Source organism: Phalaenopsis equestris, unplaced genomic scaffold (assembly GCF_001263595.1).
Source record: "Phalaenopsis equestris unplaced genomic scaffold, ASM126359v1 Scaffold001144, whole genome shotgun sequence".
Lineage (NCBI taxonomy): Eukaryota > Viridiplantae > Streptophyta > Magnoliopsida > Asparagales > Orchidaceae > Phalaenopsis > Phalaenopsis equestris.
This window is the reverse complement of record NW_018165583.1, coordinates 604-65148: the sequence shown is the minus strand read 5'-3', so window position 1 is coordinate 65148 and position 64545 is coordinate 604. Positions and strand designations below refer to the sequence as shown.

At 35.6% G+C, this 64545-nt stretch overlaps 1 protein-coding gene across 2 annotated transcripts; it reads left to right on the top strand.

Moving 5' to 3' along the window:
* Nucleotides 1-36909: 36909 nt before the first annotated feature.
* LOC110033342 (ABC transporter G family member 3) lies at nt 36910-57493 on the top strand (the record flags this gene model as incomplete). Of its 2 annotated transcripts, none has more annotated exon segments than XM_020737274.1 (8): nt 36910-37148; nt 37900-38566; nt 39094-39173; nt 39741-39949; nt 40056-40227; nt 56369-56482; nt 56621-56749; nt 57302-57493. In XM_020737274.1, coding segments are annotated over 7 exon segments (1365 nt in total), but the record flags the coding sequence as incomplete, so codon positions are not given.
* Nucleotides 57494-64545: the final 7052 nt, after the last annotated feature.

Below are 64545 nucleotides of genomic sequence, written 5' to 3'. Positions count from 1 at the left end.
AAACTAAGTTTTATAATTTTTCAAGTTAACAAATTATGCATAAAAAAAGGTTTTTTAAAAGGTTTCAGATACATAAGAAGACATCTAGATTTAACTTGTGTTATTTAACTTGAAAAATCAATTTAGGTTATCAAATGAACTTAAAATGCTTTGAAATTTTTATGGTGAGTTCTCTCAATCCTAAAAAAATAGTGGAGCTCAAAAATCAAGTCATTTATTGTTTGTATTTTTAAAAATTAATTATCTTAATGATTTAGGGTTTGTAAAGATTAGGTGTATTTTGAATGACTTGGATGACTTGGCTCATGAGAAATTTTCCTGAATGACTTGGCTCATGAGAAATTTTCCCAAAGGTTCCCTAGTCATAAAATTTTTTTGGATTTTTTTTTGGATTTTTCTAAGCAACATGCTAATCTCCATGATTATTTTAAACAAATAATGCACATAAACTTGAAAAATGTGATTCTGTATCTAGCGACCTTCTCTGACTTTTAAAAAATCAGAGAATGTTCCCCATCACAGAGGCTACAACATGCCAAAAAATTCAAGCTATGGTGATAAGTCTGATAAGTCTACATGCATGGAGAATCAAAAGATTCAAATCAATGTTTAATTAATTAAAAATAAAATATGCATCACATGGACTTAAAATTATTTCCACATTATTCTCCTCTGTTCACTAAGCAAGAGGGTATTTTTATTTTATTTTTTTGATTTTTCTACACCAAGATATGAATTTTTTAAGTTAGGGGTGTTTAAATAAATAGGAAAAATCCCTATTTATCTATTTAAACAGCGTGTGCTGACTAGATCCTAGGAAGCTCCGAAGGCCCGCGTAGCGCGCTCTGGTTGGACACCGCCATCCATGTAACTGCTGACTCGACCCGCGGTTTATGTTTCGAAGAGCTGTCCGGCTCAATCTCTTATGTCCATTCGATACACGCTTGATCAAATGGCTCCCTGTCCTCATCCCCAATAGAGTGATCCCATGACTGTCCACACTAAAACCTTAAGATCTCGACCTAGACTCAATCAAATCACTTCAAGTTTGATCCTATGGACTCGTCTAAGTGAGATGAACACATCCATACGGTAATCATGCAATCAAATTAAGCCTAATTAAATAGAGAATCAACATGGGATCGGGAGGAAGAGAATTTTTATACCTTTACTCTGAGAAGTGAAGCTTCAATCGGAGGGTCTCGGCACATTTGTTATGACCCAAAGAGGCTAGGGATTGAGTCTCTGGTCTTGGTGTGAGGCCTAGATATGATTTCAATCATGGTAGGATTTGGGTGTTGGTCTAGAGCTATTATAGAGGCTATTTCAGAGGGGGTTTTGTGGGGCTTTGGCTTCTTTCTTGATTGTGAAGGTGTCCTGGTTTTTTACAAAAGTTGGTGGATTGTGGAAGGGTGCTCAAAATTGAGCTTCCACAGTGGAATTCAGTGGGGGAAGAGGGTTGGATTGCACTGAGGGGATCTCAGAGAGGGTGGTCAATTTTGAGAGGTCTCTCTAAGAAATTTTCAGCACACCTGCCATGGTCGTGGAGGTGAGCTTTTATAAAAATAGCCATGGGGTGGCTTTCAGGGCAAATGTTTGGGTGCATTATGGTGCTTAGGTGGAGGGCAGAGGAGCTTTACAATTTGGTTTAACTGAGCTGGCCTCTAGGTTTGATATGGGTGAAGTTCCATGGGGGTGGCTCTCGGTTTTTAGCTTCTCCGTTGACTAGGACAGCCGACCATGGCAGGGGGTGGGGGGGAGGGGCTCAAAGCAACTTAATGCAATGAGATTTAGTTTTGGTAAGGGTATCTTAAGCATGTGCATTTTTTGGGAATAAAATCCCTTAATTTAGGGGAATTTTGGTCCATGGCTTAGTTTAGGTGGTTAGATGGGTATTGGCTCAGTTATAGGGTCTAATCCATGGCTGAGGTGGAGTTAATTTGATGACTTTCGGGTAGCTAGGCCATCTTTAATGCATAGGTTCAATGTGGGTTCAGATGATCAAAGTTTGGGTTTGGGCTAGGTTAGCCATGTCAATTGACCCAATTGATTAATCAATATTGTGTAGATGATTGCTATGAAAATTTTTGGTGAAGGGTTGAAGTGATTTTGAGTTCAATTGGTAGGTCAATTTGAGGGGTTTATGAATTTTGGTCAATTTAGGCATGTTGGGCTAGACATGGGTCTAGGTTTGGCTATCCTTGGGGTAAGTCCAAATTGATTGTTCCAAACGATCAAGGAAGATGTTGTGAAGATTTTTTATGAAGGGATGGAGTGGAAATTTTGGGGCTAAGGCCATCAATTTGGTGAGATTTTGAGACATGGCCAATTTGGGGCAAATTTGGGGCTTTTGGACTTAGGTTGAAATCAAATGAATTTGAGGTTTCACTAAAGCTAATTGAAGGTTAATTTTGATATATGGTGATTTTATGAAGGTTTTTCAACACAAATTGTAAAAAATGGAGTAGGTCATGGGTTCAATTTGGTGGAACCAAGTCATGGGGCCAAAAATGGGGTTTTGATCTAAATGAAAATGGGCTCAAAGAATGGGTCAATTGAGCTTCAATTTGTTTTATTTTGGTAATATTGAAGGTCAAATTGATTTTGGGATTGAAATTTGGGGAGATTGGGATCAAATTGATGGACATTTGGAGTGATTTGGGGAAAATATGGGCTTTTAAAGGGTAATTTAGGGGTTTTGATCAAAGATGGTTAAATTGGCCAAATTAGGTCATGTGATAGTTGAGAAAAATGAAATTGCAAATATTTGGTAGGTTTTGGGAATTTTTGGGATTTTTGAAATTTTGGGGTAAGGAGGGGTATTTTGGTAATTTGGTCAATTTTGGTGATTTTGGGTAGTTTGGGTGTTTTGAAGGTGTTTGAAATGATTTTTGAGTCAAGTTGGATATTTTGGGTAGATTTGGAAATTTTGGCCAAATTTGGGGTTCTAAGGGTATCTAGGTAATTTGAGGGAATTTAAGGGCAAAAGGCTAAGTTGGGTGCCGTGGTAGAGTTGAGGTACCAACCACCATCAATAAGCCATGGACAAATGGAAACCCCATTTTGGGTCCTCTATGGAGTGATCTTAGCCAAACCCTAGCCCAAGGCTAATGGGTTTAGGGAACCATCTACATGAGTCTCCCAAAAGTATCAAGGGACCAATGCCTAGAAGTTCTGGGTTTAGGGTAATGAATGATTACGAAGTGATTGCAAGCGAGTGAAGTACCTTAGCCCTAGACCAACACCCAGGGTCAACCCTAAGGTCCAGCGTCCTAAGGGTAACTCATTTTGAGTTCCCTCATAGTGACCTCACCTACTAAGTACTAGAGGTTAGGACCAATATGTGGAACTTGAGAAGAGTTTGAAATTTCTAATGGTGAGGGTTCCTTGTCTAGTTTTCTAAGAATAGTCAATAAGAAAGTCTAATGGCTAGACGTTAGGCTACTAAAGAGGAAAAACTAAACCTCAACCAAAAGTGAGGTCAACAAATGGACCCCCAATAAGTGGGGTGTGTTGGGCAAGCACACCGCGCGTATTGGCGTTGACCGACGAGATCAACAAAAACTAATACAAACTCCTAAGTCAACAGACCCGGAAGTATGTGCAGAGTTGTGTGTGTGATTTGTTTCTGCTAGGAATATTAGCAGATGATCGTCTAATTGAAATCAAGGAGTAGGGACTCTCGCTGGGGATCGAAGAGTGAATTTTGAGTTCTGAAATTTTAGGTATTTATAAAGGATGGGAATCAGTGTGTAAGTGAGGACTTTGAAGATTGAGAGTAGGATGCCACGGTGGGGGTCTTATTTTTTATCTAGAAAGGTGTGAGTAGAGTATCAAACGCGATGTTCCATAAACGGGAGTCTTACTCCTATCTAAAAGATGTAGGTAGATAATTGGAAGTCGTAGAGGGGCCTTACACCAATCTTGAAAGGTGTTGAGAATAGGATGCGATGTTCCATAAAGGGGAGTCTTACTCCTATCTCGAAGATGTAGGTAGAGAATTGGAGGCCGTTGAGGGGCCTTTCACCAATCTTAAAAGGTGGATGTTCCATAAAATGATGTTCCATAAAAGGGAGTCTTACTCATATCTCAAAGATGTAGGTAGAGAATTGGAAGCCGTGGAGGGGCCTTACACCAATCTCAAAAGGTGTATTTAGAGGATTGGAAGCCGTGGATGGGACTTACACCAATCTCAGAAGGTGTTGAGAATAGGAAGCAATGTTCCATAAAGAGGAGTCTTACTCCTTGCGCGAAGATGTAGGTAGAGAATTGGAAGCCGTGGAGGTGCCTTTCACCAATCTCGAAAGGTGTTGAAAATTGGATGTGATGTTCCATAAAGGGGAGTCTTACTCTTATCTCAAAGATGGAGCTACTGAGTATAGTAGAGAATTGGAAGCTATGGAGGGGACGTACACCAATCTTGAAAGGTGTTGAGAATAGGATGCGATGTTCCATAAAGGATCTCGAAGATGTAGGTTCGAAGATGTAGGTAGAGAATTGGAAGCCGTTTAGGGGCCTTACACCAATCTCAAAAGGTGTTGAGAGTAGGATGCAATGTTCCATAAAGGGGAGACTTACTCCTATCTCAAAGATGTAGGTAGAGAATTGGAAGCCGTGGAGGGGCCTTACACCAATCTCGAAAGGTGTTGAGAATAGGATGTGATGTTTTATAAAGGGCAGTCTTATTCCTATCTCAAAGATGTAGGTAGAGAATTAGAAGCCGTGGAGGGGACTTACACCAATCTTGAAAGGTGTTGAGAATAGGATGCGATGTTCCATAAAGGAGAGTCTTACTCCTATCTCAAAGATGGGGAGTCAAAATCTGGGTACTGTGTTTGTGATACTCCAAGATTCATATGAAAACAGTGTTGAGACTTTGTGATGTTGAATTTGCAGAATTGTGTCATGTGAAAAGGTTGATTTTGTTGAAGAAGGTTTGTAGAGTTTTGTAGGGTTTTGGGCAGAATGTGAAATTCCGTGGGGATATGAAGAGAGTTAATGCAGATAAAGATGGTTGTGCTGCGCGCACAAAAAGTAAGAAACTCGGAAAATGAGAGAATCCACTCAACTGATTCATTTCCTCTTCTTATTGTTTTTATCACTTTTAATTTTTTAAAATAAGTTTTTAAAATTTTAATTTTAGTTGGTTGATTTTCAAAAGAAATTTGTTTTGTTGTTTGTTCATTTGTGATCATTTTTATTTGAGTTTTATTTTATTGTTAAAGGTTTGTTGTTTGGTTCTTCGTTCATTGAAGTTCTAAACCAACGCATGGTTCTTGGGTTCGTGGCTTTCATCCATCGCACAAAAAAGCAACTGACAAAAAGGCACATTCCTGAGAAAAATTTTTATTAATCTATTTCAATAAAGATGTTATTGATCGAAAGATGTTATAGATCGAACATAGGCTGATGCCTCAAAAAGGTACAATATATAGTCCATGCTGGAGTACATCCATAACATCTCATGCTATGAATATATTGTGAGGCTGAGTATATCAGATACATATCATGTTGCTATAAAAAAAAAGAAAGTGAACCCTCTAACCATCTGTATCAGGTACGACGAGCTCCTGATCGAGCATACCTTCTAAGCCATTCTCCAGGATAAGAGTTCCCTTCACATGTACTTAGAGGTACAACCCTCTCATAGCTCGTACGGTAGTAGCTCTTCCAGTTCCGGGTCTGGCTGAAATCCGTATGGTATTTTGCTGTCGTCTATCCTATGGAAGGTCACAGACACCCTACAGTGTCGTACCCCTGGAATGCAGTGTTTAACGACATCTGCCCCATTTCCTTTCAGAACCAAGACTGAACCAACTGGCAGCGGAATCTCTACAGTTCTTCTGAACTTTCTAGGGCCGACAATGTCAATATCTTTCCCAAATAATACATTGCTCTTGCTCAGAAATGAGACCGCGCAAAAGGGTCTTACAAAATCATGATGATTAATGTGTAGAGGAATGCAATAACCCTCGTCATAGATGTTGATAATACAACTATTTGGAGTGCAGGTAGCAGTCAGAATACTACATTTGACCATTCTTTTGATCATCCACCTTATCATTGGCAGCAACGGATCTACTTGGTCGTGTTTGAGGATCCCATGCGTATTCCCTTGTCTGTCATTTGTGAAGTTATAGATAGAAATAGCCACACTGGATAGTAACCCTCCCTTTTCCTCGCATCCATTTTCTTGGCTTGTAATACGTCCTTTCCATAAGTAAACCTGCTTGACCTTTATCCCTTAGGTTAAAAATGCAATCAAGTATACTGTGTTCGTCAGTCTCGGAGAAGTCTCTGGTTTAGAGTTCTAATCCCTCCAATATGTTGATGAATTTTTCCTGTACTTCTTCGTAAAATTCAAATTCTCTTTTATTTACTTTGGTTATCTTGTAGTACTCCATCGTACCAGGGGTCGGTAGCTATCGCGGGCGTTCCTCCCTTCAAGCATTAGCAGGAACCCAAACTGGCGCTGGTTGATCTAGAACATGAGACTCGGCGTCTAGCGGGATGTACGACCCTGGGCTCCATGGTACATACTGATTTGTCCCCAGTGGGATGTATGGCTCATCCATCATAAAATTTGAAGTCTGAGACCCATCGGTGATTGAGTTATATTCTTCCAATGTACTGAATTGTTGTAAGTCTAGAACATTGCAATCCGGGCATTCTACAAACGCGCCCATGGCTGATGCCCCAGCTGGTATTTCAGCGTTGCACGTCGGGAAACCATTGCATAAAGGATTTGAAACTGAAAGCGTATCTGACTCTGTCACGAACCTTGGTTCTTCATCCGTGGTGGGTAGGCTAGCAGAAGTTTCTTTCAGGTCTGGATCATAAATATGCCCCTCAGGTATAAGGGTGAGCAAGTAATTTTTCTCTCTCTGACGTTTGCATTCCTGTCGTAGAAAAGCTCTCTGCTTCTTTCGGCTGGCGTTCTTGCGTTGCATCCTATGGGGCAAAGTACTTGGCAGTCATTTGTTATTGGCAGCTACTAGGCCCCCAACTGGTGTAGTTGCCATGGAGGACAGACGGTTGGGCCCTTCCATCGGATCTTGCTCTGTTATCATGTTCTTGCCTTTGTGTGATACATTATCTTTAGTAGTCACCCTCAGTAGTGAAGGCAATCCTGCTTTCTCTTTGCAGCTGGCTACATCCATGAGAGGACCTTCATAGTCCATGTCAATCTGGTTAAAATCCATGTTGAAATCTACGGTACCGCCCTGTGGCGCCATCTCCTCATTTAGTGTGAGGCTCCAGCCATCCTTGAAAGCAAAGAACAGCCTTTGTCCCAACATTTTTCTGCAGACAACAGAAAAAACGTCAGTGGGCCGAAACTTGTCATGAACAAGAACAAAACAAAGTATTTATTAAAGTGAATTTTAGCCTGTTTTGGTGAAATAAATTGTTTATTTGGTGTATTAGTTTTGTTTAGTTTAGTGAAATATTAAGTTCAAATGGTATAAAGGATAAATTTTGAAGTTTAAAATTTCTTTCTCAAAATTTTCATTATATTAAGGTTAATTACAAGTGAGTGCCTTAGCCCTAGACCAACACCCAAGGTCAACCCTAAGGTCCAGCAGTCCTAAGGGTAACTCATCTTGAGTTCCCTCATAGTGACCTCACCTACTAAGTGCTAGAGGTTAGAACCAATATGTGGAACTTCAAGTTGAGTAGAGAAGAGTTTGAAATTTCTAATGGTGACGATTTCTTGTCTAGTTTTCTAAGAATAGTCAGTAGGAAAGTCCTATGGCTAGACATTAGGCTACTAAAGAGGAAAAAATAAACCTCAACCAAAAGTGAGGTCAACAATGTCCTGTCAGACGCAGAATCATACATTCCGTTAGAGCCAGAGACAACACCAGCTTGGGTTCCCACTGATATTCAAATGAGGGATTACCAGCGACAATTACCAACTCCCAGTACGATGGAATATTATAAAATGAGAAAAGTAAATAAGAGAATCGAATTCTATGAAGAAGTATAGGGAAAATTCATCAACATACTAGAGGGATTAGAACTGTATACCAGAGTCTTCTCATATATTGACGAACAGAGTAATCTTGACTACATTTTTTACCTAAGGGCAGAGGTCGAGCAGGTTTACTTATGGAAAGGACCTATTCTGAGCCGAGGAAATGGCTGCGAGGAAAAGGGAGGATTGCTATCCAGTGTGACTGCTACTACAACTTCACAAATGATAGACAAGAGAATCCGCCTGGGATCCTCATACATGATCAAGTAGATCCACTCCTGCCATTAGATCCACTATCACCAATGATAAAGTGGATGATCAAAAGAATGGTCAGATGGAGTATTCTACCCGCTACCTGCATTCCAAATAGTTGTATTATCAACATTTACGACGAGGGTGATTGCATTCCTCCACACATCGACCACCATGACTTTGTGAAGCCTTTTTGTACGGTCTTATTCATAAGTAAAAGTAACATCTTATTTGCAACATCTTATTTAAGAAATAAATTGACATCATTGGCCCTGGGGAGTTCAGAGGATCTGTGGAGATTCCCCTACTAGTTGGCTCAGTACTTGTTCTTAAAGGAAACGGTGCAGACATTGCCAAGCATTGAATTCCAGGAGTGCGACACCGCAGGGTGTCCGTGGCCTTCTGATGGATGGACAACAATAAAATGCCATATGGGTTTCAACCAGATCCAGAGCTCGAGGGACTACTAGGTTACAAGCCGTGAGAGGGTTGCACCTCTAAGCATATGTGAAGGGAACTATTGTCCTGAAGCGTGGCTTAGAAGGTCAGCTCGATCAGGAGCTCGTCACAGCAGGAACAAATAGTCAAGGGATTCTTTTCTCCTTTACTACATTACAGCAATGTGATATGTACCAGAGATGCTCAGCCTATAATGTGTACTTGGCATGAGATATTTTTGATGTACTTTGATGCATTTCGCATATTATACTTTTTGAGGCATTGGTCTACACTTGATCTATAACATCTTGTTAGAACAGATTAATGAAGTTTCGTTCAGAAATGTGTCTTTTTGTCAATTGTCACTTGTGCGATGGTGGAAGCCACAAACCACACGTTGGTTCAAAATAACAACGAACAAAGAACAAAACGACAAAAAAAAAAACTTTTAACGATAATAAAATTTAAACAAAAATAACCACTAAACAAACAATAAAACAATTCTCTTTAAAAAAAAATTAACCAACTAAAATCAAATTTTGAAAAGAATTAAATGTGATAAAAACAATAAGAAAAAAAATAAATCTATCAGGTGGATTCTCTTGATTTTAGAGTTTCTTACTCTTTGCTGGCGCAGTACAACTATCTTTGTCTGCACTAATTCTCTTAACATCCCCACGGAGTTCCACGTTCTGCACAAAACCTCACAAAAATTTCATAAATCATCTTCAATAATGTCAACCTTTTCACACGATGTGTATCTTTGGATTCAACACTCTAATTTTTGAATCAGCCCCTAATTTCTTATTCACCCTTTTGAGGTCGGTCCTTACCTTCTGACACTCTCTTTTGAGGTTGATCACTACCTTTCAATTCCCATTTTTGAATCAGTCCCTAATTTCTTATTCACCCTTTTGAGCTCAGTCCCTACCTTCCAACACTCTCTTTTAAGATTAATCACTACCTTTCAATTATCATTTTCGAATCAATCCCTAATTTCTGATTCACCCTTTTGAGGTTGGTCCTTACCTTCCGACGCTCTCTTTTGAGGTTGGTCCTTACTTTTCAATTCTCATTTTTGAATCAGTCCCTAATTTTTTATTCATTACTTTTAATGTTGGTTCTTACCTTGCAACGCTCTCTTTTGAGACGATGCTCCTTTTTGAAATTGATCCCTACCTTTCAATTTCATTTTTGAATCAGTCCTTAACTTTTGATTCACTACTTTTAAGGTAAGTCCTCACCTTTTGGCACTCTCTTTTGAGATTGATCATTAACATTCAATTCTCATTTTTGAAATCAGTCCTTAATTTCAAATTTCCTCCTTTTGATGTCGGGTCGGTCCTTACCTTTCGACGCTCTCTTTTGAGATTGATCACTACCTTTCAATTCTTATTTTCGAATCAGTCTCTAAATTATGATTCACCCTTTTGAGGTCGGTATTTACCTTCTGACGCTCTCTTTTAAGATTGATCACTACCTTTCAATTCTCATTTTCGAATCAATCCCTAATTTTTTATTCCCACTTTTGAGTTCGGTCTTCTCTTTTGAGATTGATCCTTACTTTTCAATTCTCATTTTTGAATCAGTCCTTAACTCTGATTCACTACTTTTGAGATCGGTCCTTACCTTTCGATGCTCTCTTCTGAGATTGATCACTACCTTTCAATCCTCATTTTTGAATCAGTCCATAACTTTCGATTCATTACTTTTGAGGTTGCTCCTTACCTTCCGACACTCTCTTTTGAGGTTGATCCCGACCTTTCAACTCTCATTTTTGAATCTTTCCTTCAAGTCCCTAATTCTGATTCATTACTTTTGAGGTCAGTCCTTACCTTTCGATGCTCCATTTTGAGAATTGACATATATGATCATTAACTTTCAATTCTCATTTTAGAATCAGTCCTTAACCTCTGATTCACCCTTTTGAGGTTGGTCCCTACCTTCTGACACTCTCTCTTGTAATTGATCTTTAACTTTCAATCCTTATCCTAGGATCAGTCCCTAACTTCTGATTCATATCTTTTCATGATTGCTCCTTAACTTTAAACCCTCTTCTAAAATTAATACCTGAATTTCAAATCCCACCCTGGGGTCAGCACTTACACACTTCTATAAATTCCTAAAGTCCCATAACTCAAAATCCACTCTCCAATCCCCAGCGAGAGTCCCTACTTCTTAACTTTGATCAAATATTCACTTGTTATATTCCCTAGTGGAAGCAAATAACACACACAATCCCACACTCCTTCTATGTCTCTTGACTTAAGAGTTTGTATTATTTTTGTTGATCTCGCCGGTCAACGCCAATATGCGCGGTGTGCTTGCCCAACACACCACTCTTATTGGGGGTCCATTTGTTGACCTCATTTTTGGTTGAGGTCTAGTGTTCCGCTTTAGTAGCCTAAGGTCTATCCATAAGACTTCCTGTCGACTATTCCTAGAAACTAGAAAAGGAACCCTCGCCATTAGAAATTATAAACTCCTCTTTACTCAACTTGAAGCTCTACATATTGGTCCTAACCTCTAGCACTTAGTAGATGGAGTCACTATGGGGGAGCTCAAGAAGAGTTCCTATAGGACTGTTGGACCTTAGGGTTGACCTTGGGTGTCGATCTAAAGCTAAGGCACTCACTACCCTCACTCACAACCACTCACAAATAAAAACCCAAAATTTTTTTACCTTGATCCCATGATCCTTTGGGAGACTCATGTAGATGGTCCCCTAAACCCACTGGCCCTAGGCTAGGTTTTAGCTAAGACCAGTACATAGAGGACCCAAAATGGGGTTTCCATTAGTCCATGGTTTATTTATGGTGGTTGGCACCCCAACTCTACCAAAATGTCTAACTCAGCCTTTTGCCCCTAAACTCCCCGAGATTACCTAGATACTCTTGGGACCCTAAATTTTGTCAAAATTCCCAAATTTACACAAAATACCCAAATTTATTCAAAAATCATTCAAGACTTTTGAAAATACCCAAATTACCCAAAATTACCAAAATACCCCTCCTTAGCCCAAAATTCCAAAAATTCCAAAAAAATCCCAAAATTTCCCAAAATATTCCAAATATTCCCAATTTCACTTTTCTCAACTACCACATGACCCAAATTGACCATTTTGACCATTTTGACCAAAAACCCCTAAAATAACCTTTAAAGGCTCAACTGAAAATTGCCTTTAAAGGCTCAATCTCCCCAAATCTACCTCAAATGTCTATCAAATTGGTCCCAATTTCCCCCAATTTTAATTCTAAACTTAAATTCACATTTAATATGACCAATCTAAACTAAATTTAGGCTTAATTGGCACATGTTTTTAGCTCAATTTTGATTTAGATCAAATCCCCACTTTTGGTCACAAGACTTAATCTCACCAAATTGAACCTATAGCCCACTAAATTTTTCACAATTTATGTCGTAAACTCTTCATAACATTCCTAAACATAAAAATTGATATTCAATTGGCCTTGGTGAATCCTCAACTTCATTTAATTTCAATCTAAATCCAAAAATCCCCAAATTTGCTCCAAATTGACTATGTCTTCAAATTCCACCAAATTGAATGCTTTAGCCCCAAAATTGGCACCCAATTCATGTTGAAAACTCTTCATGGCATTCCTATTGACCATTATCAACAATCAATTTGGACTTAGCCTAAGGCTAGCCCAATCTAGACCCAACTCTAGCCCATCATGCCCAAAATAACCAAATCTCCAAAATCCTTCAAACCGCCCCCCAATTAAACTCAAAATCCTTTCAATAATTCACCAAAAATGTTCATTAAAAACATCTACATCAAATGAATCAATCTATTTGGACAATTTACATGGCTAGCCTAGCACAAAACCAAGTTTTGGGCATTTGCACCCACTTGGACCCATACACTAAATGTGACCTAACCACCCCAAGGCCACCAAATTAACTCCACCACAACCATTTGTTAGACTTAGTGACCAGTCCAAATACCATGAAATCACCTAAATCAAGAAATGAAACAAAGGTCCCCCAAATTAAGGGATCTTAATTCCATATTTGCTTAAGCCTTGGATATTTTTTTGCCAAAAAAGCCTAAAATCATTAATTTGTTGTGACATATTTCCCTGGCTCACCTGACCTCCCTAGCCACCTCCCCTGGCCGGCCAACCAGCCTAGTGGCCAAAAAATGGCCAAACCAAGAGCCAACCCCATGGAATTAAATCAAACCCATTTCAAACCTAGAGGCCACCTCATCCAAATTAAATGTTAGAGCCTCTTTTCCCTCCACCTAAGCATCACTTTTCACCCACTAATTGGCCATGATAGCCACCCTTAAGCCATTTTTATAAAAAAACTAACCTCAATAGCCATGGAGAGAGTGCTGAAAGTTTATCAGAGAGAACCCTCCAAATTGCTCACAAAGATCGCTCACAAAGATTATTTGAGACCTCCTCAGCTCAAGACAATCATTTTCCCCCACTAATTCCCACTGTGTAAGCTCGATTTTGAGCTTAAAATACAAAAATTAGGAAAGAGCTCAATACACCTCCACAGTCCACCAAACTCAAATTAAACTTATCCACACCTTCACCACAGTGAAAAAAGAAGAAGCCCCATCAAATCCCCCTTCCACAAAGCCCCTAGCATAGATTTTGATCAACACCTGAAATCGAGCTTGGTTGAATTCATACCTAGACCTTACACCACAGCAAAAGGCTCAATCCCTAGCCTCCTTGGACCTCCATGAACGGCCGAGCACCTCTGATTGAAGCTTCCATTCTTAGAGCAAAGGTATTGAACTCCCTCTCTTCCCGAGTCTATTTTGATTCTCCATTTGATTAGGCATAATTGAATTGCATGATTACCACATGGATATGTTTGTCTCAATTAGATGAGTTCATAAGATTTTAAAAAAAAAATTCATTCAATTTGGTTGAGAAATCGTTGAGAAATCGGAGAGATACCAAGCCTTGAAGATGGACGGTCCTCGGGCTAGGCCATTAAGGACGATGATAGAGATCCGTACGATCACGTGTTCGTTCAGGTGTTTATCTCATCAAGGGATGAGATCAAGCCGGACAACACTTCCTTACGTGAACCACGGGCCTAGTTACCACTGAGGTGGATGACGACGTCAAATAGGAGCGCATCGCGCGGAGCTTCGGAGATCGCGTGGAGCTTCGGAGCTGCCTAGGATGATGTGGCACCGCGTTGTGGCACCGCGTTTTTAATTAGATAAATAGGGAATTAAATAAATCAGAAAATGTCCATGAACTTTGAAAATCCATATCTTAGTGTAGAAAAGTTATAAAATAAAATAAAAATACTCTCTTGCTCAGTGAATAGATGAAAACAATGTGGAAATAATTTAAAGTCCATTTGATGCATGTTTTATTTTTAATTAATTAAATATTGTTTTGAGTCTTATGATTCTCCATGCATGTATAAATTTCACCATAATTTGAAATTTTAGCATGTTGTTGTCTCTATTTAGTGGAACATTCCCTGATTTTTCCGAAGTCAGAGGAGATCTCTAGACAGATATTCATATTTTTCAAGTTTATGTCTATTATTTACATAAATTAATCATAATAATTAGCTTGTTCCTTAAAATATCCAAAGAAATTTTTTGAAGGTTTGTTATGACCCTTTATAAAATATTTCATGGGTTAAGTCATTAAGAACACACCTAATTTCCACCAACCCTAAAACACAAAGAAAATTAATTTTGGGAAACACAAACTTTTAAATGACTTAATTTTCTATCTCCACTGAAATAATTTTTAACACTAAAACTCCCCATAAAAATTTCAAAACATTTTGAACTCATTTGATAACTCAAATTGATTTTCTAAGTTAAATATCATTTTTAACACTAAAATAATTTTTAACAATTAAAATATAACTTAACAAAATTATGAAAAATGAGTTTTTAGAGTTCTCTGTGGTTAGAGTGAAAACTTGTTCTTAGAGTTCTCTGTGACCAGGGAAATTTTATAAAAATAAAATGATATTTAATTCAAAAACTTCATTTTAGCCTATTTTAAATATTTAAATAATTAAAAATTCTTAAAAATCACAATAATAATAAAATTTATGGAAATATTCTAAATTATTTTCTAAGCATTTAGAAAAAAATGGAATATTTTTTCCTGGCTTTCTGAACAAATATATTGAATTTTAAATCTTAAAATGATTTTTAAAGGCTAAAAAATGGATTTTCAACAAAATAATTCTAATAAATCAAAAAAAAAAAGAAAAATGTAAAATTTCCTTCTCTAGGTTCTCTGACCTCAGGGAGATTTTTCAAAAACATAAAACTTAATTTTCAACTCTTAAAATATTTTATAATTAATAAATTCTCTAGAAATTAAAATAATTCTAATAATTTCGAAAAAAACTTAAAAAAGCATGAAATTTGGTTAAAATGATTTTCTAGTCCAAGTCTACATCCAATAAAAATTTCAAGAGATTAGGCTTTCCCTTGGTCAAGTTATAAATTTTCTTTGAAAAATCCTATTTTTGCATAAAAATAATTATGTAAAATAAATTAAAAATTGAAAAATCACATTTTCCCCTCTCATGTCCTAATTGACCTATTACTAAGGTAATATAAAAATTTCAAATTCATTTGAATTAAATTTGACAAATTATGAAGTGATAGAGTCTTCGGGGCAAAAGTGTAATTTTGGAAATTTAGCCTTAATTAACATTTAGGCTTAATTCCAGAAAGGGAAATGGGTAACCTTTGATCCTAATTAACATATTTGGATGATTGAAATACAAGAGGATTAATAGGTAGAAACCAATCTCAATTTTGTTAATTAAAGGATAAATTTGTAATTTCCTTAAATTATTAAAATTTGGAAGTCTAGTCAAATAAATGACCCTAGACTTAGGGGTATAGTTTTGGGTGTTAATAACTCACTAATCAAATACCCTTATTTGATGTTCAAATGACTTTAAAAAATGAATCATCATCACTTAAAATTCAACCACTTCCAAAATATATTAAGGGCTTTGTAGTGACCTAAGCTAAATCAAGTTTTGTTAAATAAGGATTAGAAAAAGTGGACATAGCTAAAATTAAAAAACCTTTGGAACACTACAAGCCCAAATTAAAAAGTTGGCTAAGTACCTTGATAACATTAATTTTCCCCTTTTAAGAGCCTTCACCCACATAATTTACAAATTAAATCACAAATGATAATTACCCTACTCTTAGGGATAATTGAAACATCATTGTTCATTGAGCATTAAAGTATTTCTATATGATGAATTATTAAGCAGCATAATAAGTTTATATGAGCTCAAGACTTTTCACTAGGCGGTGAGAAGGAAGCATGGACCTGCTTCTTCCTCTAGATCTGTTGGATACCTCGAAGGTCTACTAAACTTAATATGTTTTGCTTAACAAAAATCATCCTTAATCAAATTAATAGGGACCCACCAAGATATGACCTAGGGTTAGGTAGATCACTAAAACCTTACTTATAAAATGCCCTAACATGCATTTTGAGTTTCAGGTGGTGGAACGAGAAGACTCGTTAGGTACGCTTTTACAGTTTACAACGTCGTCTTACTTATACTTTCATAATGTACTTTCGATGTTAACACAAACTTACATGCTAAACAACGATGCCACCCTGCATGAAATCTAAAACTATCAGAATAATCACAAAACCAAAAATAAAATCAAAATCTAAAATCAACCAAGATAAAAATCACCTTCACAACATTCAAAATATAAGAAAACTCAAAATTTAATCACAAACATCACACAAAACAACAACTGTAACTAAATTAAGATGTCTCTATCGGATAATCGGGAATCGCTCGGAAAAGGTAACCTACAGTTGCTAACGAGGCTTCCCACGGTCTAAATGAAATTATGGAACTCATTAAGTTGAGTTTAGTAAATTCATTTAGACTAAGTGAATCCAATAGAAAATAGTGGTGTCGGAACAAGGGAACTGTAGGATCCTAAACTGTGGCGCTCTAATCAGCTTTAACAGCCTCCATAACATTTAAAGAACTTCAACCATAGGGCCACCTGATTTGATATCATAACTTGACACCCTAGAAAACTTAAACTCATCACGGCAAGGAGCTTGGAGCTAGCATGGTGGGCAATAAGACCATCTTCAACAGCAGAACATGTCTTCCCCAGCTAAACCAATTTCCCTTCCTTAGAATTAAACAACAAAACCATAGGATTTTAAGGTTGTCAGCTTATGCAACATAAATCCTCAACTCATCTTTAGGCCTTTGTATAGCCCTGCTATACAATATAAGCCCTAAATCGTCATAGGATTCCAAGGTTGTCGTTAGTCACAACCTAAATCCTCACATCTTCCAGGTTATTTATGTCATCATTTCACACAAATGTAAGCCCTAACAAATAAAATCTGCAGAATGAAACACCTAAATATTTCTCCTCAAAACTAAAGCCAAACAATAGGATAGACCAGAAAGTCACTGAGGTTCTCCTCCGGATCTATGACATCCCCTAGTTCTTCCTCCTTTGGATTCAAAAACAAAATGTTCCATATTTGAGCCAATCCCATTTCATACCTCTTTGTCTGATATCACTGAAAAGTCCTATTCTTTGAAATCCTTGAAGATAATATTTCCTTATTTTTATCGAGAGTTTTCTTAGGTGACTTCGGTCATTTAGGATGTAATTAACTATAGGGGCTTGCCCTTATAGGAAGCTTTTCTGAACCCAATTTAATATAACCCTGTTTAATTCTTCATATTAAATAAGGGAAATTATTAGCAAATAAAACGGTTTTGCAGACCAAACGGACGTCATATATTTCTCAGTTTATTTTATTGAGCCTCATCCTCAAGTCTTATGTTTATCCTTTGGGATAGATACAGGGTTTGAGGTACAACGCTCTTTCTTTCATTTAAACTATGAAAAATATGGGGTCAGTTTTATTTCATATTTTTCTAAACCTAAATCTATATGTAAATTAAAATGTCTTTCTGAAGCGGGCGACAGGATTTTGATTCCGGTGGCTGACGGCTTCTTACGGGCAACTCCCCAAACCAAAATAGTGTTGACAATCCCCCAAAGGTAGAAGAAGATCAAGTTATGGTCAGAGGAAAATCAGTACCATTTTTTCTTGAGATAATTAACATGTTTTACCAGTTTCTCCCCGATGCTTTATGTTTTTAATCGAACTATAGTCCTGCTGAGACGGATTTGGATGAGCTTATTTCATATTTGACCATTGGAAGAGGACTCTGGAAGATTCAAATGAAAGGAGAGTCAACTTTTCCACTTCAAAGTTAAATACCACCTCAAAGGCATGTCATTATTTTATTTCAGCTCGTCTACTGTCAACCAATCATCTCAGTGAAGTTACTAGAGAAAGAGTGACGTTAAGTTATTGTATTCAGCAGTTTAAGCATTTCAAAATTGGGGCACTTATATGTCAGACTATCATCAGTTCTGCTACTACTGCTACTACTGCAGGTTTGGGATTTGCTTCCTTAATCTTTTCTTTGTGTGAGCAAGAAAGAGTTAGATATGATAGTTGGGAAGAAATGCTGCAACCTCTCAAGCCCATTACTAGTGTGAATGTAAAATCATATTTGAAGAACTCTATTTTTGGCTGGAGAGGAGGATTTTCATGGAGTTATGGAATGGCAACGTCTACTGCTTCTACCTCTAGTGCTTCTACATTTAGACCATCTACCTCGAGACCATCTACATCTGGAGGTCAGCCAACTGAATCTCATGATCAATTATTGAAGAGGATGATACATAAAATCAATTTTAACATATATAAGTTACAAAATTTACAAAATTTTTTAGATCATATTGATGGATATGTCAGAAGACATAGTGATTATGAGGAGAAATTTCACTCATCTTTGGAGAGCCTCATTACGGGTAACCTAGGAGTGGAATTCCCTTCATATCCAAAATATCCTAATTATGAGCTTGCAACTTTTTGGGATAGTAGTGACACCAATGATGATGAGAAGGAGGAAGACTAAGGTTGTTTTAAATTTGTAATAATTTGAAGTATTGTATTGTGTGAAATTGTTATTGTTGTATTTTTAGTTGTTTTTGTTGTAGACCTTTTGCTATGTTGAGGTGTTATATTTAATTGTTAATGTAATAGTTGTGTTTTATGTTTTTTTTTAGTATTGTGATTAAATTTTATGGCAGTATTTGTGTGAAATAAGATGTGTAAGTGTGATTTAGTTAGTTGGTATTGAACTTATTTATGAGTATAAGGAAAGTTAAAAATCTTACTAGCTTTAGTTTTAACTTCAAATTCAAAAATTGCTACCCTGTCTTTTCTTTTATATCAGTGTGTTTGTTTTTATGTTAAGATTGTGAAGTCAAAGTCAGTGTGTTTGTTTGCTTATATATTGTTACCCACTACTTAAAAGTCTTATGAATCTCAACATGTTAAATTAAAATTAAAATGATTAAAAAAGTTTTGATCAAAAATAATTTTACTCCTGTTTTAAATTTTTGTACTTGTATCAATAGGGTGTAAAAATTCTTGTAAGCATGCACTTTAATTTTCATTCCTTCTTATATATATATATATATATATATCTGTTGCTAAAATGTTAAATCTTGTTAAAATTTTAAGTTTAGGGGGGTGGGGATGAAAAATATTTTCAAAACTTGAATTTTATTTACTCTGAAATGTGCTATAAGTGAATTTGATTTGAAAAGAAAAATGATCATGTATATGAAGTTATGTTAGGGAAGTAAAATTTTGATTATAGAAATGAGTAAGAAAATTTAATTAAAATTTTATAAGTGATGTAGAAAAATTTAAAGTTAAAAGTTTTTAAATGTAGAAATCATAAATATTGTGTAACTATCTATAGTAGGAGATATTGTATCTTTTAAAAATGTGGAAGGATTAGACTTTTATTTTTGAAACTTAATTTTATTTTATTAAAAATAATTTTATAAGTTATTATTATGTTTTTAAGTAAAAGAAAAATATCCATTATTTACTTTAGGAAGGGAGGAGTGGAATTTAAAATTATTAAAGGCATGTCCTGATGTAGTAATCTTTGCCTAAAATGAAAAAAAATAAAAAGAAAGAAAGAAAGAAAAGAAAAGAAAAAGTTAAAAAAGGGAGGAAAAGCTTGAGGATTAGTACCTAATAAAAAATTGATTTCACATCTAATCTTTTTAAAGTTAAGACTTGAGAAACTCTTAAAGTTAAGGATATAATATATTAAGTAAAATTATACTTAATAAAAAATTTTAAGTGAAGGAAATAAAATGCCTAAGTTCTATATTTGGAAAATCTACAAGTCTTTCTAAATTAGATAGGAACTCATATTTTTCATACTTCTTCACTTTAAGTTGGTCTCATTCACTGGAATTTTTTCTAAATTAGACTACTATATTTTTAAAACAAAATTTTAGAACCTCCTAAAGAAACTTATATACATAATCATACTTATTTAGTTTTTAAAGATTGAAGTGTCACTTGAGGACAAGTAACATTTTAAGTTTGGGGGATTTTGATACACATAAAAAATATAGTCTTTTTATACACATTTTAATACCTATTTTTAAGATATTACGCTTTAATGGAAGGTATTTGTGTGTTTTTTCTTCAGGTACGACTAAAAAAGTGAAAAATGGCAAAAGGAGTGAAAAAATATCAAATATGGAGCAAAAATGCAAAAATTGTGCAAAGGTATTTTGGCGCCTAAGCGCCACATCCAACGCTTAAGCGCCGGTGAAACAGAGAAGGCTGCGTTTAAGTGTGCGTTTAATTGTCGGAGGCCTCACGCTTAAGCGCCAGTGATAGTTACTTGACGGTTGAATTCATTTTGATGAATTTCAAAGGGACATTTGAGGCACCTATTGGCTAAAGAGGGTGGTTATGACCACTAGAAACAAAATTATGGTTAAAATACTTGTGAAAGGAGGCATCCCTTGGAGAATATATTGAATTTGGACACATTTTGAAGAGATACCAAGGCACTTCTTGGAAAATTATAAAAGAAGGAAGTTGAGAATTTTAGAAGAGTTCCTAAAATAATTCTTGGAGAAGCTTTTGGAGAGGCGGTTTGCACATATTTAGGGAAAGTTTCAGGCACCAAAAATCCACCTTTATTTTTCATTTTATTTTTAGTTTTATTTTGAGAGTTAAGAGTGTTGTAAAAAGAGAAGAGATTCAAAGGAATTTTAAGAGTTTGGTGGAGGATTTGAGATAAATTTTTATCTTTTTGTTACTACATTTTATTTTAATTAAGACTTCTTGTTGTTTTAATAATGATTTTTGCTTTTAAATTGAAGTGTGGTTTTGTTTTCTCCATGAATTCAAAGTAGTTTTCTTATCTTTATCTTTAAAATGATAAGTAATTAATGTATCAGTAAATTTCCCAATATAAAATAGAGGGATAATTACATACATAGCACTTGTAACATTGAAGTTGTGATGATTTAACTCCATGTATTTCATTTAATTCTTGATTTGGCCCATCGAGATGTTAAAATTTGTTGTGAGAACATGTAAGAACCAGGATGGTATTGTCTCAAACAACAAGTGGAAAGAATCACATGAGGTTGTATGAATGAGAAAGGAACTCATATGTAATTCATACGATTGAGTGCAAATAAATAGGAAAATAATCTATGAAGGGTGTAGAGTTAGAGGACTTTAATGTGATAGATTAAAGCCCCCAACTTGGTTTATTGTTTTAGATTTTGATACGAGATGTTAGCCCCCAAATGGAGGGAATCAAGGAAACTCTTGAGTGAGAGCTGGTATCTTCCCTGCTTAGCTGGTTTTCAGAACTATTCAAACTTTAAATTAACCAATGTTCTTCATAACATCTCTAGTAAGGGTAAAGAATAATAATGCTCATATTTGACACAACACAATATTACATACTTCAACAATAGAATTCCTATACTTATTACTGATTTATGATAAGGTAAAACATATTTCATATTTAGTGATTCTTATATTACAAAAACTCAAGTTATCTTTAGAAGTTGTTATTGTTTCATCAAAATATCAAAAATACCAAAAAGAATTGAACTTTAATTACTGTGATAATATCTTTAATTTAAGTAATTATCTTTTTAAAATAGAAGTTTGTTACTTAATAATGTATATTGTAAACAATCCCTTGGGTTTGTACTTGCGTAGTATCCCAATATATATATATATATATATATATATTAAAAAGTAGAATTCTTATTTTCTTCTGGATCAAGTTTTTGGTGTAGTTGCAAAGTAGGAAAGATAAGTGGAGAATATAATTGCATACATTGTTATACTGTTGCATAGAAACAGTCGGGATCAACACACATGGTTAATTCTCTTTTCTACACATCTATCATTGCTCTTTCTGTAGCTAGGAAAGGTAACCCTAAAATGATAGGTATCTCCTTATCTTCCTCCATATCTAGCACAATAAAATCAACAGAAAAAAAAATTGATCCACTTTCACTAAGACATCTTCTATAACTCCTTTAGGATAGGTTATTGAACAATTGTTAGTGCTATTTTGGATTGGGAGAGTTTCTCGTTAGAAGCTGTCGGTCACTGGAATTAAAATCTCGTCGCTCATTTCGGAAGGACATTTTAAGATTTAACTTTAGAAAAATATGAAATCAAACTGACCACATATTTTTCATAGTTTAAATGAAAGAGAGTGTACCTCAAACCCTATATATATACCAAAGGATAAACACAAGACTTGAGGGCAAGGCTCGATCAAATAAACAAAGAAACGTATGACGTCTGTTTGGTCTGCGAAATCATTTTTTTTGCTGATAATTTCCCCTATTTAGTATGAAGAATTAAATAAGGTTTATATTAAGCTGGGTTCGGATGAGCTTCCTATAAGGGCAAGCCCCCATATAATTACATCTTAAATGACCAAAGCCACCTAAGAAAACTTTTGATAAAAATCAGGAAATATTATCTTCAAGGATTTTAAAAGGATAGGACTGTTCAATGAGATCGGACAAAGAGGTGTGAAATGGGAATGGCTCAAGTCTTGGAGCATTTTGTCTTTAGAATCCAAAAGAGGAAGAACTAGGGGATGTCATGGATCCGAAGGAGAACCTCGGCTTGATTGAGTTCAATTTTGAAGGAGAAATATTTAGTTGTTTCATCCTGTCAATTTCATTTGTTAGGGCTTGCAATGATCACACAAATAACCTAGAATATGTGAGGGTTTAGGTCGTGACGAACGACAACCTCGGAATCCTAAGACGAGTTTGGGCTTATTTATACAGTAGAGTTGTACAAAGGCCTAAAAATAAAGTGAGGATTTATGTTGCATAAGCAGCCAACCTTGAAATCCTATGGCTTGGTTGTTTAATTCTAAAGAATGAAATTGGTTTAGTTGGGGAAGATAGGTTTTGTTGTTGAAGATGGCCGTGCTGCCCACCACACTAGCTCCAAACTCCTTGCTGTGACAAGTTTAAAGGTAAGTTTAGGTTTTCTAATGTGTCAAGTTATGATGTTAAATCAGATGTCCCTAAGGGTCATGTTATTTAAATTTTATGGAGCATATTAAAGTTGATTAGAGCAACACCGGTTAGGATCCTATGGTTTCCTCATTCTGGTACAATTATTTTTTATTAGATTCACTTAATCCAAATGAATTTATTAAACTCAACGTAATGAGTTCCATAATTTCATTTAGACCGTGGGAAGCCTTGTTAGCAACTGTAGGTTACCTCCTCCGAGGGATTCTTGATCATTCGATAGAGACATCTTAATTTAGTTGTAGTTGTGATTTTGTGTGTTGTTTGTGATTAAATTTTGAGTTGTTTTATATTTTGAATGTTGTGGCGGTGAATTTTATCTTAGTTGATTTTAGTTTTTATTTTAGTTTTAGTTTTGTGGTCATCCTGGCTATTTTAGTTTTCATGCAGGGTGACATCATTGTTTAGCATGTAAGTTTAAATTTTGTTCTTACATGCAGGTAAGTAAGCATAAAAAGTACAGTATGAAAGTACAAAAAAGACAGTGTTGTAACTGTAAAAGCGTACCTGACGAATCTTCTCGTTCCACCACCTGAAACTCAAAATACATGTTAGAACATTTTTTGTAAAGCAAAAAAAGTAAGGTTTTAATGACCTACCTAACCCTAGGTTATATCTTGGTGGTTCCTTATGGGTTTGATTAAGGATGATTTTTGTTAAGCAAAACATATTAGTTTAGTAGACCTCCTAGGTATCCAACAGGTCTAGGGGAAGAAGCAGGTCCATACTCCCCTCTCACTACCTGGTGAACAGTCTCAAGCTCATTTAAACTTATTATGTTGCTTAATAATCTATCCTATAAATTCCCTTAATGCTCAGTGAACATTAATGTTTCAATTATCCCTAAGAGTAGTGTAATTACCATTTGTGATTTACTTTGTAAGTTATGTGGGTGAAGACTCTCAAAAGAGGCAAGTTAATGTTATCAAGGCACTCAACCAACTTTAATTTGAGCTTGTAGTGTTCCAAAGGTTTTTAATTTTAATTATGTTCACTTTTCTAATCCTCATTTAATCAAATTTGATTTAGCCTAGGTCATTACTAAGCTCTTAAGGTTTTAGTAGATATCTTAGTTATTTTGAAAGAAGTTGAATTTTAAGTGATGATGATTATTTATTTTCAAAGAACTTAAATATCATTTGAACATCAAATAAGGGTATTAAATTAGTGAGTTATCAACTTCCAAAGTCATACCCCGAAGTCTAGGATCATTTAATTTACTAGACTTCCAAATTTTTATAATTTAGGGAGATTACAGATTTATCCTTTGATTATGAAAGAGTGAGGTTGGTTTCTACCAATTAATCCCTGTTTTGGTTTCAATCATCCAAATGAATTAGTTAAAATCAGAGGTTACCCTTTTCCCTCTTTAAATTAAGCCTAAATGTTAATTAAGGCTAAACTTCCAAAATTGCACTTTTGCCCCTAAGGCTCTATCACTTCATAATTTGTCAAATTTAATTCAAATGACTTTGAAATTTTTATCTTACCTCACTCATGGGTCATTCAAGACATCAGAGGAGAAAAATGTGATTTTTCAAAATTTATTTTAATTTACATAATTATTTTTATGCAAAAATAGGATTTTTCAAAGAAAATTCCATAACTAGACCAAAGAAAAGCCTAATCCCTTGAAATTTTTACTGGAGATAGAATTAGATCATAGAACAATTTGGACTAAATTTCAAGATTTTATGAGTTTTTTGTGAATTATGAGAATTGTTTTAAATTATGGAGTATTTATTAATTATAAAAATATTTTGAGAGTTGAAAATTAAGTTTAATGTTTTTGAAAAATCTCCCTAAGGTCAACAAACCTAGAGAAACAACTTTTACATTTTTCTGATTTTTTATTTATTTATTGGAATTACTTTGGTGAAAATCCATTTTTTAGCCTTTAAAAATTATTTTAAGCTTTAAAATTCAATATCTTCATTTAGAAAATTAGGAAAAGTATTCCAATTATTCCTAAGTGCTTCGAAAAAAATTTAGAATATTTTCATGAATTTTATTATTTTTGTGATTTTTATCAATTTTTAATTATTTAAATATTAAAAATAGGCTTGAAAATGAAATTTTTATTTTAATTTCAAATTTATTTTTAGAAAATTCCTCTGATCACCGAAAACTCCAAAAACTAATTTTTATAATTTTTTGAGTTATATTTTAATTATTAAAAATCATTTTAGTACCAAAAATGTAATTTAACTTGAAAAATCAACTCCAAATGTTTTGAAATTTTTATGAGGAGTTCTCTGAACTTTAAATATTTGTGGATATTAAAAATCAAGTCATTTAGATGTTTTTATTTCCCAAAATAAATTATCTTTGTGTTTTAGGGTTTGTGAAGATTAGGTGAATTTTGAATGACTTGGCTCATGAAATATTTGTCAAATAGTTCTCTAGTCATAGTAGACCTACCAAAAAAATTTTGAATTTTTCTAAACAACATGCTAATTATTATGATTAATTTATGCAAATAATAAACATATGCTTGAAAAATATGGATCTCTGTCTAGAGGTCTCTCCTGACTTTGGAAAAATCAAGGAATGTTCCCCTTGTCAGATGATACAACATGTCAAAATTACAAGCCATGGTGAAATGTTTATATGCATGGAGAATCAAAAGACTAAAAACCATATTTAATTAATTAAAAATAAAATATGCATCAAATGGACTTCAAATTATTTCCACATTGTTCTCCTCTATTCACTGAGCAAGTGGTTATTTTTATTTTATTTTTGTGATTTTTCTAAACCAATATATGGATTTTTGAAATTAGGGAGCATTTTCTGATTTATTTAATTCCCTATTTATCTATTTAAACGCGCAACGCCACCTCATCATAGGCAACTCCAAAGCTCCACACTGCGCACTCCTATTTGATGCCGCCATCCACCTCAACGGTGACTAGGCCTGCGATTCATGTAAGGCAGCGTTGTCCGGCTTGCTCTCATCCGTTAGATAAATGTGTGATCGGATGGCTCTCCATCATCATCCCAAATAGGCTAACCCAAGAACCGTTCACACTAAAGCCTTAAGATCTCCCTCTAGACTCAAACAAATCTCATGGGGTTTGATCCTATGAACTCGTCTAAGTGAGAAGAACACATCCATATGATAAACATGTTATTAAACTAAGCCTAATCAAATGGGAATCAAAATAGGCTCGGGCAGAGAGGGAGTTCAACACCTTTGCTCTGAGAATGGAAGCTTCAATCAGAGGTGCTCAACACATTCAGTCCAAGGAGGTTAGGGATTGAGCCTCTTGCTGTGGTGAAAGGTCTAGGTATGAATTCGACCAAGCTCAATTTCAGGTGTTGGTCTAGAGCTATGCTAGGGTCTCTGTGGAAGGGGGATTTGATGGGGCTTCTCCTTCTTTGATTGTGGTAAAGGTGTGGGTAAGTTTAATTTTAGTTTGGTAGACTGTGGAGGTGTATTGAGCTCTGTCTTGGTTTTAGGTAGAAGTTTGAGGTCAAAATTTAGCTTCCATAGTTGGAATTAGTGGGGGAAAGTGGTTGGCTTGAGCTGAGGAGGTATCAAAGAGTCTCTGTGAGTAATTTGGAGGGCCCTCTCAAAGAATATTTTCAACTCTCCTTCCATGGCAGTGGAGTGGAGCTTTTATAAAAATTGTTTTAAGGGTGTCTGTCATGGCTAATTAGTGGGTGCAATGTGATGCTTAGGTGGAGGGAAGAGAGGCTCTAACATTTAATTGAGAAAGCCTCTAGGTTTGAAATGGGTTTGATTTGGAGGATGTGGCTCACGGTTTTGGTGTTTCCCAGCCACTAGGTCAGCCGGCCAGGCCAGGGGAGGTGGCTAGGTGGTCAAGTGAGCCAGGTGAATATGTCACAGAAATTAAATAAGTCAAAGCAATTAAATGAGTTGAAGTTTAGTTTTGGCAAAAATATCCAAGGCTTAAGCAAACATGGAATCAAAATCCCTTTATTTAGGGGACCTTTGTTCCATGACTTAGCTTAGGTAGTTTTATGGGGTTTAGCTTGGTCACTAGGGTTCAACTAATGGCTGTGGAGTCATTAATTTGGTGACTTTGGGGTGGTTAGGCTAATTTTAGTGCATGGATCCAATGTAGGTTCAAATGACCAAAACTTGGGTTTGGGCTAGGATAGCCATGTCAATTAACTCAATTTATTGATCCATTTGATGTAGATGATTGTAATGAACATTTTTGGTGAAGGATTAAAAGGATTTTGAGTTCAATTTGGTACGCCTTTGCAGAATGATTTCATCAATCAGACCAATAGGATTGATCACTCCATGATTAACAAATCCTCTTTCCTTGATCACTCTCCTCTTCATATTAACTTTATTGTAAAATCACCGTGCGTCAAAACTAATAAACTTTCTTTTGTTGAAAACTCCATACCTCAAAGTATTTCTGAAATTGGAAGCCAGGGAATCAAAAAATAGGAAGTTACTAGGCATCCAAGGATGTTTCTAAGCCTTTTTAAACTCGTCCCTGTGGTTATTATGAAGTGAAATCACAACAAAACCCACCAAAAGTCATCTAAAACTGTCCAACCACACCTAGCACCGTCGGCTCTTCTGATTGGCGCTGTCGGTGCTGATGTCCGTTCAATTTGGTGGAACCAAGTCATATGGCCAAAATTGTGTTTTGACTTAGATCAAAATTGGGCTCAAAATCAAAATTGAGCTCAAAGCATGGGTCAATTAGGCTTGGATTTAGTTTGTATTGATCATATGAAAGATGAATTTGAGTTTAGGATTGGAATTGAGGGGAATTGGGATCAAATTGTTGGACATTTGAGGTGAATTTAAGGAAATGGGGCCTTTAAAGACAATTTGGGGGTTTTGGTCAAAATGGTCAAATTGGTCAAATTGTGTTCCATTGGAGGGTCCAAATGGGTTTTGGAGACATTTGTAGTAATTTTGGAGGTTTTGGGAAAGTTTGGGGTGCCAATGGTTTTTTTTGTAATTTTGGCAATTTTGGGGGTATTTTGGTAAATTTGGATTTTTTTGGTAGTTTTGGGTAACTTGGGAATTTCAAAAGGTTTGAAATGATTTTTGAACAAATTTGATTATTTTGGATGAATTTTATGGTTTTGGCCAAATTTTATGGTTTCAAGGGCATTAGGTAATTTGGGTGGATTTGGGGGTCAAAAGGCCAAGTTGGATATTTTCGGCAGAATTGGGGTGTCAACCACCCTATATGGGCTATGGACTAATGGAAACCCCATTTGGGTCCTCTATGTACTGGTCTTAGCTAAACCCTAGCCTAGGACTAGTGGGTTTAGGGGACCATCTACATGAGTCTCCCAAAATATCAATGGATGAAAGTTAACAAGTTTTAGGTTTAGGTTTGTGAGTGATTGTGGGTAAGAGTGAGTGCAAGTGAGTGAACTAGCTCCAGACCAGCACTCAGGGTCAACCCTAAGGTCAGGCAGTCCTGAGGGGACTCTCCTTAAGCTCCCTCATAGTGATCCCACCTACTAAGTGCTAGAGGTTATGACTAATATGTGGAACTTCAAGTTGAGCAAAGAAGATGGTAGAATTTCTAATGGTGAGGGTTCCTGTTCTAGTTTTCTAGAAATAGTCAACAGGAAAGTTCTATGGCTAGACCCTACTAAAGAGGAAAAACTAAACCTCAACCAAAAGTGAGGTCAACAATGATCTGCTAACTACAGAGTTATATTAGTAAGGGATATTTCTCCTAATCCCAATCTTTTAAATATTGATAATGGCATAAGGTTGATGCTTTCGCCTAAATCACATAAAGTTTTCCCATAAAATATGTCTCCTATTACACATGGAATTGTGAAGCTACTAAAATCTTTCAGTTTTTCAATAAGCTTTTTCTAAATTATATCACTGCACTCTTCACTAAGTGCAACAGTCTCGTTGCAACAGTCTCGTTATCTTCTGTTAAGAATATCTCATTATCTTCAAACTTCCTTTTTCTATTGAGAATATCCTTCATAAACTTTACTTTGTTCTAAGTTTGTTCTAAGGCTTTAACAAATGGAATATTAATTATAAGCTTCTTAAAAATTTCTAGAAAGTTTAAAGATTGTTTATCCAACTTCTGTTGACGAAGCCTTTGAGGAAATGGAGGTGGTGGTTTTCCAAGTCAAGTTTAAGTGAAGAAATAGATCTCTCTAAACCTTTTAGAGCTTTCTCTTCAGGCTCTTTAATTACTTTTCTCTCTTCTTCAGTTTCTTTTTGAACTCTACCTTCCAATTCTTTTCTGCTTCTAAGTTGATCAGCATTTACTTGCTCTTTATTCTAGTCTTGTGGATTTACTTCAACATTACTAGGAAGTGTTCCTTGGGATTTATTACTTAATGAATTTTCTATTTGTCCCAACTGATTCTCAATATTTCTTATTGTAGGTCATTGACTTTGTAACTCATTTCTCATTTGTAAAACAACTTCTTCTATAGACAACTTTTCTCCTTAAATTGTGGATCATTGTAAAAAAATTGGAGGATAAGTAGGTCTATAATTACTATTCTCATAGTTGTTCCAGTTCCCCAATGAGTTTACTTGGTTGTTCCCTCATTGTTGATTATTACCACCCGAAGTATTATTCTAATTAAAGTTGGGATGGTTCTTCCAACCTAGGTTATAATAGTTTGAATATGGGTTATTTTGCTTGTTATTTATGACATTCAAAGTTTCTAATGATGCTTGAGAATCTACCATTTGGCCTAATGAATTCTCTTCAATCATTGCAATTGGTTGAAAAAAATTTATTCTAAATTGGTTTAACTTCCTTAAAATTATAGCAACTTGATTTACTAACATTGTAAAAGCATCAGTTTAATGAATATTGGCTACTTTCTTAAGATCTACCCTTTCAAAAGGCCAATGAAAATTATTTGTAGCCATCTCTTAAAATAAAGCATATGCGTTAAGAAATAGTTTTGACATAATGAACCACCAGTAGCGGCTAGCGACATCGATAATAGATCTAAGAGATCAAGCTAATCCATTATATAATGTTTGAATTATTAACCAATCTGATATAGCATGGTGTGGACACTTTCTTAAGAGTTATTTAAATCATTCCCATGGTTCATAAATAGATTTCCCTTCAAACTGTCAAAAAGATGTAATATCATTTTTAAGTTTCACAGTTTTTTATGGTAGAAAATTTTAGCAAGGAATTTCTGCGCTAAATGACCCCAAGTTCTGATAGATCCAAATGATAACAAATGTAACCATATCTTAGCGTTATCCTCAGTGAGAAAGGAAATAATGTAAGTCTTATAGTATCATCTGATACATCATCATATTTAAATGTAGCACACAATTCTAGAAAATTAGCAAGATGTAAATTTGGATCTTCAGTTGGTGCTCCACCAAATTGATTATTTGATACCATTTGGATAATATCGGGTTTATGTTCACATGAATTAGCTACTACAATAGGTTGTTGAATATTGCAATCAAGTTCATATACTATAGGGTTGGCATAATCTCATAAAGGACTATCATCCACAAGGTCTATTGCATAATCTCTTAAAGGTCTAAACTCTTCAGCATTTTGATTATTTTGACTTGTCATTTCTTGAAATTTTTGAATTTTTCAGTAATTTTAATATTTTTAATTTTTTCAATAGTTTTTTTCTAATTCAAAATCGTAGAGCACAAGTCCTGTAAAAGCTAAACAACACATACATTACTATAAAACACATAAAATAAAAAAGTATAAAACACACAAACAAGAACTTATGTAAAAACAACATTAAAATATTCCTATAATAAATCTAAAAGTTTAAATAAGACTTTATAAAAGTATAAATTTTGCTTTCCAAAAATTTCTTTTAATTTTTTTTATAATTATCCCCGGAAACGGCGCTAAAAACTTGATCCCGATGTTCTGTATATGTTAAATGCGATGTATGAGATTATATGCTTAATTTCTTTAATACTGATTCTTACTTTGCAACAAAGCCAAGAACTTGATCCCAAGCAAAAACTATGTAAATTTTTCATCATGATGCAAATAAGAATAAAGTAATAATATTTAATTATGGGATACTATGCAAGTATATGTATCGTTGTCAAGTAATATGAAACTTTTCGATTAAGCCCCAAATATTAAACCCACAAGAATAATTAACAATATGCAACCTACAAATGATCCTGGAAAACAGATTTGTTGAAATATAGTTGTGCAAAATTTATAAAGTTGACTTCGCTTTACAACAGTGTCAAAAACTTGATGTGTATTTTATGAATAATAACATTAAACACTTAATGTTGGGATTCTACGCAAGTATATGTATCGTTAACAAGTAATATAAGACTTTCTATTTAAGTCTCAAATATCGATCCCACGAGGAAGGTTTAAATTTTAAGTGATAAATTAACTAGAAAATTCACAGAAATAAAATGAAATTACTGTCACTAATTTTGAATGTTTGAGATACTATCATAACTAAATTATTAACTACTAGCAAGGTTTAAATACAAAGTTTAAAACACTAACTACTAAACTATATTTATGTGATGAAGTTTTCTAATTTCCCACTACAATGATTTTTTGGTGAAATGAGATGAGATAAATGGTTTAAATTTTTATTGTGCCAAATATGATCAATTTTAATTCTCTACCCTCATTCAGTGTTATAGAAAATCATTGGCTAATCTTAGATTTAGTCTCTAAATCCGTAGCTAGGCTAGGAGGATACTGGCTCCCACTTCAGAGCTCACACTTCCCATCCCCTGAAGGCTAACTCTCATTTTAGTTCTTAAACAGTAAGATTGAATTAGTGATTTTTGTTTGTCACCCTAAAATCTCCAATTCTACACCCAATAATGTATATTTCACTAATTATTTTCACTTAATTCCATGAACGAAGCACTCCTTCATGGAATAAATATGATTCTCACTCTGTTGTAGAACTCATACTCCATTTCCCGGATCATATGTTTCACAACATTTTTAACAATTCAATTGGTCAGATCAAAAAGTAAATTAAGAACAGAGTTGAAAAACCATCACAATTTATTTTATATTTTAATATTAGCACATCCAAATTATCTCTTTATTTCATCATATCTCAGAGTAGGGAGAAAGATAAAGGAAACTACTCAGAATTCATTTCATGAGAAAGATACAACAAACAAATTTTTTTATATATAAAATAAAGTTCATACAACAACAATAAACAAACAACACTTATCTGAAACTCTTTCTCAAAGCAAATCCCTCGTAGTCTCTCTTAGTAAATGTAGGAAGAAGAAATCTCTCACTTCTCTCCCTCTCCAACACTCTTAGAGAAGAATTCACACTTAAACTCACCATAAAAACTCAAAATTATAAATAAAATAAATGACTAATGGTGTGGAAGAAAGTGGAAAGTGGTTTAAGGTTGCAAAGAGGCGCGAAAGGGGGTGAAGGAGAGTTCTTTTCTGATCAATTTTGGCTCTAAATAGAGCCTAGGGTCGGTTTTCCAATAGGTGCATCTAAAAACTCTTCAAAAAGTGTCCAAATTCGTCAAATCTTCTAGAAATAGGGTCTGCACCGACACTAGCGTCGTTGGTGCCCATTTTGGGGCCGTCGACTCTAGTGGCCATTTAATTTAGATAGTGCTCTTTGACAAATGGCGCCGTCGGCACTGAAAAATTTTTCAAAACCTCTATTTTGACTCAAAATTTTATAATTTTTGCTTCTTTTTTGCTCCAAGTCCTAAAAATCAACAACATGCAATAAAACATAAAAAATACAACAACAAGTCCTAAAAATCAACAACATGCAATAAAACATAAAAAATTTCTTCCTTTAAAGTGCAATATCACAAAAAATGAGTATAAAATATGGGTCTAAAAATGTATATATATTTGGTGTATCAATAAAATAAAGGAAACTAGATAACAAAATTTTACTTAGCAAAGTATTCTTACTTAGACTCTAGTTGCTAAAATAGGAATGAAAATTCGATTCTTTTTGTAAATTTTTATAATTAAAAATAAGTAACTACTTAACTTAACTAAATACTTGCAAGATGATGACAATAGAAGTAAAATATCTTTTTTCCTTATCATGAATCAGTAACAAGTATAGAAATTCTATTGTGAAAGTATTCTAATTGTGTTGTGCCAAATATGAGCAATCATATTCTTTACCCTTACTAGATATGCTATAAAGAACATTGGCTAATCTATAGTTTGAATAGTCCTGAAGACCAATTAGGTAGGAAAGATACTAGCTCTCACTCTAGAGTTCCATCTTCTCCCTCCACTTGGGGACTAACATCTCGTATTATAACCTAAAACTATAAATCAAATTGGGGGCTTTAGTCTGTCACTCTAAAGTTCTCTAATTCTACACCCTTCAAATTTTATTTTCCTATTTATTTGTACTCAACCCCATGAACTACATTTTCATCCATGAAATCAAATGTGATTCTTATCATTTGTTGACTGAGACAATACTATCTCGGATCTTACATGTTCTCACAATAGGTATTAACATCTTAATTGACCAAATCAAGAAGTAAATGAAGTACAAGGTTTAAAATCATCATAACTTCTTCCAACATAAAAATCTAATACTTCACACAACTTCCTTTCAATTCTTAATCTCTTATCATTTTAAGAAAAAAGATAGAGAAAACTACTCAGAATTCATGGAGAAAACACAACCACACATGGGTTTAAAAGTATAAATCAAGCATAAAAATAAGAAGTCTAAATTAAAACCAAATGTAGTCACAAAGTTAAACACTTATCTCAAATCCTCTCCACCAAATGTCTTGAAGTTCCTTTGAATTCTTTTCTTTCACTCACAACACGAACTAAAACTCAAAATAAAAAGAAAGGTGGCCGATAGAGGCGGCAATGTGCTGCCGCGACGACGGCGGTTACTTGGAATGGATAGATGATTGGTGGTTGGTTGTGGATGGCCTCTTCCTTTGATGATCCAAATCTTCTTTATTAAAAATCCAAGGGGTGCCTCAGTGTCTCTTCAAAATGTGTCTCCATTCAATGAATCTTCTAGAAGTTACCTCATTTCAAAAGCCAATTAATGAATTTTCGTGTCCATGAACTATTTCCCACATTTTTATCAAGGGTTGCCTCAAACACCTCTTAAAAAATTTGTCCAAATTCAATGAATCATCAAATAACTATTTCTGAGACTTAAGCGCGGGGTACCTGACGCTTAGGCCCGACTCTCTCTGTTTAACTGGCGCGTAATTTAAACATTTTTCACTCTTTTTATTTTTGCACCTTTTTCATTTTTGCAAATTCAATGAATTTTCGTGTCCAGCCTTGGGCACTTAGGCGTCTTAGTTCATTTTTACACTCTTTTCATTTTTGCTCCAAATTTGATTATTTTTCACTCCTTTTACTATTTTTCATCCATTTGATTGTACCGAAAAGAAAAACAAACAAATGCCTTTCATTAAAGCGCAATATCTCAAAAATAAGTATAAAAATGTGTACAAAAAAAAACTATATTTTAAGTGTATCACTTTCTAACTAATAAACATTAATTTTATGTATCCATCCAGTAGGTGCATTTTCTACTGTTTATTGTACATATTAAGAAACAAGTAATAAAAAACCGTAGAAGAAAATATCAAGGTTTGGACATCAGTTGCTTGAATGCAGACCATCAAAAATGATCTTGCCAAATTTTCTTATGCATGTCATCATAGCCTTTTTTCAAATAATTAACATATCTCTACATAAACAACCAATTCACAAACTTAAAAAATTTTAACTGCATCAATAGTTGCCTAATGTGGTTCTCAATCGCCTTCTAAACTACTATATAAAAAGGAGTTTCTATTCAAATCCCTTTCATTCTTATTATCATTATTTTATTCATTTTATTTACTGTAATTCCTTACGATTAAATCAACGTCTAAGGCTTTCAAGAAATGTGCTAAACTTTGCTCAGACTTCAACATCTAATAATAAAAAAATTTACAAAGTTGTAGCTATTTATCTATAAAGTTTCTATTGATATAAAAGTAATAATAGTTTCCCGCCAAAAAACCCTCAAATTTGAGAAATACAAGAGCAATATTTGCTTCTTCCACTCTCCAACAGAAACCTATAAAAAAATTCCTTCACAGAATTCCCATAAAAAGATCAATCGGTTGTTTTTAGTCAAAACTTAAGTTCAAAGAATAATGAATTTATAGTTTCAAAAATTAAAATCCCTTGAATATGAATCCCAAGGAATTATAGATCACCAACCATTTTACAGTTTTGCCTAATTCACGCCTCTTCAATCACACATTTTTTTTGAAACCACATATCACTGTATTTAAAATAAAGTAATTACATATATAACACTCAAAATATTGTTATTTAAAAACTGTGAAACCTATAAAAGGTGTGTGATTGACTCACTATGTTAGGGTGAGGGACTATTGATGAAGGAGACAGATCTTGTAGCTTTCGGCGGAGCAGGAACGAAGATTACAAGTTCTAAACTTAGGGAGAGGGACAAATCTTGAGAAGAGGGATGAAGCTTGAGAATGCAAAACTAGGGGGTTTGATGAGGGATATATAAGTGCCTCTCAAATTGGAATAGGAGGCCTTCTAACACATGATTGAGGGGTTAATGGAGGCTGCTTTTAAAGTATCAGGTGAGTTTTGCATGCAACATCCATAATATTAAAGTCGGGGCATCTTCCTCCATAGCACAAAATTTTTATGTATTTACTCATTTCACAGCCAAACTTTCATATTTACACAAACACCATTATCACTTTTTAAAAGTGGAATATACCTTTCATGCATGGGTTTAAAACACCAAAGTATTATGTATGTAAATATACAAATTAATGTGAGATATGTAAATACATAAGAATTATGCATTACTAATGCAAATTTTTCATTAAAATTTGAGGCATAAGATGCCTAATTAAAAGTGTTTCAATGCTAGCAGGGGTGCAAACAAGCCATGTTGAGCTCGAGTCACAATGAACTCAAGCTCAGCTCGCCTGATAAAATTACAGCTCAAACTCAAGCTCGTGTCAAGCCTATATTATAAGCTCGAACTCGACTCGTACTTTTATCACGAAGCTCGAGAGTTCAACTTGAGAGTTCGATAAGAAAGCTACCTGAATCGTCGTTGGAGACCGCCATAGCTAGTGCTCGACGGAATAAGCATTGATGTTCAAGCTAAACAAATAATGACTTGGGTGAAAGAACCACTTCCTCAAAAACAAAAAAAAAAACAAAAAACTGAAACAAAAAAAAGTATAAAGAGATTTATTTATGGAATAGATGAAGAATCTACCATATCATTTTCAATAAAAGACCGCGCCGAATGTTTTTATTTTATTGTTTTTACTTTTTAAAGCATAAACTTTTTATTAATTTAATCTCTTAAATTTTTACTAAGTATAGAGCCGGCGTTCAAACTAGCTCGTTTAATATACGAGCTTGAATTTGAGCTTAAGCTCATGACTCCATAAGCTTTGATCATATTTAGTAAAAATGTAAATAACTAAATAAATAAATGAATAAATAAAATATATATATATATATATATACACATAAATACTTTTTTTTTTTTCAAGACTAAAGACTAGTTACTAGTGGAGAATATCCGTGTGTTGCTCGTTTCACAGACAATTCACAAGAGCGAGTTGAAATACTCCTTCCTACCAATTTAAACTAAACAACACCATAGCTAACGACATAGTTCAACTTCTGTGATAGGCCATAATGACCCCTTCTCCTGTCCATGAACCCTTTAGTTAAACAGTTACTCTATAAGAACAACAAAAGTTCGAATCGCGACACCGGGAAGATCTCGAAATTAGCATAGTTGATGTCTCTGTCTCTCTCTGGGTCACTCTCCCTTCTTTGCATTGGAGGTTTTGCACCGCGTCGACTGCATTGGAGGAAGCGTGCCTGTCGTTCTGCCCTGCGGTTTCACATTCGCCGCTTTGTTATTTGTAGAGGAAAAGAGTCATTCTTGGTGCCATAAGACTTCCTTTTTCTTAGTCATTTCGAGACGACTTCGGATTCTGAGAGAGGTTAGTGGTTTGTTTTTTCCTACTTTGTGATTGTTTATGACTTGTTTTAGACGGAGATTCTGTTTTCTGCGTCACTGAAGCTTTGTTTTGTGCTTTTTTCCATTATCTATATAATCTTTTGGTTATCAGACTGATGTTTGGGTTCTTAGGTTTAGAGACTTTGAACCTTATGGACTGAATGTTTTGAACATGCTTTGTGATTTAGATGTCTTGCTGAAATGGGCTTTTAATGGAAGAGTTCTTCGTTTTGCTATTTTGGAAAGAGGCTTATTACTATTGAGTCATGTGTGTTTGATTTTGCTAACCCCTTATTTTTTTTTTGAAAGTTATTCTCTTAACAATGCTAAACTACTATTGAGTCATGTGTGTTTGATTTTGCTAACCCTTATTTTTTTTGAAAGTTATTCTCTTAACAATGCTAAAAATCTTCTTGCAATTTGAATATTAAGTTTATTTTTGGGTAATGGTATTGTTGGTGATGATGAGATTGGTGTGGTGTCAACGATTGTTCTTTCAGTTTTTTTAAAAAAATTAATTATTGTTTCACTCTTGTTTTTTGCTCGTTGTTAATTTGGGGGTTGATTCTTCTTGTAAGGTAATAATTTAGGTTTCTCCCCATTTCATGCAATATCTCAGATCAAGAACCTTGAGTAAATGCATAATCAATGTTCTAATTTTGTATTATGGTGTTGTCCTCTTTTGTAGAATAAGGATAGTTTTGCCTTTATTAAATTTTATTTTATTAGTGCAGGATGGGCCTGTTTTCACTAGCCAAGGTCTGTTGATGGCCCTGAAGGGTTATCATATGTTGGAATTTCTTAATTACAATAGAGCCGTGTTAGCAAAAAAAAAAACATCTTACATGCAGAAGATGTAGTTTATACACAAGTCTTTGGTATTGGCAATTTATGGCATCGTAAATTGGTTTTAGAGAGAGTTAAGTAATAGTATGGAAGAAATACCATCTTACTCAGATAACTATAGATCTTCCTCATCTTCAGCAAGCAGTCCTATAAACAAAGGGCCATCAGGTGCCTTTTTCTATTTGAGGAAACCTGGTGCTCTACGAAAGCCAATTTCATTCGAGGACTCGCCAGAGTGGGACGATGTGGAGATTGATCCTCACATCGAGGGGGAAGATTCTATCCATGTTGCAACTACTACAGCCTCTCCATCGCTTTCTAAGGTCAATAGTGGGTCATTTCCATCTCCATCAGCACCCTCTTCATCAGTTGTTGAAAGAAGGGTTGCCGGGGCTTCAATTGTTTGGAAGGACCTTTGTGTAACTATAAAAGAAAAGAGGAAGTATTCTGATAAGGTGATCAAGAGTTCAAATGGCTATGCTCTTCCAGGGACACTTACAGTTATTATGGGACCTGCTCGATCGGGGAAGTCAACGCTTCTAAGGGCGATTGCAGGTTTTATTTATTTTTATATGAATGAAGAAGTTTTATTTTAGTTTAATAAATAGAAAATGCTATCTGTTTTAGTTTATGTAATTTTTAATTGAGCAGTGCATTCATATCCACGAAGCGTTTAACTTTGCAAAGGACACAGTTCATTATTTTGTGCTCTCATCTAAGATTTTCAAAGCTATGTTATGGATTTTAACCTTCTTGCTCTGGCTGAATTGCAAATTTATCATGGACAAATGTCTTGAACGCAAGATTTGATATACTCCATATCCATCTAAGTAAAGGGATGAAAAATATAATTTTATTCTGTCTTTGAAAAAAAGGAAACATATCTATGCTTTGTCTGTCAGACATATACTTAAGAGGGAGTTAAGTATAATGCAGAGAATTAATCTAGCTAGGCTATGCATGCAATTAGTTAAGAATACAGCTTCTTTTAAAGATTCTTATGAAGGAGCCATGTTTCATGTTTCGGCCTTTCTATTTGTGTGTGGAATACTGAATTCTGTTATGTCATTGTGGCTTTGCAGGTAAATTACGTGTTCCAGCAAGGCTGTATGGTGAAGTTTTTGTGAATGGGGTTAAATCTCCAATGCCTTATGGTTCTTATGTGAGTTTGTCTATCTGATTAGCTTTTGCCAATATTATGTTTTTTTAGGTACTTTTTTGACTTCCAGTTTGATAAATTAAATATGAGCATCACTTGTCCTTGTTGGTGTAGAATTAAATCTAGTTACACCATCATGCGGTTGCATTTATAGCCACTATCTTTATATGTCGCTCTCCCACAATTTGCTTAATAGCTGATTTCTTGGCTGTATCACGCCTTGAGTTCTATTTACATGTTTTATGAAGTTTTCACTTCAAAATGTTTTGTTTTTCTTATAGTAACATATACCATATCAAACTTTTTTTTCATGTTGATTTTTCTCAGATATTTATTTGATTTCTATGCTCTTTCAGTTGTAAGCTCCACAACAGAAGTAGTGCATGCGTGGTTCACTGATCAAAATGGCCAATTTTCATAAACAAAATTGCAAAATTTTCAAAAGCTAAATCTGAAATTAATTATTGTAGCGAGCTAACTACTTTTTCTCAGGGCTATGTTGATCGGAAAGATGTGCTGATAGAATCTCTCACTGTCAGCGAATTTTTATACTATTCCGCACTTTTACAGCTCCCTGGCTCTTCATCTCATAGAAAGGCTCTAGTAGAGGACGCAATTTCGGCAATGTCTCTTGGAGATTATGCAGACAAACTCATTGGTGGTCAGTTTTTTATGAAGCGTCTTCCACATGGTGAGAGGAGGCGTGTCAGTATTGCTAGGGAGCTTGTAACAAGACCATATGCTTTATTTATTGATGAACCACTTCATCATCTGGACAGGTTACTTTCTAATTCAATTTTTTTTAATTTAATCATTCTTTATTTGTTTTTCAATGAATTTAACTGTCTTTTACTATTAATTAATTTTGTTTTTTCTCCTTAATAGTGTATCTGCTCTACTCTTGATGGTCACACTGAAAAAACTTGCCAGCACTGGCTGTACTCTCATTTTTACAATGTACCATAGCAGCACTGAAGTTTTTGGACTATTTGACAGAATATGCTTACTTTCCAATGGGAATACATTGTTTTTTGGAGAAACTTTGGCTTGTTTGCAGGTAATTTTCTTGTATTATTAATTAATGTTTAAAAAATAAATATTGAGAAAAACTTGATGCTTAGCTATTGAAGATATCCTCTTGTGAATAGCAAACTAAAAATGAATATACATCATATTGAGTAAAGGAATAAATTTGCTTTGAAGAAAAAATCCCCGTCATTTCATTAAATGAACTGGGTCATTTCATTAAATGAACTGGGCTTATATTGAGCCTTATAACATTTTTAGAAATAAATCTCTAGACTTTCTCTTTCTACAAACAGGACCATAAATTATATATAAATCTTAACACTCCTCCTCAAGATGGACAAAAACTAATTTTAAGCCCATCTTGTCACATAACCTGGACAGATATAATGAGCTAAGTTCTTTGGTGAGACAGTCAGATAAATCTTAACACTCCTCCTCAAGATGGACAAAAATTAATTTTAAGCCCATCTTGTCACATAACCTGGACATATATAATGAGCTAAGTTCTTTGGTGATACAGTCAACTACTTGCTCTCTAGTGGCTACATAACTTAGCTCCAAGAGTTCGTTATTCAGCTTTTCGTTGATAAAGAACCAATCAATGTCCACATGTTTGGTTCTATCATGTTGCACCGGGTTGTTGACAATACTGATTGCCGACTTATTGTTGCACCACAACTTCATTTAAGCTCTTTGGTTGACCTTGAGCTCTACCAACAAGGCTCTAAGCCACATCATCTCGACAACTCTGAATGTCAGGACCTTGTACTCTGCCTCTGATGTTGACCTGGCTACAACTGACTGTTTCTTGTTTTTCCATTTCCAAGAGATCAAATTGCTCCCTAGAAATATGCAGTATTCTGATGTGGGCTTCCTGTCAGAGTCACAATAGCCCTCAACGACTACATGCCTATTCTTCCTAAAAATTAACCCCTTCCCTAGTGCACTCTTTAGGTGTTTCAGAGTCTGATACACTTGGTCCATATGACCCTTCCTTAGATCATGTATGTAGCAGCTTATCACGCTCACTACAAAAGAAATGTCAAGTTGAGTGTGACACAAATAGATCTGATGACCCACAAATCTTTGATACCTCTCACGATTAATCAGTTCCCCTGCCTCTGCATTTAACTTGGATTTTTGGTCAATTAGAGATGTTGTAGGTTTGTAACCTAGCATGTCTGTTTCCGTGAGGAGATCTAGTATATACTTTCTTTGAAACAGGACCGGCCCCTTAGTTCTATTAGTCACTTCAATCCCAAAAAAGTATTTGAACTGTTCATGTCCTTAACGTAAAGTTCATTTCCTAATATTTCATCTACTTGAACAATTTCTACCTCACTATCACCGGTGATAATTATATCATCAACATACATAACAAGTATAATGGTGTGATCTTCATGTTGTCTAAAAAATATTGTATAGTCTACAGTGATCTGTTGATATCCCATACCCACCATAGTCTTTCAAAACTTGTTAAATTAGGCTCAACGAGACTGCATCAAGTCATACAATGGTACTGAGCCCATACACCTTGCACACTGTTTGAACTGTACAAAATCCTGGTGGTATTTCCATATGTATCTCATCCGGTAACTCACCATGAATAAATGCATTCTTCACATCAAGTTGGTATAACCTCCACCCATCATTCATTGTCAAAGGAACCAGTGTTCTCACTCTGCTCATCTTTGCTACTGATGCAAATGTTTCGTCATAGTCAATGTCATATGCCTGACTGTACTCTTTCGCCATCAGTCGTGTTTTATACCGCTCCACCTCCCCTTATGGAGTTTGCTTTACTTTGAAGATTCACTTGCACCCAATATCTGCCTTTTTTCTCATTGGTAGTAGCACTATCTCCCATATTCAAATTTTATCGAGAGTCCTAAGCTCTTCAAGCGTAGCCACTTTTCACTTGGGATCGTACATTACAATCTTTTAACATGTGGGGTATAGATACAATATCCAAAGTTGCAATGAATGCTCTATATAAAGGTGATATGTTAGAATATGAAACAAAGTTAACAATGTTATGTTTCTACCCAAAACGATCAGGTAGATGTCCCACATTACTGCGAGAGGTTCCCCTTAAAGTTGTGAGATTAAGAGGAGGAATCATATCACCTGAGAGTTTTGAGTCGGAGGTAGAGGGTGTAGGCATCTCAAAAGTCAAGGAAGACTGGGACAAGGGACTAACTGACACAAGTGTCACTTTAGGCACTGTTCTCTCATTTTACTTCATTCTTCTTATATGCACCCTTAGCTCATCTTCAGTCTGAATCCCGCCATCTTTGGGTTTATTCTCATTTTCTAGTTTCTCAACTGATTCATCTCACATCATAGGAGAAGACATTGCTCCCACTTGTATCACTCTGTCTACTTTACCTCATCCCTTCCTGCGTCATATCTCCAGTATCTGACGAGTCACTGTAGGGTGAGGTCACCTATTGTGTGTAGTACTGTTCAAATTCTCTAAATGACACATCCATTCTCATAAACAGTCTCTTCTTTACCAAGTTCCAATAGACATACCCCTTTTGGGTAGCAAAATAGCCTATAAACACACATTTCACAGTTCTGGGATCCGATTTCTCTATTGATGGTCTGTCATTCTTTATAAATATGCACAACTAAACATCTTTAATGTAAGGATCTCACTATTAGATCAATAGAGCAGTTGTCGAAATTGCTTACCCACATAAATATTTTGGAACATTCATTGTGATAATCATGCTTCAGTCCACTTCTAGAAAGTGTCTATTTTTCCTTTATGCTACTTTGTTTTTATGTATGTGTGTATAGACGTCTGATTTGATGTTGTATCCATTGAGCTTACAAATATTTCCCGAATGATTTGTTGGTTTACTCTGTCTAATTATCAGCTTTCAATAAATTCATTACCGCACCACAAGAGTTTTTATTATCTTGTGGAAGTTTTTAAAACAAGCAAACATATTACTCTTATTTTTCATCAAATATAATACAGTAACATGAGAAAAACAATCAATAAATATCACAAAATAACGATAAACATTCATAGAACTTTTAGAAGATCTTCAAATACTAAAATGTGTTAAGTGAAAAACACCAGAACTCTTATTCCCAGAATTGATATAAGAGCGCTTAGTAAGCTTGCCAAACTCACTGTCATCACAAATAATTTTTTATTTATTTGTTTTTTCTATAAATAATAATGCAATAAACTCAGGAAATTAAAATAATTATCACATGCATTTGTGATGTAGCAGCAACACCTCCTTCGCACTCCCCCTAAATTCTCGTACTTTAGCATTTTCTATCATGGATATCAAAGTTGAGTCCGTCTCCTCCTGGTTCAAGTATCAGAGTCCATTATGTCATATTCCAGTCCCAAGTGTTCGACCCGTCTCTCTCTTAGAAGATCACCTTAGGAATATCAAACGAAAAAACACATTTTAGTTGGAGAATAATGACACTAATAGATAAAATGTTTGCTAGAAAACGAGCATGCAAAACATTGGTCAAATCATGGAATTGTTACATCTCACTATGCCCTTACCAACTACTGGCTATGTTGTACCATCATTAGTTTGGATGCTCTTCGGAACTGCTAGGTAAGTATAAGAGAACTTTCTAGCAGTACCTGTCACATTTCAAGATTCACCAGAATCTACTATTCATTCTGGTAATGTTGAAAAAATAGTGGCAAGAGCATGAGTATTACGAGCATCTTTGTCAGAGTAAGTATAAGTAGTAATTTATCCCTTGATGACGATGGGTTGGATGTGTCCTCAGCTCTATTACCTGCTGCTTTTTATTTCCTCTTCAACCTCTCTAGAAATTCATAATCCTCTTCGGTAAAAATCACATATGTTTCTCTCATCCTCTACCACCATCAGATCTTTTTGATAGACCCTTTTCCACCTCTTTAACCACCGCGATCACGACCATATCCTCTAAATTGTCCTCGTCTATTTATCTCTTTCTCCGTAGGTGGCCTGGGACAAACCTTACTCAGATGGCCTACTTCACCACAGTTGTTGTAACAGCTCGTTTCAGTTATATGTGGAGAGGAACAGAAGGGAGAGGAAAAGAAGGGAAGTGTTGAGAAATTGGAAGAGGAAATGAAGAATCGAAGAGGAAAGGAGGGGTTCAAGATAATGAATGACGAGAGAATAAGAAACGAGAAGTGTTGGTAAACCAAAGAGGTGAAAATCACATCTAAAGAGTCGCAAACGACTTACCAGAGAGTCGATAAGGGAAGCAGAGAACTTTTGTGATCTTGTGGCTGCGGTGAATGCTGTTATGGTGAAGAGAAAGGGGTGTAGAAAGCTCGCACAGAAGAGGATCCTCGTGCACCTTATTCGGTCGATCTCGATCGATTGAGTCGATGGAAAAGAAAGAGAGGAAGAAGGCGCAACGGTAGTGCATGTGAGGAGCGGATGCAATGAAGAGAATTTACCGTGCGAAGGAAGAAGCCATGTGAGTGCTAAGCCCGTGCAGCAATTTTTTTTTTTTGCGTGTTAGGGTTTGGCCGAAGAAGGTAGAGTATTTATTCGATTTTAATTATAAAATTACACACACACACACACAAACATATATATATATATATATATATTAAATAGAATATTTAGCGAGTTTACATAAAGTAAAATATAAAATTTTATTAATGAATAATGTAAAATAATAACTAACTAAAATAATAATGTAATTAAAATTTGATATTATTAATATCATGTTTATTAGGTTTCTGTTAGGGGAATCAACTTCAAGGCAAACCAGGTAAGTACGTGTATTTTTAAACTATAGTGATAAATTGCTTATTCTCAAATATGTTTGCAGTTGATGAAATTTGTGTATGCATTATTCTGAATGAGATATTTTCTTTATTGGTCATTTGTTATGGATTTTGTAGCTGCTTATGTATTTGGTGTATATTTTATATAGTACATTGAACTGAATGCTATGAATACGTATGTTATTATTGACTGTTTGTATGTGCATGATTGATTATGATGGAACACCCTTTGATGATGCTAATGGGGGAACACTAATGTACCTGTGTACGTATATAGAAAAAAAATATTGATATTGATGTATCTTAAGTGGTACAAATTTTTAGATGGCGTCTCATGTGATGGTTGTATAGATATGAAATGATATAAACCACCCCTTTGAATAACATGTCACATATTTATATTGATTTATGGGGAAGCTTAACTGACATTCATACTGTTCTTTCTTTTCCTCATATTGATATAGTTTAGAAGTATGAGTATTCAATCTCGCTTAGCTCATAGTTGTTTTAACTAACTTTTTAGGTTTAATTAAATTATTAAAAAATGAGCGATAGAATGAAAACATTTATATAAGATGCGAACAATAATCAATGAGGTAATTTTAAAGTGTACTGCTTTAATTTAAATTTGTAGTGACTCTTTCATTTGTAAAATGTCAACAATTCTAGAAAATTTAATTCACACCGTCGGACCGTTTTTACCCACACTGGTTAATTCCAAGCTCCGGGCCGGATAGTGACCAAAGTGGTATCACCTCATATTGATATAGTTTAGAAGTATGAGTATTCACTGCTCGCTTAGCTCATAGTTGTTTTAATTAACTTTTTAGGTTTAATTAAATTATTAAAAAATGAGCGATAGAATGAAAACATTTATATAAGATGCGAACAATAATCAATGAGGTAATTTTAAAGTGTACTGCTTTAATTTAAATTTGTAGTGACTCTTTCATTTGTAAAATGTCAACAATTCTAGAAAATTTAATTCACACCGCCGGACCGTTTTTACCCACACTGTTTAATTCCAAGCTCCGGGCCGGATCGTGACCAAAGTGGTATCGTATCAAAGCCAACATTTAAGATTAATTGGATATTTATACAAAGCCAATAAGATAATTGTAAGAAAATTTTAATAATTAAAGTTAACTTACAGAAATATTTATTTTACATTTAGGCAAAGTAATACACCCAAAATCATAGAAGAAGAGAATCCGATAGAAATCAAAGAAGTACAACCTACTATAAATGTGGAGACAAATGTCTTCACCCAAATGATGACGGCATTGGCTTAGCTGATTCAAGAGTCCAGATCGCAGTCTAATGATACAGTTGCTGTGGATAAATACTTCAAGATATTTCAAGATTTGAATCCACCTTGAAGTGGAGAATTACTAATGAGGATAGAGAAAATACGCGATAACATGGCTTGTCTGGATGAAAGAAGAGTACCGTTAGTGACGTTTGTGCTGGACGGAGAAGCCGAATGGAGAATTGCTAATGAGGATAGAGAAAATACTAGATAACATGACTTGTCTGGATGAAAGAAGAGTACCGTTAGTGACGTTTGTGCTGGACGGATAAGCCGAAAGTTGGTGGCGTGGGTAACATTAGGACATGTTATGGGACATACTCAATATAATGATTAATTGGGAGGAGTTTGTGTGCCTTGTTAGGGAGTGGTTCGTACTCTCTCCGCTCGACGACAGATGTAAGACAAGTTCATAAAGTTGAGGCAAGAAGAGAAGACGATCATTTAGTACAACGCAAAATTTACTTCACTATCGAGGTATGCGTCATAGTTGGTTGCTACTGCAGAAGAAATGTACTACAAATTCTTTTCGGGACTAAAAGATTTGATTAGACAACCATTGATACTTGTAGGAATCGATGAATATTCGATATTAGTAAAACGAGCTAGAAGAGTGAAGATCGACTATCAGCTTACTCAGAAGCGTAAAGAGAAGCACAAGAGGAAGACTGCAGAAGAACACAGAGCTCACTTAGAGGGATCTAATGAAAAATCCACGAATAATTTGGTGGGGCTAGTAGAGGTACTATTTAGGATACTCGAGCAATTTGTGCCAAATGTGAAAGATAACATGAAGGAGAATGTATGATGGGATCTTACACTTGTTATTGGTGCCATCAGTCTGGTCAAATAACATGATATTGCCTATCTCTTTGCCATAAAACACTAAAGATAAGAAATTTGGTGGAACTTCTTCACAAAAGATTGTAGGTGAGCAGAAAAAGATAGAGTCAATATCCTCGGCTCCTACCCAAGGTCAACTAAGACAACCGGTTTGATCTCAGGTATATTCCCTTACTCATAGTGAACTTGAAGAACCTATTGCTGCTTTTGGTGATGAGGCCTGATTAGTTTGGTGTTTTTCCAAACATGTTTTTGTGTTCAATATCTATGTGTTTTGAAGTAGAGTTGCTTGTATCTGTATAAAGTCTTTAATTTTATATGATTATTTTTCATCTTAATAAATAACTCTAATTTTATGGATAACTTATGTCAAACTTGCTTGAAGTTTATGTATGAATTTCGAGTACGTAATAGTTCGTTTCAGTTATCTGGGGAGTGGAAACGAAGGGAGCGGAGAGGAATCAATGAGTTGAGCATTTGGAAGAGGAAATGAAGAATCGAGAAAGAGTAAAGGAGGGTCAAGAAAATGAATGAAGGGAGGAGAAGAAACAATAAGTGCGGGAAGCCAAAGATGTGAAAATCACCCATAAAGAGTCACAAATGACTTACTTGAGAGCCAACGGGGGAAGTAGAGAACTTTTGTGATCTCGTGGTTATGGTGAGTGCAGTTAGGGCAAAGAGAAGGGGGTGTAGAAAGCTCGAACGGGAGAGGATTCTCGTGCGCCGTATTCATTCGATCTTGATTGACCGAGTCAATGGAGAAGGGAGGAAGAAGGCGCATCAACAGTCCGTGTGAGGAGCCGAGTGTAATGGAGAGAAATTAGCATGCGAAGATGTATGTATATATATATATATATATGTGTGTATGTATGTATGTATATATATATATATGTATGTATGTATGTATATATGTATGTATGTATGAATATATATATGTATGTATGTATGTATGAATATATATATGTATATATATATATGTATATATAGTAGAAAATTTAGTGGGTTTATATATAGAAATATGAAATTTAATAAATGAATAATGAAAGTAATAACTATTTAAAATAATATTATAATTAAATTTTGATGTTTATGTTTGGTTTTCATTAGGGGAATCAATGTCAAGACAAACCAATTAAAAATTTAATCGATATCAAGGTAAGTACGTGTACTTTTAAACTATAGTGATAAATTGCTTATTCTCAAATATGTTTGCTGTAGACGAAATTTGAGTGTGCTTTATTGCGAATGAGAGATTCTTTTCTTTGTTGGTCATATCATTATGGTTGTTGTGGTTGTTTGCTCATGCATTTGTTGTATGTTTTATATAGTATATTGAACTGAATGTGATGAATACATATGTTATTGTTGGCTGTTTGTATGTGTATGATTGACTATGATAGAACACCCCTTGATGGTACTAGTGGGGGAACACTAATGTACTCGTGTATGTAATGTTAAAAAAGGATAATAATATTGATATACCTTAGGTGGTATAAATTTTAAGATTGTGTCTTCTGTTACGGTTGTATTAATATGAAATGATATCGATATGATAATAATGTAGCCTCTTTTAATAACATGTCGAATTTTTATATTGATTTATAAAAAAGCTTAACTAACATCCATGTTGTACTTTTCTTTGTATTAATGTAGTTTAGAAGTATGTGTATTCACTGACTCGTTTAGTTCACAGTTGTTTTAACTAACTTTTCAGGTTTAATTAAATTATTAAAAAATAAATGATAAAAGGAAAAACGTTTATAAAAGACGCGGACAACGATCAACAAGGTAATTTTAAATTGTACTTCTTTAATTTTAACTTGTAATGACTCTTTTATTTGTTAAAATGTAGATAATTATAAAAAATTTAATTCACACTGTTCGTCCGTATGTACCCGCGTTGGTTAATTCTAAGCTCCGGGTCGGGTTGTGACAGTTGTAGCATTTGCTATTCTCTCTCTGGACATATGTCATACCTGAGCTCGAGGCAGCCGAGACTGATTGTGTACTTGGAAGTCGACTATGCTTTCGGAGTGTAGCCTCATAAGGTTCTTTTCTTTGATTATCACAGTGATGGTCCCTTCCAGTGAAGGGATTGTTGCATTGTCGAGAAGGACTGATCTCCTCTATCAAAGGTCGGGTTCAGATGAGCAAAAAACTGCATATCCTCATATGTGTAAAGATATCCTCCTTGCACCTTGGATCATCACAGCTCGACATATGTTAGAAGTGATCAAGATCTTGCCACAGTCACTCCAGCTCTATGGAGTACTCCTGAACGATCTATTACTTTGTACTACGGCTTCTGTCACACTGAATCCGAAACACTCTTATGTGGCTCTTAGTCCCAACGTAGGTCCTCTTCACCTTTGCCCATATGTTTATCACCTTTCAAATACCATCAACAGATGTGGCAATCGATGGAAATTTTAAGTTAAGTAGCCAGATATAAAGCAAGGCGCGTGTAGTCCTTCACTCATCCCCCTTAGGTCTGTCACTTTTTGGCTTGACACCCCTCCTCACCCCCCATCCACCCCTCTATCAGGTATCCCTCTAATCTCTTCCATATTAGAGCAGCCTCGATCCGACGTGACCAACTCAAATATGTGGTCAGTCCATCGAGTTTCAGATTCACATGAGGGAGATCTAAATTCACCTGTGTTGGTGCACGTGTTGAGGTAGTTGCCCTTGTCGAGAAGCTAGCTCTCTGTATGAGCCCGACTAAGGCCTTTAGGACTTCTGGATCCATCTTCCCCAGAAGTTCCAATCCTTGACCTCCCGTATTATATCCGTCTCCTGACATCCTTAATCACAATGATAAAGTCTATATCACACAAAAGTTACAATCCTTTACCTCTCGCACTATATCGATCCTCTTCAACTTTGCTCAGATGTTTATACCTTTCAAATACCATCAACAGATGAGGCAATCGATGAAACTTTCAAGTTAAGTAGCCAGATATAAAGCAAGGCGTGTGTAGTCCTTCACTCATCCCTCTTAGCACTGCACTTTTTGGCTTGACCCCCCTCCTCACCCCCCACCCACCCGCCTATCAGGTATCCCTCTAATCTCTGCTATATTATAGCAGGCTCAATCCGACGCGACCAACTTAAATATGTGATCGGTCAATCGAGTTTCAGATTCACATGAGGGTGATCTAAATTCACCTGTGTCGGTGCACGTGTTGAGGTAGTGGCCCTTGTCGAGAAGCTAACTCTCTGTATGAGGAGCCCGGCTAAGACCTTTTGGAATTCTGGATTCATCTTCCCCAGAAGTTCTAATCCTTGACCACCCGTACTATATCCGTCTCCTGATATCCTTAATCAAAATGATAAAGTCTATATCACACAGAAGTTTCAATCGTTTACTTCCCGCACTATATCTGTCTCATGACATCCTTAATCACAAGGATAAAGTCTAGATCACACAGAAATTTCTTCTTGTCCTCACACGAAATTGCCCTAGCATTTTCAAAGCCTAAAGACTTGAAACTTTGCATGTTACTTGCCGCTTCAAACGCAACTTCCCCCTTTTAAACGCCGACAGTTACTTGCCGCCGCCGCTTTAAGTGTAAATTAGCCTACTAAAGCCTACAAACTCACAAACTAGCCGTTGGTCTGCTCCTTCCACTGGCTACGTCGAAGCAACTCCATGCCCCTGCCTCACGTGCTATCCTGCTCTTCCTCGACTTCCCATTTAGCTCTTACATTTTTGTCATTGCTTTTTCAATTAAACCTAATAACATTGTATCGTGAGGGTATATGCAGCACAACAATTCAGTCGTCTTCCTCCCAACTATCTCTTACCATGACTGTAATGCGATCTCGCCTTCTTCCCTGTTGCTTTCGTAATCAAGTTGTTTTAGCTAGCTTGCAATTGAGGCGACACAAAAGTTCGACAACTGCGATACCTTCTTTGCCTGTGAGAGACGTAGACTCTCCTGCATACACTGTGCGGGTCTCCTGGTCATCGGTCCCGACTGGTCAGATCAAGCAACAGCCACGACTTAGGTTAAAGCTCTGATACCATAAAAAATAAATTTGATTTGAAGAAAAACTTTTTGTCATTTCATTAATGACTTGGGCTTATATAGAGCCTATTAAATTTATAATGACAATCCCTAGTCATTATTACTTATTATTACTTGTTATTAGCCTATATTTATTCATTATGTATTTTCTATTTTGTTTTGTTCTGTTTTCATTTCTTTTCTTTATTTTAACAATTGTAATTGGGTTTAAATACCCCGTCTTCTATCAATAAAATTATGCTGCTTTAGTTACAAATTCATCACGACAACAGAGTCATGGCTCTAAACCCTAGAGGTTTCACCCTTGCATCGACCACCAGCAGGTCTTCTTCTATCGCTTTTCGGTGCTGATCTTCCAGCCACCGTTCCTTCCTGCCTCTAATCCTTCCAGTCGGACCTGTGTTTTTCTTGCAGATCCTTCCTGCTTACAAAGACTTATCTGCCGCTAAGCCCAACAACTCTAGTCTATCTCCCTAGAAGATTTCCTGTTGGATTTCCTTTTTTTCTATCGTGAGGCCTCCCAGCACAACAGTTTATCGACTGTTTCTCCTTCATACATGATCTACCATGCTGTTGGTTCCACAAGTTTTTTTCAGTCTCAGTAACCCAACATACCTTTAGCTCTATTGGAAGTATGATAGATTTCTCCACCATTAAAACTCTTATTGATGGTGTGCATGAGTCTACCGGAGGATCGTTACCGACCTCAATCCCTCTACAGACCGGAGGATAGAAACCAACATGAACTTCTTGATCACGACTCATAAACTAAATGACAACAACTTTCTCCACAACATGCCACCTCGGGACGGTTGCCCCGCTTGTGATTACTTTCACAAACCCAATCACAGTCGGGGCAAGTATTGTAAATTTTACGGTAAACCGATATATGAATCTTCGACCAAATCCTCTGCTATCAAGAGTCTCACAGCAACATCCGAGTCTACTACGGTTCAATCGACCCTTACTTGGAACAACCCGAAATCCTCCGAATCTTTGAAAAATCAGATGGAACAATTGATCAAGCTACGTGGAGCAAATCAATTCTCTGCGAGTCCATCGACCTTCCATGTCAGACAAGGTTCTCTTCCTATGGCTCTCACGTTTCTTTCCTGCTTTAGTTTGTGAATTATTAATGAAGGTGTCATGGATCACAGGACTGAGTGCTCGCAAGCTTTCTCCATTTGTTATTCGTGCTCTGAGAATGATACTGTCAGAATTGTCAATGGCTCCTATAGTTCCATTGCTGGTAAATGCGTGGTTTTACTAACAATCGGTCTAACTCTGAAGTCTGTTTTATACGTTACTCTGTTTCAAGTAATCTGTTATCTGTCAGCAAGTGGACACTCTGAAGTCTGTTTTACATGTTACTCTGTTGCAAGTAATCTGTTATCTGTCAGTAAGTGGATAAATGATAAACTTTTAGTTGCTAATTTCTCTTATGATGGTTGGAAGGACAATTAGAACTACTAAGAGGTTAGCTGGACTCTACTACTTTCAAGAGAAACACAGAGAATGAGAACACTCAGCTCAAGAGTTATAGTTTATCTAGAGTTATTGAATGTCTCATTATGTTATTGCATTGTTGTTTGAGTCATCTTAGTTTTCAATATTTTAAAAAATTGTTTCTTTTAATATTCTCTAATATAAGTTTTTTGAATTTCAATTGTGAGACGTATTAATTAACCAAGCTTCATCGGGTCCACTACCTACCGCATATTTACACACCTTCTGCTCCTTTCTCTCTTATTCACAGTGACATGGGGGGGGGGCTCTCATACTCCCAGCTACAACAATAAACGATGGTTTCTGACTTTGATTGATGACCGCATTAGGATGACTCAGGATTGATGACCGCACTAGTATGACTCAGGTCTACATTTTAAAAGATAAATCAGAGGTAGTTGTCATGTTTCAAAACTTATACACATTCATCTTAACTCAATTCAAAACTCCAATCAGGTCTTTTGGACTGACAATGACCGTGAGTTTTTCAACTCTATTTTGAGTGAATTCTTGGTAAGGGCATTCTTTGTCATAGCTCACATGCAAAAACTTCTGAACAAAATGGGATAACTGAGAGGAAAAACCTTCACCTCCACGTTGTTTTTTTCATTATGTTTCAATCCAATGTCTCGAAATATTTTTGAAACTATTTATTTCTTACTGCCACCTAGTCATAAATAGTTCCATCTAAAATTCATAAGTTTCGAACCCTTTAGCTGTCCTGATGTCAAGCTTCCCTGCCAGTCGGGTCTTCTCCACATTAGATCCCAAGATTTTTGTGTGCATAATCTTTGTTCGGAACATTGCCCCCACTCGGAGTAAACTTGACCCCAGACTTATAAAATGTATCTTCCTTAGGTACTTTGCTACTCAAAAGGAATATCAGTGCCTTGATCCTATCACAAATAAAATCTATGTGAGTGCTAATTTCTTCTTCTTTGAAGGTCTTTTCTATTTTTTCTAGCTTAACCTTAAATGATGTGGAGCTTGAGCTCTTAGACATTGTCCCTTATCCTACTTCTATGGATTTTCCCCCATTGTTCCTATCATTAAGGAGTCCCTTGTTTCTCCCACTATCCGTGTTTGATGCTCTTACTCTGGAGTTTGCTATCTCCTTACAGAACCTTGACTCCACTCCGGATGACATCCCCAACGCGAACCCTCCTTTGAATGAGGAGGTATGGTACGCAATCAGACATGCTCCCTCTTTTCTATGGCAAAATATGTCTCTTTCCTCAGTTTATCGTCGACTTACAAAGTATTTGCTACTATCTTGATGAACCATCAGATACTAACTATGATTGATGTTGCTCTTGATGTTTCAGTCTGGAAAACAACAATAATGAAGGAGATTAATGCCCTCCTTTGGAACTATACATAGGTTGTCGTTATTCTTCCTCTGGGTAAGAAAACTATGGGGTGCTGATGGATTTTCAACACCAAGTTCAACTCATATGGATCCTTTGAACGCAACAAGACACGATTGGTCACAAAAGGGTACTCACATACCTACAAAGATGAAGACTATGGGGTGACATTTGCTCCAGTGGCTAAGTTAACACTATTCGGGTACTGTTGTCCCTTGCGGTGAATCTGGATTGATCTTTATTTCAACTAAATATCAAGAATGTGTTCTTAATTGGAGAGCTTACAGTAGAGGTGTATTTCTCTCCCTCCTGGCTTCGACTCTACTACCTCTAGAGGGCAAGTATGCGGGCTGCAAAAGTCCCTCTATGGGCTAAGGCAGTCCTCAAGGGCCTGGTTCGGCAAGTTCACAAAGTTGGTCGTGGGCCATGGTTTTACTTAGGCTCAATCTGATTACACTCTTCTTCTGACATTTTTCTAATGGTCGGATAATTATTCTTATTGTCTATGTTGACGATATTGTTCTTACAAGTAACGATCTCCCAACATTTTCGTCCTTGAAAAACATTTTTGCTACGTCCTTTAAAATTAAGGACTTGGAATTTCTTTTGTACTTTTTAGGCATGGAAGTGACTCGATCATCTCGAGGCATTTGTCTGTCTCAGCTCAAATATGTGATTGATCTCTTGGCAGAGAGTGATATTCTTTTGTGCAAACCTGTGACTAGTCCTATGGATCGCGGTGAAAAATTATCCGACATTTCTAATGTTGTGCTTGTCAACAAGACTCATTACTAGCCTCTTGTGGGGATCTACCTCTCCCATACTCACAACGACATACGTTACGTAGTTAGTATAATAAGTCAATTTATGCATGACCCATATGAGTGCAATCTCCAAGCCGCTCACCAGATTCTCCACAATTTAAAAGATACACGGAGCAAAGATTAATTTCTCTCCCATCACAACTCTCGGTCTATTGTTGTTTACACATGCTATTGGGTCGAGTCTATTTATGATCAACATTCCACATTGGAGTACTGCTCATATGTATGAGGAAACATTGTCACATGGAAAAACAAAAAAGTTTGTGGTTGCCTGGAGCATTGTTGAAGCTGAATTATGTCATTTGAGATCTGTGAAGCTCTTTAGTTACGCATCACCGTGAACTTTGTATGCCAACCTCCGTCTCACTGCAGCTATTTTGTAATAATAAGACCGTCATCAACGTTGCTTATAATCCGGTTCAGCTTGATTGTACCAAATATGTGCAGATTGACAGAGAGACTTCATTAAAGACAAGATTGAGTCCGGGTAAATTTTTACTCCTTTTGTGTTCTCTAATGGTCACCTAGCGGGTATTTTGTAATAATAAGACCGTCATCAACGTTGCTTTTAATCCGGTTTAGCTTGATTGTACCGAACATGTGTAGATTGACAGACACTTCATTAAAGACAAGATTGAGTCTGGGTAAATTTTTAATCCTTTTGTGTTCTCTAATGGTCACCTAGCGGATATCTTCACCAAGAATCTTCTTCGTCCTTTATTCGATGACTTCAAATTCAAGTTGAACATGACTGACATCTAAGGTTCAACTTGAGGGGGTATTAGATTTATAATGAAAATCCATAGCTATTATTACTTATTATTACTTTTTATTAGCCATTATTCCTTGATTATATATTTTCTTTTTGTTTTATTCTGTTTTTATTTCTTCTTTTATTGTGGCAATTGTAATTGGGTTTAAATACCTCGTCTTCTATTGATAAAATTATGCTCCTCTCTTCACAAATTCAACTTAGCCTTGCAACTTTTTTACAAATAAAACCCTAGACTTCCTCTATTTACAAGCATGACCATAAATTATATACAAAACTCAACATTGAGAACTTTGAGATTCTCAAAAGATTCTGTAAGATTTCTTTTCCACCGTATTTACTATTATTTTATCTATCGGCCAGTTGATGTTAGTTTTGCACATACTGGGAATCTTTCACTGACACTTGCATTTCATCTTTTCTTTCAAATATTGAATAGGTTTCTTTTTAGGGACATTTACATTTCCACCCACTTCCTATGTAATTACATATCTGACACCTAATTGTTACTTTGTACATGTACACTACCCAAATTTTTAATATCACATAAATAATATCATCATTTTAACTTTTAAGAAGTGAAATACACCTTCTAAAGGTGGTATGCATTTAAAAATTGAAGTTTAGGTGTTAGATATCTTTACACATTGGAATTGAGTGGTATGTAAGTAGATCTTTCTTCTTTTTAATGCTCTAACTTTGCTAGAATGGAGCATAACTTGAAATTTTTGATGCAGCATTTCTCCAATGCTGGATTTCCTTGCCCAATCATGCAAAGCCCTTCGGATCACTTTTTGCGTGCAATTAATACAGAATTTGACAGGATCATAGCCATGTGTAAAAATTTTCAGGTATTTATTGTTGTCTTCCCTCTATTTTGGTTTTTTTTTAATTGGCAAGCGAAGTGTCATTCTTGTTCTTTGGTTAAGTTTTTTATAGGAAAGATTTGGTAACATTTATGTGACAGGATCTCAAACACTATTTAACAGGATGACAACGGGGATTTCTCATCTGTTAACATGGATACGGCTGTAGCAATCCGAACACTCGAAGCAACATATAAATCATCAGCTGACTCAGCTGCTGTTGAATCCATGATACTAAGACTTACAGAGAAGGTTAAATTATATTTTTTTTGTGCTTCTATTGCCTTGTTGCAGATATGCATAAGTATTATGTTGGGTGATTGGGTTATAGAATTTGGAATTATGAATTCAAAAGCAATTAATTCGAAATGGGTGACATGTTTGCTAAACCAAGCTGAAGAGTTTGGAGAAGATTATTGTTTGTAAGATGGCCAATATTGATTGCAATCTTTAACAGGAGTTTTTGAAGGGAAATGTTGATCAAAATTGACTGATATATGTTGGCTAAAAAAAGCAATAGAGCTGTTGGGTAAGAGAAGAAATGCTTATAAGGCAAGGCTGTGGTCTGGCTTGCACCAATTTATATCAATTCAGCATTGGGATCTTCTTCTAAAGCTTGCTCCTAATTAGTTTTTATAACGTGTATTATTAGGGTATAACATACATAACAAATAAATATAGTTTTGCATACAAATATGCATAATCTTTATGCATTTGTGATTTATGCTACATAAATACACTATATATACAAGGTGCGCTACAGCATATCATACTTTTAACTTATCCTAGGTTCATATTCTGCAGGAAGGCCATCGTCTAAAAAGTAAGGGAAGGCCACGTGATGTGATGCGAATAACTGTGTTAACATGGAGGACTTTGTTAACTATGTCCAGGGAGCGGAAGTATTTCTGGATTAGGCTTCTACTGTACATTCTGCTCGCACTTTCAATTGGTACAGTGTTTTCCAACATTGGTCACTCTCTATCATCTGTAATGGTGAGCAGAATGGTTCTTTTCTGTCTTAATTATGATCATATGCATCTTTTTTATTTGTAGATTAAATGTTATACTGCAAAATTCATTCTTCTTGTCCGTGATCATTAATGAATTATCACTGACTTCATTCACATTATACTCCTTTAATAATGGCCATCAGGAGTGTAAGTTTATTTGTCTGCAACGTGATGAAAAGTCATTTTTTTAATTAGTTTGATTCTAGAATTGCACTTTTTTTCCATCAATTTGTAGGAGTTTAACTTGAAGTGTTATTGTAACAATCATTAATTATCAACAGCTAGAAAATTGCTCGAGGCGTCCGCCTTGAGGCGCAACTCGATTCTAGGCGCAAAAGAGTAGCATCGAGGCTTAAGCCTCGATCTTTCGGGTGAGGCTTACTCCTTTATTTGAGGCGTATTCCTACGAGGCTTAAGCCTCGATCTTTCGGGTGAGGCTTACACCTTCTTTATTTGAGGCGTATTCCTTGAGGTGTTTTTCCTTGGGGCATTTGTGGCACTTTTCAAGCATAGATTACTTAAAGTACCTGTGATCGACAACCAGTCTTTAGGTTTCATAGTCTCGAACGCAACATCAACTTTGAGCGTCCACCCAAGTGTCGGCGAGCCTTCAAGTGTTGATGACGGCCTTGCTTCCAGCGTTGTTGAGTGTCTCTAGCTTCGATATGGAGTGTCATCTCGAGCATAGCTTTCGTAATCAAGTGTCAAACCTACTTCGAGTGTCGACCCGAGTGTCGTCCCTACTTCAAGTGTCAATGAGCATTTTCTAGTTTCATTTTGGAATGCGATCCAAGCATCATCCCTGCTTCAAGTGTCAATCTGAGCTTCTTGCTTCCTCTGTCGATCATTATCAAGTGGTAATTGATAAATAATTTTGTTTTTTTGGTTTTTCCTAATATTTATACTTTGAACTATAGGTGCGAGAGATGAATGTCCATAAGAATTGAGCGGTATATATGTAAAATTGTAAATCTTCCTCTTTATAGTATACATGTCGTTTTCACTTTTCAGAAATTTTGGAATCGTAAAACCCACTAAGTTTTACAACTTAAGCGTCCATTATAGGATACATGACACTCAATTAGCATCAGAGTTGCCCAGTTGGGAAACAGAGGTGATTTCACATGCATGAAAGTAAAATTGTAAATTTGTAACTTACAAAGTTGGAATAATGAGCGGCGAAAAAACAATATTAAAATAAACGCAAATTTTATTTGTGGTGTTGCTTGAGTTTGTATGCTTGTTTTAGGTTATGTTAATAAAATGGAGAGGATTCTTGTTGTGCATACAAATATGATTGTTTACGTATTAGATATGTAAATACTAAATACATAAAAACAGTATGTTATGCATGTAATTAACCTTAGAGCCTTTTATTTATTTAGTTTTGTTTTTTATTTATTATTTTGTGACCATGGAGGATGCATCCCTTTTTTTTGGAACTTATTTTGTTTCTTTTTAATTTTAGTTTGGAGCTTTTAATTTATTAATTTTATTGTGCAACTATAATGTTATTTGAATTTGTCATTCTTTTTATTAATTAGAATGGGTGGTGATGCAAGAGAAAAGGTGGCGGCTATGGCGACGGCGATGGTGCATTTGAATAAAAATAAATGTTTAGATTAAGTGTTTGAGATTATTTTTTATGTTTAGTTTGAAACAAAGAGTTTGAAACAAAGGATTTCAAAGAAAAGCATTGTAGTGGCAGCCGATGGCCGGTGATGATGATGGTGATGGTGGCTATGGCGACAGTGATCTCCATGAGTGGTTGTGGCTATAGCTGGTTGGGGGTGGCAAACAGTTGATTCTGGCGGCTATGGCTTGCCAGAGGCAGGTAGTCGGAGGCGATGGTGATGGTGGGCGGTCGAAGGCGATAATAGGTGGTTGTCGATGATGATCAACCGGTGATACCTCAATAGAGAAAAGAGATAGATTAATACAATCTAGAAACAACCACAAAGAAGATAAAGTCAACTGGAATGATAAACTTAAGAATTCAAAGCAAAAAATAAAGTACAATAGCCAAGCACCAACTGAGACGCCCAAAACTCAGGATACAAGACTTATGCCTAACACCCGGTAAGGACTTGTAGGGAAGACAGGAATGCCTAAACCAAACAATCAGTTTTCTTGAATAGGCTAGCTATACCCATATCCTTGCACAACCAAAAAAAAAATAACAATTACAATAGTGCACCCCTTCAAACATAAAAGACAAAACATAAGAAAAGAAAATTAAAAATCAAATAAAGGAATAACTCATACGTAATTTTCCGGGTGTTGGTGAAAATTCTTCTTGAGGTCCAACATCTACATCAATATCGTATTGAGGAGATAAATCAACAACATTGAACGTAACGGACACATGATAATCTCCTGGAAGATCGATTCGGTAAGCATTATCATTGATACACTTAATAATTTGAAAATGTTAGTCCGCCTTGGCTTTGAGTTTTCCATGAGCTCTTGGTGGAAATCATTAAAGGGGACAAACTTTCTATACTTGTTGGTTTGGCGCCAATATTTCTCATTCAGGTTGTGGATATTTTCTCAGACCAATTCATTCAATTTATGTATTTCTTGCATCCATGACTCCACGTCAGGACTGGATTCAGTGATAGGTAAGACATGAATAAGTTCAAGCGGCGAAATGGGGTTTTGACCATGGATTACTTCGAACGGACTATATTTTGAAGTTTGACTACTGAATCAATTATATGCAAACTCATCTTGAGTTAGTAAGAGATCCCATTGTCAGATATTTAACAACGCAATAAATGATAGCTTCTGTTTGACTATCGATTTGGGGATGAGCGACTGAGTATATTGTAGTTTAGTTCTTAATCTTCTCCATAGAGTTTTCCAGAAATGACATACAAATTTAACATTCTGATTAGACGTAATAGTGCGAGGAATTTCATGAAGTCGAACCCCCCCATGGAAGTATATATTAGCTATACGTGAGGCATCCAAGGTCTTTTTACAAGTATAAAATGGGTCTTTTTTGACTGTTGATCAACCACCGCCAAGTCTTTGTTGTGTACGGCAAAATCTCGACATACATTAGTCTATAGTTTCTTGGGGATTTCCATCAAGTTAAACCTCCACATTGAAGTATAGATTAGCTATATATGAGGCATCCAATTCTTTTTACAAGTTATAAAATGGTTCATTTTTGAAAGCTCATCAACCACCACCATAATAAAGTCTTTGTTCTGCTGTGTATGTGGTAATCCGATGATGAAATGCAGACACGTCACTGTATGGTTTCTCGGATATATGAAGTGGGAGCACAACTCTGTATTTTGTGTTCGAGTTTTAGCAGCCCGACAAATTTGACATCATTTGACGTAGCAATCTACGTCCTTGAGGGCTGATGGCCAATATAATTTTTCTTGTAAAATGGCTGAAGTCTTGTCTCAACCGAAGTGTCTCGCTAATCCTCCATCATGATATTTTTGATAAGATGGACTTTCTAGTGGAACATCGGGGAATGCATAGGCTATTAAATATGAAACCATCCTTAACATCCACAAAGCTTATGAGCAACATTTTTGACATATTTCTTGGAAATTGATGTCTGTGCTATATAATTCACATAAGACTTCAAAGCTGATCACCTTTATTTGCAAAGTTGGCAACACCAAATTCCTCCAACTGAAGGCATCCAAACTTGATTGGAATTTTCGGATTTGTGTTTCAAGATGAAATTGAATGAGGAAAATTATTCAACCCATGGTACATGCCTCCGTTTTAATTTGTTTGAGTATGTAAATATTTTAGTGCTTCATGATGTGTAAAAAGAACAAATTCATTGGCTAATAAATAGTGATTCCAATGTTGAAGAGCCCTCACTATAACATAACATTTTTTGTTGTAGGTGGAATATCTCCTAATCTCGTTGAGCTTTTCACTAATGAAAACAATCAGATATCCCTTTTGGCTAAGGACCGACCCGATGCCGACACTAGAAGCGTCACATTTCACTTCACATAAATTAGTGGAATCAGGAAGCGCCAGACTAGAGCAGTGGTAATTAATAGTTTTAATTGATCGAAACTAGCTTGGGTTTGCTCTGTTCGACAAAATGGATTTGATTTGGGTAGATTTGTAAGCGGTAAGGTTACAAAGCTGAAGGTTTTGATGCATCTGCAATAAAATGATGCCAACCCATGAAGCTGTCGAACCTCAGTGAAAGATGAAGGTTATGGCCAATCTTTTAATAGCCCAGATTTTGTCAGATCCATTTTTATTCTAGTTTCAGAGATTACAAATTTCAAGATATTAATTTTGGATACTAGGAAATCACATTTAGCCATTTTGGGAAATAACTGCTGATCTCAAATGATTTTAATGTACTTTGTACACGTTGTAAATGTTCAATCACAATTTGGTTATATAGTAAAATATCATCGAAATACATCACTATAAACTTTTCCAAAAAAGGTCGAAACACTTGGTTCATCAAGTGCATGAAAGTGCTTTGAGCTTTGGAGAGTCTAAACAACATCACGGCCCGTTCATATAACCCGTCTGAGTTTTGAACGTTTTTTTTTCACCCATCTCTGACAAGCATTCGAATTTGGTGATATTTGCTTAAATTAATTTTTGAAAAAATAGTGGCCCCTTTTAATTAATCAAATAGGTCTTGAAAAAATAGTGGCCCCTTTTAATTAATCAAATAAGTCGAGTTGAGGAATCAAAATTCTACATTTGATGGTTATTTTGTTCAATGATCGACTATCTATAAACATTGCCGTGTGCCACCTTTTTTGTCACCAAAAAAGCCGGAAGGCATAAGGGCCGGATCCTGGTCGAACCCATCCTTTGCTAATTAAGTCTTTGACTTGGCATTTAAACTCCTCATACCCTTTCGGAGACATACGATAAATGAGATGATTCGAGATAATAGAGTCGGGAATCAAATTATTAGCGTGCTGAATTTCATGCATAGGTGGCAAACCCGAGGAATTATTTGCTAAAATACATCCATCAATTGCTATAACAATGATGTACCTCTTGTGGAACAGTTTGATACTCCAAATTGGTTTTGGTTGTAATCAAAGCAAATACGGTCGCTGCCTCTCTAAGGTCTTTTAGGAATAAGAACCGATTTGATGTCCGAGATGTTGCTACCGGAGATAATTCTTCTTCCATTGGGGCTAAGACAACATGTGTACCATATTTAGTAAATGAATGGGTGTTGGTAAACTCATCATTGCTAGTTTGATCTTCACATTGCCAAGGATGCTCCTATAATAAGTGGCAAGAATCCATAGAAATAACGTCACACCTTTCTTTTTTGTGAAATTTCTTGCCAATACAAGACTAAAATAAGCATTATTTGGTAACATTTATTTCATTTCCTTTCTTAAGCCAGGTGAGTTGATAAAATTGAGGATGTGAGTGTGTAACCATTCTAAGTGTTTCTATCATTGGGCTGGAAATGACATTTTCCCAATTACCTCATTGGATAATAAGGTTGCAAAGTTTGTCGTGTACCTTAAGCTATTCTTTGTTGGAATTGTGTTAAGTATTCAACGGTTGTCGAAGAACTAAAAGCTCAGCTTCATCCATCCAAAGCGATGTGAAGATCGTCTTCACTCTCTTGTTGAACAACATCATCCGGATTCAATTCTTCAACAAAGTAAATGATTGGCAATTTGGACAATTTAAAGTGATATGTCCAAACCCATGACATTTAAAACACATTCGAGTAGATGGGTTTGTTGTCCCCACCCATGATTCCTTGGTTCGAAGGCCCTCTTCCCAATGATGAAAGGTTTTAAAATAGAGACTTTATTTTAGACAAAATTTTCACTAGAAGTATTTCGGTTTTCAGTGAAGTTTCCAAATCGTTCTTGTTTCTCTACCTTAAGAACTCGATTCATAGTTCTTGAAATGTCCAGAAAGGTTGTAGCTATACGACATTGGCAATGGTTTCGTAGTCCACTAGAAATCGGGCAATAGTGCGCTCTTTAGGTTTGGTGAGTTTGCATTTCTGCCCAAGTCGCTCGAATTCTGTTGCAAATTCTTCCACAATCATTTCATGTTGTTGTAGGTTATGAAGTCTGATAAATACTTCTTATCTAGAATGCTCGGGCAAGATCTTTCATTGTATTTCTTTCTTCATTTTGGTCAACGATGTGATCTTGTGTCTTCCCTTTCTTTGTTGAGTTCTTTTTAAGTTTTCCCACCAGAGCGATGCATTTTTCTTTAATTTGATCACTAATAATTTGAGAGCATTTTCTTGCTGCACTTCTTTGAATTCTAGAATTCGTTCAATCGTGTGTAGCTAACTGAGGAATTCATCCAAATCCAATCTGCTTCAAACTCAGCAATATCAATTTTGATTTCAAAATTTGAAGGTTTTCATCAATTCCCCTGCCTTGAAATTTGTGGATGTTGTTCATCCTTACTAGATGTTTCTTGATGGAATGGGTTCTCTTCTTCTCCAATCATCTCATTTTCTGATTCATTGTGTCTTTCTCCATGGTCCTGCTGTTCAAGAATTGCTAATCTTTCTTGTAAGAGACGAATTTCTCGTTGCAAGTCTTCCACAACTAGTTCTTGGGTTGGACATACATTGTTTCTTCTTCACTGCAGCCTGATTGTTCTCTTGCTTGCGTTATTTGTTGTAAGGAGTTCTCTGAGAGAATGGTTTTGGCTCTGTTACCAAGTTGGTACTGCAACAGAGTGTTGATCTCATTTTCGATAAGGTCTGATTCTTTCTCCTAGAACTTAGGGTCTAGCCTTAGGATTCTCCCTTTAACTATCTTAGAGCCTTAGCAATAGGACCCACCTCGTTTTAGAAGTCCAAACTATTTTCTTAATCTTTTGGAGTTCCACATGTGCGGTTCTTGACCCTCTAGCACTTAGAAGGTTGAAACTAACATGAGTGAACTCAAAAGAAGTCCCCATAGGACTTTTAAGCCCTAAGATTGCCTTATTCACGACTTGCACTTGCGTGCGCACCAATGTCACAATTCAGACGATCAACGCGTTTAACTATCACAATTCGTATCACCTACACCT